The sequence below is a fragment of the Nycticebus coucang genome, chromosome 5 (genome assembly GCF_027406575.1).
Source record: "Nycticebus coucang isolate mNycCou1 chromosome 5, mNycCou1.pri, whole genome shotgun sequence".
NCBI lineage: Eukaryota > Metazoa > Chordata > Mammalia > Primates > Lorisidae > Nycticebus > Nycticebus coucang.
This window is the reverse complement of record NC_069784.1, coordinates 16,004,430-16,065,377: the sequence shown is the minus strand read 5'-3', so window position 1 is coordinate 16,065,377 and position 60,948 is coordinate 16,004,430. Positions and strand designations below refer to the sequence as shown.

Here is a 60,948-nt window from a genome sequence, read left to right as displayed (position 1 = left end):
CCAGCTAGTTTTCTTATTTTTAGTAGAGACAGATTCTTGCTCAGGCTGGCCTTGAACGCCTAAGCTCAGGTGATCCACCTGCCTTGGTCTCCCAGAGTGCTGAGATTACAGGCAGGAGCCACCAGACCAGTCTGGCATAAAATAGGTAGGGACTCCTAACTTGAGGAGGAGGCAGAGGGAATTCAGAGTCCATCAATTCTCTGCAAAGTCATGGCTGTGGGAATATGAGCTTTTTCTGGAGATAAGGCCAGTCTCTCATTAGAATTCCAAAAACAGTCATGCCCCCCAACTGGCCTACAGCAAACAAGAAATCTTTGGGTAAAATGACCCTAGAGTTGGCTGTTGGGTGAGGGTCAGAGGAGAATGAAATCTCCACGGATGACTCCCTTTATAAAGAAGGCAAGTCCACCTGTAGCTCTATATAATTTCTACATCAAAAGCTTAGGTTATTTTTAAAAGATTTAATTTTCTCTTCCTGGTATCCAAGAGACTTTAATCCTTAATCTCAGTTGAAGAAGCAACAGAGAGATCCAAGCTAGGCGGGGGGTAAACTGAAGCAATGCTTTATTGCAGCCACAAAGCACCAATTCAATGAGGTGTTGACACACAGGTATTCAACAAATGTCTCTTTGAACAGAGATGTAGCAAGCCCACTGTTTCAAAGTTCTTAAAAACAGGTACTCAAACCAAGAATCAAAGAAAGCATGGGACAATTAAAAAAATATTACACCATCGTGAGGGAATATATATAAAAATATTCTGTACTAATAACAAGGCTTTTTGATCTATAACTCTCAACAAATTTCTTCAGAAACAAACTATTATAAATACAAACCATAAAGTAAAAAAAGAAAAAATATTTTCTCCAGAAACAAAGAACCAATCTATGCAGAAAATACCATTCCCCCCGCCCCCTACCCCGTGAAAGCAAGTTGAGAATGGATGGACAGCCCCAGTACACAACAGTTTCTCTTTTCTGAGTCACGATTCTGTTCCTGAAGGGGCCATGGCGCACGTTCATTTCAAACATTATAGCAAATCCCAATAAAACCTTAATAAGGTCAAGTGGAGGATCCTCTATAAAAAGGGTGTCGGCAATTCTGTCCAAGTACCACCAGCTCCAAGGAGCAGAGGAATTCAAGGAAGACGGCGAGCCCTTCATCTCTTCTCTACCTCCCCGAGCTTTCTTGTTTTTGCTCTTCCTAGTCTGAACCAAAGTTCTGAAACCAAAAGTCTGAACCAAAAGATGCTCATTTCATTTTTTTTTTTTTTTAAGGATTTTTGGAATGTCATCTATGAAGAAAGAAAGAGAATCCTTATGGTTTCATCAAAGCCTTTGTGGGGAGGAGTGTCTAGTTGTGTCAAAGAACATTCTATTTGACAGACTCCAAAAGGAAAACCACCCCAGGCCTGTCTTGTCCTTGCCCCTCCGGCTGAATTCAGGTCAGCCGATGAATTGCCTAGTCTATCCATTGGATAACGTTTGATTGAAATTCTTTACATATACACATGTATGTATTCTGTTTACAAAGTTTCATCACATGAAACCAAATTATGTCATTATGTATTTTTGAGATCTAAGACCCCAACTGGATTGTACTACGAAGAGTTGTTCTTCAAATGCTTTGTCTGCAGAGGTTTTACGTGATACTCGTAGATTTTCAGAGCAGGTCCCAATTTCAACTGAAGTCCTGTCAACACATCGTTTCTCGTCATCAGTAGGAGGGATTTCCCATCAATTTCCTATAATGGAAGCAGAGGATAAAGCCACGTGAGTCCAAACGCTCAAGGAGAATGAAGCTGGAAGTTCAAAGGTAAAAGTCAGACCATTGCTCCCAAGAGAAAATCAATACTTTTTTCAGTAGTGTCAATATGGAAAATAAAATGGAATCTTCTGTTTTTATCTTCCATCTTCTACTTATATTTTGGGATTAAACACAATCCATAGCTGAGCTTGTTTTCAAGATCGTATCATAAACAATACGTGTTATAAAAACCGATGGCAGGCTTAGAGCCTGTATAGGGTCAAAGATGCTGCTTCTAAAAGGAATAATGGCACTTTCCTTCTACAAAATATATTAAAGTTTATGCAGAGTTTTCTGTGTACTTAATTTCTAAAACAACTCGATAAATTAAAGAGGCAGAAATTATCTTTATTTTATAGGCAAACCAAGGATCAAACAAGAACTTAACCTAAATCAACAAGTTAGGAAAGGGGGAATAGGATTTCATCTACCTACAGCCAAAGCCAATGTTCCCTTCATAATCCCCATTCTTCTCTTGAAATTTAAATATATGTTTTGTAGACAGTCCAATGAGGACTAGAATCTTAGGTTTCTTCAAGTCTTGTCAATCATAATGGGTATTAGAAAAATGACTCATGCTCTTGGAGACTCTTTTCTGCCTTTTAAAGGAGAACCATCCTGTCTGAAGCTGAAAATCAACCTCTCCTTCCACCCTCACTCTCGATGGAGCCTCAAAATTCCAAAGAAGGTGGTAAGGGGCAGCCCCCCCAACACCCCCTCCCTCCCCGTTCTGCTCAGAGTCCACTCCCTAGCCCCTTCAGGCGAACAATCAGCTGTACTTAACTCCAGGTATTGTAGAGACTTCAAAGCTTGGGGGGTGAAATAAAATGGGCTTCAGTAAAAGAGACCTAAGACCCAAATCAGTAAAGTGGTGTGAAGCTTTTGGAAACACTGAAAAGAATGCTGAATGCGACCTTATTTTTGCTATTGTTCATTGTGGGAACTTAATGTCTCTTAAGAACCTGAGCTGTTTCTTAGGAGACTTGGGTTCAAGAGATGGCCCGGATCAGCCCAGCTGGTGAATCTTGATGATTCTGCTCAGGGCCTTGCTCACTTCTGGCTAGGTCCATGTGGAGGTGGGTGTTCTGCTCAGGGCCTTGCTCACTTCTCCTGGCTAGGTCCATGTGGAGGTGGATGTTCTACTCAGGGCCTTGCTCACTTCTCCTGGCTAGGTCCATGTGGAGGTGGATGTTCTACTCAGGGCCTTGCTCTCCTGGCTAGGTCCATGTGGAGGTGGGTGTTCTACTCAGGGCCTTGCTCTCCTGGCTAGGTCCATGTGGAGGTGGATGTTCTGCTCAGGGCCTTGCTCACTTCTCCTGGCTAGGTCCATGTGGAGGTGGGTGTTCTGCTCAGGGCTTTGCTCTCCTGGCTAGGTCCATGTGGAGGTGGATGTTCTACTCAGGGCCTTGCTCTCCTGGCTAGGTCCATGTGGAGGTGGATGTTCTACTCAGGGCCTTGCTCTCCTGGCTAGGTCCATGTGGAGGTGGATGTTCTGCTCAGGGCCTTGCTCACTTCTCCTGGCTAGGTCCATGTGGAGGTGGGTGTTCTGCTCAGGGCCTTGCTCTCCTGGCTAGGTCCATGTGGAGGTGGATGTTCCCTGTTCTTGGCTCAGAGTGAGTGCTGGTGTTGATTCGAGCCAATGATGGAGTGAACACAAATACAAAGCATTTTCACATAAACAGGTTATTACAACAAAAAGAAAGAAATGATACAAAGTGAAAGAGCACGAGGAAGCTACACAGAATGACACAAAGTGAAATACATTCCAGAGAGAGAGGAACGGATCAGTCTCCAGGAATGGAGAAAGACCTAGAGTCTGAGCACACGGCTGCCTTTTACAAGCTCATTAGTTTGTCCCGCCTTTCTCCTGGCAGGATTGGTTGTTTTTTCCTGCCTTGGGGTGACAGACAGGTTGGGGTTACATAACAGATTATATCACAGGTTTAATGAGATGGTAATGAGAGCTAGGTCATCACAGGTCACGGGGTACATTCCTACCAGGGAACAGCTCCTACCTGCACTTTGGTTCTGAGTTACAACTTGGCTCCTCCTCTCCACCCTCAGCCATCTCTTTGCTACCTGTTTACCCTCCACCAGACCTAACACCCTTCACCAGTGACTGACAGACACGGGGACACAGTGTGTAACCGCAGTTATATACAACTGTGACTCCCTCCTACACCATCCCCAGGGACCTGCTCCTCCAACTCTCTCTCTGCACCTCGCCAGGCCGTGAGGACAAAGCTCTCCGCACACCTGAGAGTGTGAGAGGCACAGCGCCAGGCTGGGGCTGAAGGACACCCATTCTGTGACCTCGGGTGAGAATCCTGCTCCTCTGTCCCTTGCTGGGTGGGGTCCCTGAGCCCTGGGTTATACAGTCACTTGTCATCATCCCTTCCATCATTCTCGACAGGACCATGGTCCTCAGTTCCCTTATCAGCCACCTAATGGAACAAGATATTATTTCTAACTGCTCCACTGTATTTTTGAGTTTTGGAAGCCTTTTTCTTTCTTTTTTTTTTTTTTTAGCTACTAGAAAATGAAATGTCTCATGTTAACTTGTGAGTGACAACTATTCAAAACCATAATATATAAAAAGGTAGTTGGTTAATAGGGCGAGAGCAGAAATTATTTAAGGACATAGGAACTGATTTTGTAATCCTAAAGGTATTTTTTTATATTTAGGCAACTAGCAATCCTGATGATTGGTCTTTGGTAAAACCTGTACATTTTAGAGTCAGCAGAGAAGCTTCTGGCACCTGGCAAGCCCAGTGGCAGTGCTGGAGACATTCATGTGTCAGAGGAGCGTGCAGGTCGGTCACTCCGAGCTGGCCCCTGCTCTGCACTCGGAGCCCAGCACTGACTCAGCCCGCTCCACCAGGCCGCACTGCCCTCCCAGCTCCCAGAGCTGCTAGTTGCTCACACTTGACTTGCTACATAGTTTAAACAGACCGTCAAGAGATAACACTGCTATTTCTATGCAAGAAAACTTCCTTTGCTAACTCAAAGTGAATTTCTAAAAAACCTTTGCTGGCAAAAAAAAAAAAAAAAAAAAAAAACAACAACAAAAAGAGTCCTTCTACAACTCAGCATTCTGTCAAAAGCCAAGTATGTCTGTGAAAAATGCTGAAATTTGGATTTTCCTTAAGACAAAATGGAAAAATCATGTTTTCATGCTCCAATGTGATTTCCCTTTTGTTCAGTAGACGTGCTGCAGTTTACCTCAAACCAGGGGTTGGTGAGAGAAAGTGCCATCTGGAAATCCTCATTTAGAAACGTTGAAATGAATATACACGCACACAGCAAAACTCTCCTCCGAGACTGTGACTAGGGCGGCTCCAGTGACAGGAAGGTGGACACAGCACCGGACAGCCGGGCACTGTCTGATCCACAACTCACTGAGTGACTCTGGGGGAGGGACTAACCCTCTTCCAGCCTCAGCTTCCTCACATGTAAAGTGGAAATGCCCCCTTGAAGGTCTTTGGAGATCAGAAACGATTAATGTAAGCACCCAGCACAGTGCCCACCATGTCCTCGGTGACTACTATTTATAGGCTTTGGAAGAAACAAGAAGTGTTCTGATTCCAAATCCACCTCTGCTTCCTTTCTGCAAGTGTGTTACCCAGGGCCAGAGGGATGCAGGCATATTCCTGCTTTGTTCAAAAAATTTACTGAGATTAAAAATGTCAAAGACTACGAAAAACACACTTGTCTCATAAAAACTGCACACACAGGAAAGTTCAATTAAGAAAGCTAATAATTTGTTACATACCTTCTGTGTTTGCTATGCAAATGAAATTGACCATCCGCGTGGTATACTACAATGACCTTAGGAGGAGAAACTCAAAGACGGGGGTTGTAAGGCAGTCTCTGTCAGAAATTTCCAACAGGGTACAACTCCTTTGGATGCTAGTCTGTTTATTGTAACAATATAAATTGAAGGGGCTGGAGTGTGACCAGGTCCTGCTAAACAAAACAAACTCAAGACTTTGCATGTACATCATGATTAAACCAAAACAAAGAGATAATTTGCATCTTGGAGATTCTGAGTTCACAGATTATCATCTTTTAGCTTCAGTGAAACTTTTTACATTGACTCTGTCTTCAAGTAAATGTAACCTTCACATTTCAGTTGGGCAATACAATTCAAAATGTTTGCATACTTAGTAAGTTCCAGCAAGTGCTCAAGCATTGAAAAAAGGTTCTGAGATGATAGGTTTACATTTCTAAGGAGGGCAAGACCCTCGATTTAAAAACAAATGAGTAGGATCCACAGATGTTATAGTTCAGTAGATAAGCATATTGCTTATTAGGTGGGGCCTGGGACATGTTACTTAATCTTTCTAAGCTTCATTTTCTTATGTATTTTATATGGGGGGATAGCTACTGTATTTCATTGCTAAAAGGATTATTGAAATACCACATGCAATGCAGAATTCCTGTTATCTACTGAGCACTCAATAAATGCTACCAGAGGCAGGAGGATCACTTGAGCCCAGATGTTCAAGGCCAGCTTGGGCAACATACTAAGACTCTGTTTCTAAAAAATAATTTGAAAAACAATAAAATAAAATAAATGAGCATATAAAGATTTTAACCAATTTTCACTCTTTCTCTCTGCTAGCATTAATCTATAGCTAGGCAACTCTTTGAATTGAGCCTAACTGTGATATGGTCCGTGGGTAATGTATAGGAAGAAGGAAGATAAGATGGGAAGAGAGCAGCCGAAAGCAGCTAGGAAATGAGAAGAAACAGCACCAGGAAAGAGGCACCTGGGGTAGGGCAGAAAGAAAGTCCAAGAGAAGTCGATGTATTTATGAAGGTGGGGGCTCTCAGCCAACCCAGAAGGCCATAACTGTGATGGTCTCCACTGGCTGATAGATTTTGGAAAATGCTCAGGAAAGCAGGCAGAGAGATTTTATGCCTTATCGAAAACCACGAGTTAATAATTTCTCTATTATTTTGCTATAAAGACCAACCATCCTTCTATGTCCCAGATAGTGTGTTAGGGAAAGGCTCAGCTTAGAAACATTTGGGCTGGAAGCTCTACTCTGCTACTTAGTAGTTTCTGGGCCATTATCCCTCTCCTCTGTGAAGGGAGAGGTTTGGACTAAGTTGACCTCTGTCCATCCCAGTTCAAAACACTCTCAGATTCACATCATTGTGTCTTTGGTAGCAGTGAGACACCCCAGCCTCATGTGACTGTCTCCCCGTTAAAGAACACAGCAGGAACTCCTTACCGATGATGCTTAGAAAGCTGACTTAACAGTCTTTCTTCCTCTGCTTCAGTCTTCCCCCTTACATTTTCTACCACTTCCTTTGTAACAACTCTCTTGCCATTCACTATCTGGCTGCAGGTGGTGACCAGTTTGAAGTTTCCCATTCCACTGCTTACGAAGGGTACAAATGTCTCAGGCGTAGGGGTACCTGATCTGGAGCCCAGAGATACGAACGTGGAAAATCCTGTGTCCAATATGGGAGTCACGTCAAAGAGGGAGGGGCAGAATCTCCTGGTCCTACCCTTGCGGCCATTGGAAAAATAATCTCCTGAGACGAGGTCAACGTCATCTAAGACATCCTGGAAGGCGCGCTGTGGCTTCTGAAAGCACCTTTCCTCTCCCGGATGCTCTCTGTCTCTGCCATCTCCTCTGTTTTCCAGGTTGCTGGGGTTCCCTCTGGACTTATCATAGGCGCTCCTCTTCTTGGCATCACACAAGACTTCATAGGCCTCTGCTACTTGTTTGAATTTCTCCTCAGCTGCCTCCCTGTTCCCTGGGTTCTTGTCTGGATGGACCTGCAGAGCCAACTTGTGATAAGCCTTCTTAATATCAGAGGAAGAAGCATTTTGAGACACCCCCAGTACTTTGTAGTAATTTACCATGTTTCTTTAAACAGCCTTTCCCCAACAGGATAAGAGTATTAATTTCATATAAAGTTGGAAAGGAAGATGGTCAACTCTTTGAGGTTACACCAAACCCTTTGAATCGTATCACATGGCTCGTGGACAAAGCCTCTTTGGGGCAAGGGAGAAACTCCCCTTGGAGGTATGGCCCCCACGCCCCTCCCCCACGCCTGCAGTGCAGCTCATTATGGGCGGAGTGACTGTGAGCTCAACATTCTCAGCCAATGGCTGCACTTCACTCACCTTCCTATTGGTGGGAAATTGGGGGTGGATATTATGCATGCTGCAGAGGCTTCATTTTATTTAAAAATTAACACTGAGCAGTTGTTAACAGAGAAGCTATTTGTGTGGTTCTAAAGTCTAGATCTCATTTGTTAATGGACCAGACACAAGCGAAATGGGTCTTACACTTAGATAAAACACAAAGTCCACCCTGGCTCGTTGTGAGGGCTAATGCTTTCAGGGAATTCAGGAGCATCTCCTAGTGTTATTTTTAATATTTGTTGCTGGCACAAAGTGGGTGATGAAGAGGCTATATTACAACAAAACAATCGTATGATGTACACATTTCTGATGAAGGAAAATGAATAAAACATTTCATTAAATGAAGAAATGGGGCACAGAGATCAATCGAGGCAGATTAAGAAAGGATATAGCAGAGGTAATCTTATTATTTGTTTAAATAGTCCAAGGTCATCTTCAGCTAACAGCTTTCAAGATCATCTGGGTGTAGACATCCAGCTAGTGCAAGGAAGAGAGGCAAGGATGAGCCCTGTAGGTGGTTTTATGGGCCAGGCCTGAAGCAGGTGCATGCCAGCCCTTCACATCTCCTTGGCCAGAGCTGAGTCACGTGGCCACACCAACTTACAAGGAAGCCCAGGAAATGTGCAGTTGTCTATCCTGGAGCAGCCAGCAGCTCCTGCTACACCTGGGTGTTAAAGCCATCTCTTAAAGCATTTGCTGTTTAGATGCTGCTCCTTAGTTGAGTTCTGAAGACCAGAGATCAATTTCAAAAAGTCCAAGATTAAAAGATCATCTGAAGAAGACTTACCTGACAACACACAAGAGATCTTCACTCCCAAACAATAAATTAATCTCTAATACGATTAAGCTATTAGACATGTTTTTATCTACTTATGGTGTCAGGTCTGTAATTTCGCCTTCACTTTTTGAACATACTTCTATAATGTCACCAACCAGAAAAGAACTACCTCTGCAACGCTCAAGCCCAGTATCCAGTTCTCTCACTCTCATTAAACCTACTTTTTCATTTCAGCTCCACTTTCCCAAGCGTTATGAGTCCCCTTCAGACTTCTCTCTTATACCAAGTTTGACCACAGAGCCGTTCTTTCACTAGCCCTCTAAAATAGCCCTCGTATGCCATTAGCCTTCCACTGTGCCCTTCCCACCAGCACCCATCCAGGAGGAGCCCAGCTTCTCTTAACTCCTGTACCTGGTGCAGATCGAAAAAAATCAAGAAACCACGAAGATGAAGCACTATGCATTTGCACTGTACCAATCTTAGCCCGCTCAACAGAATATTTCAGCAGTTCTTTTATTTACCTTTGTTTATACCCCCCTCCCACTCCCCTTGGTGGCCATTCTTAACCTTCGCTCTCCTCCTCTAGTTTCCCATTAAACCTCTACCTATCTCTGTCCACTTTAAGCACAGGAACTTGCTTCTCGTTAAGCAAAACAAAGAGGTTCTCAGGAACTCCCTGAAGACAAGGTGTGTCAGGCAGGGCTCTCTGGAGAAACTGCCCGACAGGATATTGGTGAGCTATGACTGAGCTGCAAGCTGGGAAGCCAGGACAGCCAGCAGTGGAACTCAGTCCCAGTCCAAAGACCTGGGAATGGGAGTGGAGGTGTGTTGGTGGTGTAAATTCTGGTCACGGGTGAAGACTCAAGAACCAGGAGCTCCGATGTCCAAGGGCAGAAGAAGACGGATGTCCCAGCTCAAACAGAGGGAGGGAATTCAGAATTCCCTTTCCTCTACCTTTCTGTTCTAGCCGGGCAATGGTGGGATCAGAGGATCAGATGATGCCCACCCACACTCCATCGTCTTTACTCAGGCTGCTGATTGAAATGCTAATGTTTCCCACAAACACCCTGACAGACTCACCCAGAAATAAAGTTTTACCAGCGATCTAGGTACCCCTGTCTGGTCAAGCTGACACACACGAGGGCAGTCACAATCACGTCTGCGCACTTCTCACCTGTGCCCCCGAGTCAGAGGAAGAGATCTTGGTTGTGCTCCGTACTAATTCTTTCTTATTTTTAAAAAATAAAATACTTGAATATTGCACTGAGAAAATTGATCCATCAGGTATATTATGGCTGACGTTCCATTATTAAAGATTTACTGTGATAACATGCAGATGGAACAAAATAAGCCATTTTAACCATTTTTAAGAATACAATAGCACTGATTACACTCACAGTGTTATGTAATCGTTGCCACTACCTTTAAAACATCACCCCAAACAGAAACTCTGTACTCATTAATAACTCCTCCTTCCCCCAGCCTCTGTAGAAGGGTAATCATACAATATTGGTCTGGCCTATTTCACTTTGCATAATGTCTTTGAGGTCCATCCATGTTGTAGCACATTGTATCAGAACTCCATTTCTCTCTATGGCTGGATAATAATCCATTTTATGCAGGCCACATTTTGTTTATCTGTTCATCAGTTTGTGGACACTTAGTTTCCACTTCTGGGTATTGTGAAGGATCCTGCAGTGACGGCTGCACAAGGACAAGTATCTGTTCGAGTCCCTCCTTTTAAGTCTATTGGGTGGCAGTGCTGGGTCATGCAGTAATTCAATGGCTTCTAACTTCTGAAGGACTGCCATGCACATGGGTCCGACTCCTCAGCATCCTCACCTCCCTGTACTCCTGATCTCGTCCCTTTCCATCCTCAGGGAGTCTGCTTCATCTAACTGGCTGGTTCTGTTGGCTACATTCCTGTTTGTTAGTCCATCTGGATTATCCTCGCCTGGAAAGTCTTCATGCTCATAGTGACCCGGGAGCTGCAGCCTCTCCTGCCCTGGCCTGCCCACTTCTCACCCTCCTCCAAACTCCTCCCCCCTGACTCCACTGAAATTCCACTGGAAAACTCTGCCATCACTCCCAGACCCCATCATTTTGAAGTGTATGACCTAATTGATCATTTTTCTTGAGACCAAAATTGAGAGTTCAGTTCTGTGGCTACGGCAGAAAGGGACAAATCTGTGCCCTCCATTGGCAAAGCCTGACTTTGTTCTTTCGGCCTTCTCCCCATTCTGTCTCTGTCACCTCCTCTCCTTTTCACTGTTCCAGCAGCTCTCCTGCTTTTGGCCTCATGTCCTCCAAGCCACTCTCGTCACTGCCACTAGATCCATCTTTGGGAAGCACAAATCTCATCAGGACACTCCTCTCCGATGCCTCTCAGGTGGTGCCTCTGTCCTGCAGGGTGAACCCAATTCTATTGTCTGGCCCTGTTTACCTTCCCGTCATTCCCTGCCCCACACCTCCCAGTCCCGAGATAAACTACGTTGTTTCATGTCACCACGCCTTTGTATCTGATCCTCCCTCTGCCTGGAATCATCTGTGCTTTCCTCACATGGTTCTCACTGGTCATGGTTTCGAGTGGCTTTGTCAAGAGAAAATAATGCTCATGATAATAACACGCATTATTTTACTTTAAATGTTTTATGTTTAACAGGTGTTAGAAAAAGCTCTCATAACTATAAAATATAACTGACAATTTGAAAAAAATTCAAAAGGTTCTTTCCTTATCAGTTTTGCTTTTAATTCTCTTGGCTACTTTCCTGTTGTTAGCAATACTCATTTGTTTGTTATTTAAACTCTTTTCTAAGTGTTTATGGCCTGAAGGAACATCAGCAGAGTAGGAATCGCCACTTCCCCTGTTTATTATGCTATAAAATATTTTAAGCTTGTCAACAGCTTCAATTGTTAAGAAATACCAGATGTCAAAGCACCTTGAATATGTTTCAGTACGTGGTGTTATTAAATGCCGATAAAGAAATTAAAATTATTTCCAATTTGTAGGGTTTTAATGGCTCTAGTTCAGAGCTGGATTTACCATGAAGCCAATGAAGCTTAAGTTTATTTTGTAATTTTTTTTTCCTCCACAAGAGACTCTTGAATTGTATACATTTTAGGTCTTGCAAAACTTGGATTCTGTCCATGGACTAATTAGTAATATACATGTAGAATCACCCCAGTTGAATTCAATCTAGCCGTGATTCAGGACACTATGCCCTGGGTCACTCTGATTCACTTCCCAATTTTACTACTCCATTTCAAGGAGTGTTCCTGGACAATTTGTCGCAATAAGAAAGTTTATTTACCCTTATTAATTCAGTAGCTTCAGAAATTTAGGAAAAGTTAGAAGTAAAGCAACTAAAAGGAAATGCTAGCCTTTGTGTTTCAAATCAATGACTTAAACAACCAATTGGCCATTTCAGAGTAAAATACTATTCTTATTCATGTGGCTTGGGGAAAGTGAGAAGAAACGAAAGTAAAATTGATTTGTCAACTTGAGTTGCAGATTAATTTGTCATGATACTCTGAGAAAAAATCTCAGAGATACATATTGTTCTAGAAATAAAATCGCTGATGTCATTTGCTCAAAAGTTCGAGAAATCTGAAAAATACGAACTATGTGACACTGATCGAAAGGCAGACCTCTGTCTTCCACCTTGTATGTTCTGAGTATGTGAATCAAATAGATAAAGACACAGAAAGGATGTGACCAAACACAATAAACAGAAGTGTCTTTGTGACTTGAAATTAGGGTTCATTAAGTGGTGAATTACACTAGACCACCGGGTTCCTGAATTGGCAAAGCTGTTTATAGATAAAGGCGGCTCTTTTAGTTTTCAGAGTACGACAAAGTAAACCTTAGTTCAGGAGTGTCCAACCTTTTTTCTTTTCTGTCACACACTGGGAGAGTAAGTGTTGCTTTGAGCCCTTAGTAAACAAACACTACTGTAAGCTGATTAGCAAAAAAAAAAAAAGTCTGTGCATGCTTGTCATGATATCCAACACCGTAGATAAGCAAAAAAAAAAAAGGCCCCACAAAATCAGCACACCCGCCTCAGCCTGACTGTTCCCTGTGCAGAAGGTAGAGATGCTTTTGAATGAGCTGAGTCAAAATGGTCTGCCTTGAAAACCAAAGCTCTTAGGAAAGTACCATTTCTGAGGAGCCTCTGACTCTTACAAGCCATGCAACCAATATCCATGGGAAAGTGACAACTGTTTTTATCATCTGTTCATAAAAATCCACCTGGGTCTCGAATGGTTCTGTGCGCTGCGTTGTGCATTTAAAGCACACCTCCCAAAGACCGATTTCACCATTATACCTTTTCACCCTCAAAGCAGAACTTGAGCAACATTCTGCTTGTTTAACTCAACATTCACTTTATGGAAATTCTAGAAATTCCTTTAGAAGTCTTAGAAATGTACACTTTCCAGGATCAACCAGTGATCTTGAGTTGACTAGAAGAAAATAAATCGGGAGTCATTTCTCTCACTCATTCCCTTGACCGCAGCTTGAAAGGTTTGTGGGCTGGAAGGCAGTAGGGAACATAGCCACCACGCCAGTGACTGTGGGACTACGGCACTGACATGGACTTCTCTGTGGAGGTCTCCCAGGGCCTCTTGCTCCTCAGGGCCAGTGAACCCTTTGGGGCACTGTGCTGAGCCCAGTGGGACAGACTCCCCACCTGGTGAACCCTCGCTGCCCTGATAATGCAAAGCTCGCACTCACATGAGGGACTTGCCAGAACGGCAACACAGCCCGGGACACCCCAAACTACTGACACTGGGGTGCTGGTGGTGGGTAGGCAGGGATTCGGGTTTCCATCAAGAGCTCTTCCGGCTTGTAATCGTGGCTAACACGGAAAGCTCAAAAGAGAACTGCCACAAGAAAATCTGATGAAGATAACCATACCAAGGAAAATTTAAGAGAGATAACTGTGATGTGGCAGCAGGATGCCAACACAGGGAAAGGTTAGGCGACAATCACCAGCTTCCTCTGGCTGCCTCGCCAGACTGCAGGGACACAGCTCACCATGGCTGCCCTGGGCCTGACATCTTCCAAGGGGCTGTGCTGCTACAAAGCCACGCCTGAGTGTGGTTGCTACAGCAACACGGTATCTAGTGATGCACTGTATACCGGCTGGCCTCTGTCAACATGAAGACAGCTACTTTCTTGAAAGTCAGCCCACCCAGTGGTGGACATTTTTGGCATTAATGTTGGTATCTTATTCAATCTGAGATGATACCACAGGATACCACAGACTGGGCAGCAGAATTTATTACCCTCAGTTCCGGAGGTAGGAAGGCCAAGATTAGGCTGCCAGCATGGGTAGGTCTTGGCAGGGACTCTCTTCCCGGCTTGCAAAAGGCTGCCTTCTTGCTGTGTCCTGGGAGAGCAAGCTCTTTGGGGTCAGTTCCTCTTCTATAAGGGTACTAACCCTGCCTTTGGGGCTCTACTCTTATGACTTCATCTAAGCCTAATTATCTCCCAAAGGCCCCACTCCCTAATACCCTCACACTGGGGTTTAGGTTTCCAGCATATGAATTTTGGGGGGACACAAACATTCTGCCCACAACTGTCAGCCATGAAACAAGAAGCTCCCCACATCACGGACAACCTTGCTGCCTTTTTGGACCTGCCCTTCTCCAATGTGGTTTAAGGGCATGCTCGCCATCCCTGCCCTGTTCCTGTCAAATGGCAGGGCAAAGCCCTCCCTGAGGAGACTGATGGATGCAGCTCTAAGCTGTTCTTACTATTTCTCAGCTGCTGTGACCTAAAGATGCTCCTGGAAGGGCTGCATGTTTTGGGCTGGAGGGAACCTGCAGACTTCCCATCAGGATTCACTTGGTGAGTGAGTACTGACTGCTTGAGGTTCATTGCCAGGAAGGAGGTGAAATGCTGATGGCCTCTGCAGCATGATAGAAGGGGCAGGTTAACAGGCCAGAGGCTCCCATCCCCAGTGCTCATGAAAATCAGAATGGCTACTTGTCTTACCGGCCTCAGCCTGGCCAGTGATTCCCTCCCTGGCCTCGACTTTCTTTATAACATGAAGAAGAAAAACAAGAACTTCAGAGCCAGAGGGAGATCTGGATCGGCTCAGTGCAGCGGCAAGATGACACTCAACTTTCCCTTCAAGGATTTCTGAATGAAACATTTTAGGGGATTTTGTTCCCTTGCTTCTCAGTGTTGCTGGTGCCAGCATGAGGTCATCCATGGAGAAAGGGTTTGCTTCTGGGCTAAGCTTGGAGCTGGCCAATGCCATTTCTGAGGTCCTGCCCAGAATCTGGAAGACCCAGAGAGCACGATCCCCTCCCCCACTAGTCTGGGCCGCTTGCTTCAGAGGTGTCTGAGCAAAAGCTTAACTGCAAAAGGGCTTTTGGTCAGCTGGGAATCTGGCCAAGAGACCTTTTAGCTAAGTACTTTTTTTGTTAACCTTTCACGATACTGTTTAATTTTAGAATTAAACTGCAACTGCAATGGACATTGTACAATTGAAAAAACAAAATATGTTCCAGCTGATCAGCTGCCTTCCACTTTCCAACCTGAGTTGTTGTTTTCCACCATGATTTCATTATTAAAAATTTCAAATACAAAAAAAAAAAAAAAAAATTTCAAATACAAAGAAAAGTTGTCAGTTTTATAACAAACACCATACTCCTATGACCTAGATTCTACAACTGACATTTTCTATACTTTATCATATATCTTCCATGACTAGTCACCTCTCCACTTAATCTCTCATGCCGTATTTTTTGATGTATTTCAAAGGAAGTTTTACCAACAGTACACTCCCTCCCCTATCCTTCTGTGTACATATCATTGTTTAATCTTTTTTACAGTTCTTCTCTTTTTTCTTTTTTGAGACAGAGTCTCACTTGTTGCCCCCAGTAGAGTGCTGTGATATCACAGCTCACAGCAACCTCAGATTCTTGGATTCAAGCGATTCTCTTGCCTCAGCCTCCCGAGTACCTTGGACTACAGGCGCCCACCACAATGCCCAGCTATTTTCAGAGGTGAGGTCTCACTCTTATTCAGGCTGGTCTCAAACTGTGAGCTCAAGCAATCCAACCACCGTGGTCTTCCAGAGGGCTGGGATTACAGGTGTGAGCCACCATGCCCAGCCTGTTCTTCTTCTCTTTTTGAGGTAAAATTTATTTGCTATATAATTCATAAATCCAAATCATTTGCATATACCTTATCAAGACAGAGAACCCTATCACCATCCACAAAGTTCCCTCACACCCCTTCCCATTCATTCTCCCTCTCTACCTACCGAGGGGCAACCACTGTTTTGTGTTCTACAATTGATTCATTTTCTTGTTCTGAAACTTTGTCTAAATGGAGCCATATGGTTGTGCAAGGCTTTTCTCACTCAGCATAATGTTTCTGAGACTCATCCAAACTGTTGTAAAGATCAGCAGCTCACTCCTTTCTATTTCTGTGGCCTATTCTGTTGTGTAAACAGACTGCTACTTGGGCGTCTATTCTCCCACTGATGTACACCTGGCCTTCCAATTTTTGACCAGGATGATTAAAAGTTACTTAGAACGATTTTGTACAAACCTTTTCATGGACATACATGTGTATTTTCATGTACCCTTGGAAAATACCCTGGAGTGAAATTGCTGGACTGTGGGGTAGAAGTGTGAATCTTTATTTTACATTCGCATCAACAGCGGCAGAGAGTTCTGGTCACTCTACATCTTCATGAACATTTGGCATTATCCATTTTTCTAGTGTTAACTCTTCTGGTGAGTGTGAAGTGATTTAACTTGGTATTTTGGCAAATTTTCTAAACTAGAAAAAAATACATACGTACAAGGATCAAGTGTGAAGGAAATGTCGCTTGAAGTAAGCCTAGAGATTGGTGGATGTGACATTAGCAAAGTGACCTTAGGCGAACTCAGGCCATACAACCAATAGCTCGAGGGAATAAGAACGGCTGAAGGGATAGGAAGCAAGCAGACAGATACATTCTTCAGTGTCTAAATCTCCCAAATGTACCATAATATTAGAAAGGTGAATTTAATGCTTAGAAAACTGCAGCTATCATTGACTGAGAAATAGGCACTCTGTGCTTCCTGCAGACCTGGCCCATCCTGCAAAATGGAGTCATGAATCACCCAGCAACTGGGAACGACTCTGTTCCTCCCACCCACTTTCCAATACTGACCCTAGACCTGAGGGAAGAGAAGTAACAGTTTTGGGGCATCAACATGGTGCCAGGACCTATCCTAGGCACTCTGCCAATATTGCCCTTTGATGCCCACAATGACATACCTATAAAGTTAGATACTGATGGCCTCAAACTACAAGCGTGAAGCCAGAGACAAGTAACTTACCTAGGGTCACAGGGAGATAGAACAGAGAGACATGGTAACTTGCCTGGGTCACAGGGAGACAGAACAGAGAGACACGGTAACTTGCCTGGGTCACAGGGAGACAGAACAGAGAGACACGGTAACTTGCCTGGGTCACAGGGAGACAGAACAGAGAGACACGGTAACTTGCCTGGGTCACAGGGAGACAGAACAGAGAGACACGGTAACTTGCCTGGGTCACAGGGAGACAGAACAGAGAGACACGGTAACTTGCCTGGGTCACAGGGAGACAGAACAGAGAGACACGGTAACTTGCCTGGGTCACAGGGAGACAGAACAGAGAGACACGGTAACTTGCCTGGGTCACAGGGAGACAGAACAGAGAGACACGGTAACTTGCCTGGGTCACAGGGAGACAGAACAGAGAGACACGGTAACTTGCCTGGGTCACAGGGAGACAGAACAGAGAGACACGGTAACTCGCCTGGGTCACAGGGAGACAGAACAGGGAGACACGGTAACTCGCCTGGGTCACAGGGAGACAGAACAGGGAGACACGGTAACTCGCCTGGGTCACAGGGAGACAGAACAGGGAGACACGGTAACTTGCCTGGGTCACAGGGAGACAGAACAGAGAGACACGGTAACTTGCCTGGGTCACAGGGAGACAGAACAGAGAGACACGGTAACTTGCCTGGGTCACAGGGAGACAGAACAGAGAGACACGGTAACTTGCCTGGGTCACAGGGAGACAGAACAGAGAGACACGGTAACTTGCCTGGGTCACAGGGAGACAGAACAGAGAGACACGGTAACTTGCCTGGGTCACAGGGAGACAGAACAGAGAGACACGGTAACTTGCCTGGGTCACAGGGAGACAGAACAGAGAGACACGGTAACTTGCCTGGGTCACAGGGAGACAGAAGAGAGAGACACGGTAACTTGCCTGGGTCACAGGGAGACAGAACAGAGAGACACGGTAACTTGCCTGGGTCACAGGGAGACAGAAGAGAGAGACACAGTAACTTGTCTGGGTCACAGGGAGATAGAATTCGGATTGATCCTAAGTGCTGGGCTTCTTGCACTCGGCCTTGCTAAGTATTGGACAGCAAACTGCAGGAGGCTTAAGAGATCAGTGATGCTGAGGCTACTAGTAGAAGCTGCATGTCCCTTGGCCAGATTTGTCCCTTCTTTTTCTTTCTTTCCTGCTTTCTGCCTTCTAGGGTGTTTGTATAGAAGGCAGGGATGACCCATTCCCCTCCCCTCAACGCCACCAGTCTTTAGGAAGAGGCAGAGCTCTTCCCTCCCCTGTGCAGCTGCCACTGCCTCTCAAGCCTTGGGTCTTCCTCTCGCAGGAAGTGTCACTTTCACTCTCCTTCTCCTCGGTGTCTAGAGCCCCCGTCTGTCACCGCTCTTTGGTTCCCCTCCTTTCTGCCCACTGTGGGGAAGGGAGGGAATTGTGTCCACCGTGTGTTTGCCCAGACCCAATTACCTGTTCCTGAAAAGCACTAGCTTGCTCCTCAAATCCTGCTGTCCGGAAATAATTGACGACGTCCATCACGGCCCAGTCTGCAGGATCCGGCGGTCTCCCACTTTCCATGGAACTGCAAAACACAAATCCAGACGGCTGTCATGGCAGTGGCTGCCTGGCTCACTCTTCAGTCAACCGGCCACCTCACTGGGAACGCGGCCTGGCTTCCCTCTACCCCCCACAGGGCCATGATTCCTCTCGCGTTTCTTGGGTTCAGGTGAGCATTACTCCCATTGGCTCAGTCACTGCCTCCCTCGTAAGCCATTTGACGTGTAATATAAATTATTCACTCACATACTGTTTTTTAATCCAGAGACACTGAGAATGGTCCAGTGCCTTCTGGAATTGGACAGTCACACTCCTGAGATACGAACACCAGGGCCTTCACAATATGACCCAGATGCAGCTCTCTTCCCATCTTCCTCAGCCCCTCCCCAGACATCCAGGGACAAAGCCACTCCTGACAAAATTCTGACATTCCTCCCAGTTCAAAGGCTGACTCTTCCATGAGGCATTCCCTGGCTCTGCTAGGGAAGGTTTCGTTATAACCTCCTCTGTGTTCCAGAATGCCACTCAAGCTCCCACTGGGGCACCTTCCACACTGGATTATACTCTCCGTTTGCTGGACAGTCTCTCCCACGAGAATGGGACATGTGGGCCAGAGATACACATTTGAGTCCGGACCACGGCTCACTTATTACTCCTACTGTCGAGCATGTACTTAGGAAGCCCAGATTGCCCAAATGAGTAAACAGATTGACAGTCAGGCGACTGTCTGAGAAGGCCCATGGGTAACCCCCTCGTTGGATTTAGAGGGAATAGAAAAACTGGCTTAGAGAAAGCAGGGTGATGCTTTTGCACTCTGCCTCGCACCTATGTTTTGGGAGTATTTATCTGGATCTCTCAATCCCTCACCCAAGGCGATTCTCCCGGAGTGTACAGCTAATAGGCTGTTCCTCCGCTTAAAATCCCTCCAAGACGCCCATCACTCTTAGAATAGACTCCAAATAGCCTAACTTGGCTTTGGAGGTCCTTCTGGTCAACTGCCCCACTCCCCAGCTATCAGGGAGTGGACAAATACAGCCCTTATTCCTACAGGCCATGGTCCTGTGGAGGGGACACTAATCGATAATCCTATGAGCAAATGTACAGCTGCAGGTCGTCCCAATGCTAAGACAGGAAGGCACATGGCGTATGGCAGTTCAGGGGCTGGGGGAAGCTTTCCTGTGGAAGTTTCTTTTGAGGTAAGGTGTAAAAACTAGCCAAAAGGTATTCATATGAGGAAATCAGGTGAGGATTATTCCAGGCTCCCTTCAGCCAAGGGAGTCATGTAGACCTCAGGAGCCACACTGAGGGTTCTAGATTTCTGCTAAGAGCAATGAGAAGTTGTTGGATGGCCTTATGTTAAGGGGGTGACCTGAGCAGACTCACGTTTTGAAAAGAGCGTATTGGAGAAGACCCAGGGAAGAAAAAGGGTACCCATGAGAAGTCTATAACGTCATTCACCGTTACTCAGAGTAGACCCACAGGATGAAGGGGGTGGACGCGTCATGGAATTGGACAGAGGGTGGTACATCCCTGAGATGGCAGCCCTAGGATTAGGTGGACACATTGAACTTGGGGTAGCATCTACACCCAAGTGGAGATGGAATGTGGGACATAGTGTGGAGCTTACAGGAGAAGGGGGCTACAAGTTCACATTTGGGAGACAGAGGCATTTAGATGGTAACTGAAACCTCGACAGAGGATGAGAAGAGAATGGGGCCTACAACTACGCTCGACAGGTTCAACATTTAGTGAGAGTTGAAAAGATTCACGTCACTCTTTTTTTTATTGTTGGGGATTCATTGAGGGTACAATAAGCCAGGTAACACTGATTGCAATTGTTAGGTAAAGTCCACCTTGCAATCATGTCACTCTTAAGGGAGATGAAACTGCCCAGACTGGAGAATTACTGCAGATCGTTACCCATCTAAACGTCAAAGGTCTGGTTGCCTTACCACTGGCATCCTATTTCACAGCAGAACCTGAAATATTTGACAGGTGGGGATACTCACTAATACGGAAGGTAGCAAACCTAAAACACTGGATTAAAAAAGAAAACACAAATAAATAAAAAATAAGGGGAGTCACTGATCAAAGGCACGGGGGAATCACTCTTTTTTCAAGAGCACTTAATTTAAAAACACTTAGAGCCAATGCTCACTAGTCAGAAGTGTTTTCCCTTTTAAGCTTAGAAACTGTGACTCTATAAACACTGCTATGAACACACACAACCATGTAAACATTGGGAGCATTTTTCCCCTTTAAGGTTGTCAAGCACGTATTAAACATGTATTTTTTAAATGCAGTATGTGTGTGTGTGTGTATCTATTTTTTTAATTTATCCATCTGGTGGGATTTCCCATCATACCATTAACCTAAGTAATCATGACTGACACGGGGGACCCTCTTCAAGGTACCATTTTCTTTCCTCCCTTGCTCAAGGTGGGCTTGAAGAGTGGAAAGGAGTTCATTGACCTGGCAAAGCTTATTAAGCTTTCTAATCAGCCCACTTCCAGCAGTGAGCACAGAATCCCAGTGAAAATTTAATACTTTTTCGTGTCCCAGGAAATCTGAATTTACTCTCCCTGTGGTTGACTTCAATTAGCTGTCTCTACTCACAGAGAACAGCTATTCAATTACAGTAACGAAGTAGGCTACATTGAGATTTTGGGATGGAAGGCTTTCCTGATTCTTATTCTGCTGGGATGTAATCATCACTTCCATGATTCTGAAATATTCTTGAGCACTAGCAAGGCTCCAGAGCAAAAAGAATTTGTAAAGCTGCTGGCCAAGTATCACAAAGAACAGGAGCCACAGGAACTGGGAGCTCTCTCCCAGGCAGGGCCAGGGAGCCCTCCCAGAGGAGACCGGGGCTTAGAAACCAATCAATACATCTAATGACTCATCTCCCTAAGTGCAAGCCTGATAGTCCCCTCAAAACAAAGTAACTTGGAAGAACCCACAACATTAGACTACTTATATCTCGAGAAGGAAAACTTGACTGCTGTGAGCACAATGACCGGGACAGTGGGGACATAGCAAACACCTGTTACGTTAAATCTGCCAACAACCAGAGGGCACTTACCACCTGCCTGCAACACACGTGCACTTCCACATGTTACCTAATGTCAGCCTCCCACCTCCTCGGCAACTGGCTACTGTAACCCTCTTTTATGAAACTTGGGGCTCAGAAAGGTTAAGCAGCTCACCCCAAATCACAAGTAAAGCCAGAACTGGATTCCAGATACGCGTGACTCCAAACCTGTGTTTCCTGCTAGACGTACTCACTGATCCCACAGGTATTTACTGAAAGCCGCTGTCTTCTCGGTGCTGCACTAGGTGCAGGGTTACAAAGACAGAGAGGGAGCAGCCCCTCTTCTCCGGGAGCTGGCAATCTGGCGAGGGAAAGCAGATGGCAGACAGCGAACTCGAAGACAGACTGGAATTGAGGAGGAACAAAGTGCTTTGGGGGCTCGTGCAAGGGGAGACCTGGTTAGTTTTTGGTCTGCCTGGAATAGCTGAGGAATTTCAAGGGCAATTTCAAAAGGCATTGATTGCCACAAATACACCCTATGCTGAGGAATGGCTTGCAGAGGCCTGTCGGTGCGGGCACACGGCCTTTCTTCCAGGCTGCTTGTGTGAATGCACGCGAGGGGTGTGTATGTGTGAAGACACTTGAGCCCTCCAGTGCTTTCAGTGACAGTTTTACGAAGAAAGCTGGAGGTGATCCAAGGTAACATAAAGGGTGGGGGTGGGGCTGGCGGGGTCGGGGGTGGGGGGCCAGAGTGCCCAGGCTGAGTAAGACCTGGCCTGAGGACACAGTGAAGTGGCACCTTTCCCCACTGGGGACACAGAACACCTCCCCAAGACTGATGTTTGTGGCCTGAGAAACTGGACTTCACGTCCTTTTAAATGGCCCGTTCTCCTCACACCTTTCCTTATCACAGGTACATGCCGAATTCCAGAAATCTAACCAGTGTTGTTTCGAACACCTCCCAGATGCTGGTTCTATTGGAGCGGCTAGTTCTGCACTGATGAAACGAGACGGCGAATATAAAAGTGCCATTGTCATCTGGTACTTATTATTCACTATCATCATCACAAACGTTTCTCAGAAAATGATACATATGAAGACGACAGGTTTATGAGCATTTTTCCAGGCCCAGAATCTTTAAAAATATATATACAGGTATCTACCATACATATTTGCCTTATTACAAAAATTATCCAGAAATCCCATCACTTAATTAAATCCATTTAACCCCCTCACCCTTCAGTCCTTATGTATATGGTCGAGTACATCCGGTATCGATAAAAACTATACCATGCATGAGTAATTCACACTAGGAAATGACTGTCCATTACTTACAAAATCACCTCACTTTTAAAGAGAACTACAGCGATGCATCCACACGGAGAGAAGTGCCATACATAAGAAATATGGCAGAAATGTGCAGAATAATGGAGACCTTATTATGAGCTTTTCACGTTGGCACATCATCATTTTCAGTGTTGGCAGCGAGAGTCTCCATTTCCATGTATATAAAGGTAGGTGGGAAATAGTTGAAACTCTTGCTGAATTTAGCTCGTATTCATTTTACAGTACTTACGACGTAAGATTCTGAGGGTTGGTCAGACTAAAAAGGATTCTCTGGATAAATACAATCTATGTGTGATTTCACAACTCCATTATATTCATCGACTGCATTTCTACTTCAAAGTTCAGAGAAAAAGTTTAACATGTTATAATGATGTATTTGTCACACTGCTCCCTTTAAAAATCTAATTCTGAATGCTACTTATAATTACACTCAGAAATGCATTTTAATTTTGTACTTCCTTGATATTTATAACTTATTTTCAAAATTAAATTAACCTACTCTTTGCTCATGGCTTAAAACAGTCTTCAGCTAAAAGCAATTTAATTGATTCCAATAAATTAACATGATCGCTCAATATCAGAGAGAAGCAACTGAAGGAGCGTTAGTTTTATCTCTCTCCCTTGGTGCCCAGGAGCAGGGACCCAACCAAATGGCAGGCCCAAGGAGAAGATAGGATGACCGGAAGATTCTGGACAGGACATTTTTCATTTTTTAATATTCACATAAATAAGAACTGACTGCATTTAGATGCAGCACACCCACGTGATCAAGCCACTGAAAAAGCAAATCATTAATCAAGCCTTCTGCATATTCCAAATTCTTTAGCTTAGTACTCAGAGACCTGATTCAAACATACTTCCAGTTTGCACCGATGGTACTCAGAGACCTGATTCAAACATACTTCCAGTTTGCACCGATGGTTCTCAGAGACCTGATTCAAACATACTTCCAGTTTGCACCGATGGTACTCAGAGACCTGATTCAAACATACTTCCAGTTTGCACCGATGGTACTCAGAGACCTGATTCAAACATACTTCCAGTTTGCACCGATAGTACTCAGAGACCTGATTCAAACATACTTCCAGTTTGCACCGATAGTTCTCAGAGACCTGATTCAAACATACTTCCAGTTTGCACCGATGGTACTCAGAGACCTGATTCAAACATACTTCCAGTTTGCACCGATGGTACTCAGAGACCTGATTCAAACATACTTCCAGTTTGCACCAATAGTACTCAGAGACCTGATTCAAACATACTTCCAGTTTGCACCGATGGTACTCAGAGACCTGATTCAAACATACTTCCAGTTTGCACCGATAGTTCTCAGAGACCTGATTCAAACATACTTCCAGTTTGCACCGATGGTACTCAGAGACCTGATTCAAACATACTTCCAGTTTGCACCGATGGTACTCAGAGACCTGATTCAAACATACTTCCAGTTTGCACTGAGACTTAACAGAGCAACTTTCTGCCCTTGCCCACGTCCATGGCTCTGCTTATGTCACTCAAAGCCTTTCTGTTTGACTTCTAAGGATTGGAGGCCACGCATTTTTTTTAAAGGTACCAGTTAGATGTCTCCTTCAAAATATCTCCAACTAATATTTTATTCCAATCATTAGTTAAGTTTTTTTTTTTCCTTTGAGACAGAGTCTCACTCTGTTGCCCTGAGTAGAGAGTGCCCTGGAGTCCTAGCTCACAGCAACCTCAAACTCTTGGGCTCAAGAGATCCTCCTGTCTCAACCTCCGAGTAGCTGAGACTACAGGCATCCACCACAGCCGTCTGGCTAGTTTTTCTATTTTTAGTAGAGAAGGAGTCTCGCTCTTGCTCAGGCTGATCTCAAACTCCTGAGCTCAAGTCATCTGCCAGCCTTATCCTCCCACAGTGCTAGGATCACAAGCGTGGGCCTCCCCCGTGGGCGAGTTAATTAGTTTTAACAAGCCTATTAAGAGCCAGGCCCTTGATAAGCATTAGGAAACTCAGAGTCTAATCAAAAGTTTAATCCTGATTCAGCTGTGAGATGAAGAGGGTCACATTTGTTCCCTGCCTTATTCCACAAAAGTGGTTGAGGAACTGGGCAGATAGATGGATGGAAAGCCTGTAAGTCAGGCTGCACTGTAGGTGTGTGGATGAGTCTATGGAGCTCAGCAGGATGAGAGTCTGGATCAGCAGCAAGGCCAGGAACAGGCACCCGGCCAGCTGGAGATGCCTCCTGCACCATTTCTTTCCTCGGTAACACAACACGTATCTTCCCGCAGGCTAACAGCTCTCCTCTGGAATCTCATAGCATTGTCCTTGGCATAACTCTGCCTGGAATATCTCCCCAGCCCATCTTTCAGAAGACAAAGGATCCTATAAACAGTCTCTTTTCCTAGCTCTTGTTATCTTTCCAATACAAAGAAAATCCTCTGAAGTAGTACAAATAAGTATATGCCTTTCAAGGGGACTCACTGAACATTTTTATTCACTATCAGATACAGCCCATGCCAAACATTTCATGTGAACATATGAACATTTCATATCCAATCTTTAACACCAAAGACAACAACCTGGAGACTGCTGTAAGAGCTTTCCCTCCCTGTTCTGAGCCCCAGAACAGTGACCACTATCCCAAAGGATGAGGTGTGGCCTTATCACTTACACAAACTCGGTTTCCCTTCTCTAGGGATCTCCGTAGCAAGACAGAAGCTATGTAGAAAACAGCAGCCCTGAAGGGGCTGTATGAAATGTATAAAGATACAGAGGGAATATGAATTCTGCTGGCCTTCCCTGAAGCTCTTGTTAATCTCACATTTTAAAATGTGATGTCTCGATGTGCTTAGCTTGTCAGTTTTGTGAGTTTTACTCTTCTGAAATACACACTACTTTAAGTCAGTTATTAGCAGTGGATAAAGTAATATAAACCAAAACAATAAACAGACTCAATTCTTAACCCAAGTTATCATTTAATTAAAGGGAATACTCAAACAGTTATTTATAATAGGACCATATATCAGAATGAACAGCTATAAAATATTAAGAAATGAATTTTAGCTTCTGTAAGAAAAATAAAACTCTACCAATTACGAGTACCACTATTAACGCATGCCGATTATCCATATTTAAGAAATCACTCAACAAATAAACAGTGGACTCGAGCAGAACCATAGACCAAATGGACCTAACAGACATGTAGAGAACATTCAACCCAATCACTGCAGAACAGACGTTCTTCTCAAGCACACGTATCTTCTTCAAGATAGATCAGGTTAGGTCACAAAACAAATATTAACAAGTTTAAGAACACTGAAATGTTACCAAATATCTGTTTTGAATGCACTGGAATGAAACCAGAAATTAACAGCAGAAGGAAAACTGAAAAATTCATAAATATGTAGAAATTAAACAACATGCTTTTGAACAACCAATGGGTCAAAGAGCAAATCGAAAGTGAAATTAGAAAAAATCTTGAGACAAATGAAAAGAAAAATACAATATACTAAACTTACAGAACGCAACAAAAATAGTCCCAAGAGAGAAGACTGTCACCATAGACACTTATACTATTATAAAAGTAATAAATATAGCAAGTAAACAACCTAACTTTATACCTCAAGGAAGTAGATAAAAGATGCACTAAACCCAAAGTTAGCAGAAGGAAGTAAGAAAGATCAGATCAGAAACAAATGAAACAGAATCGAAAAACAATAGAAAACAATTAACAAAACTGTAAGTTGGCTTTTTGAAAAGACAAAATCGACAAACTTTTAAAAGACTAAGAAAAAAAGAGAGCAAATTCAAATAAATAAAACAAATAAAAAGGCATTACAACTAATGTCACAGAAATAAGAAGGATCATAAAAGACTACTATAAACAATTATAGGTCAACAAAGTTAGATAAGTTAGAAGAAATGGATAAGTTCATAGATACATGTAAGACTGAATCATGAAGAAATGGAAAACCTAAACAGACCTATAGCTGATGAGGAGATTGAATCAGAAATCAAAAACATCCCGCAGAATAAAAACCCATGGCAACATGGATTCACTGGAGAATTTTACAAAACATTTAAGGAAGAATTAGTGACAATCCTTCTCAAACCCTTCTAAAAAACTGAAAATCTGAACTCACTTTACGAGGCCATCATTATCCTTATAACAAAGCCAGATAAACACACCGTAAGAAAAGAAAATTATGATAGAGGGAGATTACCTTAATATAAGAAAGGCCGCATGTGAAAACACTCCAGCTAACACCATATTCAATAGTGAAAAAAGTGAAATCTTTTCCATTAAGATCAGGAACAAGGTAAGGATTCCTGTTTTTGTCACTTCTATTCTGCTAATATTGGAACTCCTAGCCAGAGCAATTAGGCAACAAAAAGAAACAACAGGCATCCAACCTAGAAAGGAAAAAGTGTAACTGTCCCTATTTACAAATAATAAGATCTTATATACAGAAAATCCTAAAGATGCCCCCCACCTACACACACAAAACACCTATTCGAATTAACACACAAATTCAGTAAAGTCACAGGATACAAAATCAACATACAAAAAATCAGCTGCATTTCTTCTTTTCTTTCTTTCTTTTTTTTTTTAAGAGACAGAGTCTTACTTTGTCACTCTCGGTAGAGTGCCAGGGCATCACAGCTCACAGCAACCTCTACCTCCTGGGCGTAGGTGATTTTCTTGCCTCAGCCTCCCGAGTAGCTGGGACTACAGGCATCCATCACAATGCCAGCTATTTTTTTGTTGCAGTTTGGCTGGGGCTGGGTTTGAACCCACCACCCTCAGTATATGAGGCCGGCACCCTATTCATTAAGCCACAGGTGCCATCCCAATCAGCTGCATTTCTATATGCTAATATGAACTATCTGAAAAGGAAACTAGGAAAACAATCCCATTTACAATATCATCAAAAAGAGGAACATACATGGGAATAATCTTAACCAAGGAAGAGAAAGACCTGCATACTGAAAACCATAAAAAATTATTAAAGGAATTAAAGAAGATACAAACAAATGGAAAGATATCCAAAGTTCACGGATGGAAAACTTAACATTGTTGAAATGTCTATACTACCTCAAACATCCCACTGATTCAATGTAATCCCTATAAAGATATTTTGTATACAAATAGAAAAATAATTTTAATATTCATATGGAACCAGAAAAGACACAGAATAGGCAAAACAAACTTGAAAAATAACAAAGCTGGTGGCAGCACACTTCCTGATTTTGAAATACATTATAAAGCTACAGTAATTAAAACAATGTGGTACTGGCATAAAGACAGACATATAGACCAATGGAACAGAATAGAGAGCCCCGCCTAAAAATAAATGTGTACATTGTCAAGTGATTTTTGACAAGGTTGCCAACAACACAAAATGGGTAAAGTCTCTTCAACTACTGGTGTTGAGAAAACTGGATATCCACATGCAAAAGGGTGAAATTGGATCTTACACTACACACAACAATCAACTCAAAATGGATTAAAGACTTAAATGTAAGGGCTGAAATGGTAAAATTCCTAGAGGAAAACATAGGGGAAAGGCTTCAAGACATTGGTTTTGGCAATGGTTTCATGGATATAACCCCAAAGCACAGACAACAAAAACAGAAACAGACAAGTGGGAGTACTTAAAACTACAAAGCTTCTGTACAGCAAAAGAAACAATCAATGCACTGAAAAGGTAACCCACGGAATGGGAGAAGGTATCTGCAAACTATATAACTTATAAGAGGTTAATTTCTAAAGTACATAAGGAACTCGTGGCAAAAAACCCTAGTAACCCAGTGAAAAAACAGTTTAAGGACTTAGGTAGGTGTGTCTCAAAAGAAGACACACAAATGGCCAACAAGTAAATGAAAAGAGGGTCAAGGTAACTAATCATCACAGAAATGCAAATCATGCTTACAACGGGATAGTACCTCACACCTGTTAGGATACTATTATTGAAACAACAAAGACATGTACGCTGGGATGTGGATAAATGGGAACCCTGTACATTGTTGGCGGGAATGCAAAATGGTGCAGCCACTGTGGAAAACAGTATCTAAGTTCCTCAAAAAATAAAAAATAGAACTACTTTGTGGCCCAATAATCTCACTTCAAGGTATTTATCCCAAAGAGTTGCAAGCAGGTTCTCAAAGAGATATTAGTACAGTCACTCTCATGGCAGCACCATTCACAGGAGCCAAGATGGGGAAACAATGGAACAAAAAAATACAGCACACACAGACAATGGAGCTTTAGTCATCCTTAGAAAAGAAAGGAAACGTTTCACCTGTGACAAAACGGATGCACCTAGCAGACACTGTGCTAAATGAAATAAACCAATCACAGAAACACAAATCCCATGTGATGCTACTTAGACTACATATGAGGTATCTAAATAATCAAAACCACAGGAGCAAAGGACAGAATGGTTGTGGGGACTGAGAAAGGAGCAGAGAGCAGACGAATGGGCATCATGGAGACAGCGTGCCCAGAAACTACCGGGAAAGCTGGATAAAACTCCCTCCTTGCTGTGACAGAACACACACTTACATCCCGATGACTATTTATGTGACACTGCAGGACAGGACTGGGAGTAAATGAACAAGAGCTGAGGCTGGTAATCAGGCACACAGTGACCTCCACCAGTCTCCCATTCCGCCTTCTCCGAGGAGCAGGACCAGGCTTTAAATGTCCAAAGAAATAAGCAAGAAAAGAACCAGTGATCCCATCGCAGGCTGGGCAAGGGACTTGAAGAGAAACTTCTCTGAAGAAGACAGGCGCGCGGCCTACAGACATATGAAAAAATGCTCATCATCTTTAATCATCAGAGAAATGCAAATCAAAACTACTTTGAGATATCATCTAACTCCAGTAAGATTAGTCTATATCACAAAATCCCAAGACCAGAGATGTTGGCGTGGATGTGGAGAAAAGGGAATGCTTCTATACTGCTGGTGGGAATGCAAATTAATACATTCCTTTTGGAAAGATGTTTGGAGAACACGTAGAGATGTAAAAATAGATCTGCCATTCAATCCTATAATTCCTCTACTAGGCATATACCCAGAAGACCAAAAATCACATCATAACAAAGATATTTGTACCGGAATGTTTATTGCAGCCCAATTCATAATTGCTAAGTCATGGAAAAAGCCCAAGTGCCCATCGATCCATGAATGGATTAATAAATTGTGGTATATGTACACCATGGAATATTATGCAGCCTTAAAGAAAGATGGAGACTTTACCTCTTTCATGTTTACATGGATGGAGTTGGAACATATTCTTCTTAGTAAAGTATCTCAAGAATGGAAGAAAAAATATCCAATGTACTCAGCCCTACTATGAAACTAATTTATGGCTTTCACATGAAAGCTATAACCCAGTTACAACCTAAGAACAGGGAGAAGGGGGAAAGGGAGGGGAGGGAGGGGGAAGGTCGGCAGAGGGAGGGAGACTGGTGGGATTACACCTGCGGTGCATCTTACCAGGGTATATGTGAAACTTAGTAAATGCGGAATGTAAATGTCTTAGCACAATAACTAAGAAAATGCCAGGAAGGCTATGTTAACCAGAGTGATGAAAATGTGTCAAACGGTCTACGAAACCAGGGTATGGTGCCCCATGATCACATAAATGTACACAGCTATGATTTAATAATAAAAAAAAAAAACAAAGAAATACCTTAAAGTGATTTAATACTGAGTCTGAGCTTATAACTTTGTTCAGTTATAAAGGGCTTATACTCTTGCACAAAAAAAAAAAAAAAAACAATTTTTTCAATGGATTTATGGCTATTTTCAGTTGCAGAAGTTTTGTTAGAATATTATGAGAAAAGACTAAAAGGGTACCTCACAAAAAGTGAAAGATTTTCCCATCCAGCCACCAACTGCCTTTGTCTTTCTAACAAAACCTAAGACCAACTGATTCAAAATTTGAAGAATCACAAGAATTCGTTTTAGTGTTGGACGAAAGTACAACATAAAAGATACTGCCTAATACTTGAGGTATGTTTTATTTCAAAAGACTTCAGATTATGAAGAAACATCAATTTATGGCCTGAAAACCTAAACTTGTGGTTTAGGTATTTTAAAACTTTTAACTCTACGGAAGAATTATTTCCATTAGACGTAAAAAATTAAATTTTATCTAGATGGATGGTGCTTCAGTAATGTTAGCATTTTAAGAAATCTACATTTATTGTAATTTTAAAATAAGAGGCCAGTGTTCCCCATATTGCTTCATTCTACTCTGTGATGCCTGTTATCTGAAGCGACTCTTGGAAAGTGTCATGGAAACCACTGTTAAATTGTTCAGTATATATTTCCAAATGCTTTGTATCCACACCGATTAATGGAACTGTTAAAAGAAATAAAGACAATGAATTTAATAATTTGGGTTTTTTTTTTTGCTAATGCTCCTTGGTTAAGTCAGGGAAGAGATTTACAAAGACTGATTGTACTGTTAAAATAAATTCAGGATTTTACTGAAACAAAAGGAATGCTTGTTCAATATTTAAGGATTAGAAACAAAAATGGCAAAGTAATTTATGTTTTCTAATCTATATTACACCGCATATGAGTGAGCTGAATTTGAAACTCTAAGGAAAGAAAAAGCTGATTTTTGACCTGCTAACCAGGCACAAAGTTTTATGCTGAAAATGGAACTTTTCAGAGTATAGCTGTGGTACTGGTCCTGTGTCCCATTAGGAAGCCGGGCCGCACAGCAAGAGGTGACAGTGGGTAAGAAAACAAAGCTTCATCTGTGTTTACAGCCGCTCCCTCCCACACATCACTGCCTGAGCTCCACTTCCCGTCACATCAGTGGCGACACTACATTCTCACGGGAGCGGGAACCCAACAGTAACCCTGCATGTGAGGGACTGAGGTTGTGTGCTCCTTATGAGAATCTAATGCCTGATGATCTGAGGCGGAGATGTAATGCGCTTGAATCATCCTCAAACCATCTCCCCAAACTCAAGTCTGTGGAAAAACTGTCTTCCATGAAACTGGTACCTGGTGCCAAAAAGTTTGGGGACTGCTGGAGTATGAGACAATAAGAATAAGAATTATATACGTTTTTCTAACATGGACAAACTTCAAGAAAATGTGAAGAATGACTTATTGACATTGATAAACTTATAGATGCTTATTAATTTATGCAATACAATGAATTCAATGTTAATAATATTGAGTTAACTGGTACATTAGTAAATTAATTTTAACAGATATAATTATGAAACCAATATGCTTTTGCTTCAATGTCAAATCAACACAAACCAGTTGTGTGAACGTAGATGCAAACATTGTTAACAAAATAATTTTTCGGTACTTGATTCAGTTATTAGAATACTTTTAAGTATACTTGGAATGATATGAGTATGTGATTTGACTCTTTGAACTACGATTTTTGAAATCTAAATGCAGATCAAGTAAGTCCAATGAAAATTTTGTGTCCAGACTGATAGAGATGTGAAATACACAAAAGATTGTTAAAATTTAGTATAAAATGTAAAAATATCTCATTAGTCACGTTATGTTGATTACATGCAAAAATAACTTTGAGTATGTTAAGTTAAACAAAATATATTTTATTTCACTTATTTGAATACGACCACAAGAAAATGTGAAGTTATGTATATGGCTCAGGTTTTATTTCTACTGGGTAATAATGATATATATCCAGAAATGGGATTGGGAAGTTATAAAATAGTTGATTGCTCAGCACTAGAAAATAATTGCTAAATTGTTTTGCGAAGCTGGCAGACGCCTTAACACCTCCACTAGTACCTTCGATTGTAAATTCAAATCCTAATGACTAGTGGTGCCACATTTTAAAATTTTTGCTAAGTGAACGGGAAGGGGCATGTTTCTATGATCTTGATTTACATTTTCTTGGTCTCTAACGGTGACATCTCTTCAGATGTTAACTGGCCACATGTATATATATTTCCTCTTTTATGGAATGTCTGCTCATGTTTTAGCCATTTCTCTGTGGCATTTTTCTGTTTGTGTTTTTCTTATTGATTTCTTGGTTTTTACTGTGGAAGACCCTGAACATAAATATAAAATTCGCTTATTCTTGCACTTCAGAATGGGTTCAAGGAGAATCTAAGCCTTGATGATTGCCATTCCAAAATCATATTGATTTGTAATATATGGAATAATAGAGATCTGAACAAGAATCCACATTAGAGATGGAAGAGTTTTGTTGGTCAAGGCTAAGAGACTTTAGCAGAAATAAATGAAAGAAGGGTAAAAGGCAGGAAGGAGAGGTTTGCTTAAAACTGTCAGAGTACAGCATTTATCCCATCACGGTCATTTAGGTCAACAGACTCCATAAATCAGAAGACCTGAAATGTTGAGCTTCAATCATCCTTTTCTTCCTCTTATAGCAATGACAGAAAAATAGGGATCCACACTGGGAATAAACCTGCTCCAAGATGGCCTAAAACCAGACCCATTCCAGTTTATGATACTGAGTGAGGAGGATAGTTATAAGACAAAAGTTATATGGAGAAAAAAGAATGAACGTGGGGTCCAAAGAGCTGGGTTCAAACCTCAGGCTTGCCACTTCCTCACGTGATTTTTAAATGGTCACTTCTGTGTTTACTTATTTATTTTTTAAAGGCTGCAATATATACACCATATCAAATGTCACTATGATTAAATGAGATAACATTTGTGAAGGCAAATTAGCAGTAAGTACTCTGATGTTCTCTGAATTAGAAAATAAAGACTGTAATTACTACGTAACTATAGAATTTCGAAGTGCTTTCTTTCAATCCTCATAGCAACTCTCCAATTTTACTTCACATTCAAGAGAGCCGAGGCAAAGTGAAATTAGATGATTTATTTATTACATATTCTTCTGCTGGTGAAGAAAGGAAAGCAAAGTCAAACTCAAGTCTTCTGAAACTAAAACTTGGTGAGGTCAAGAGTTCTCTCCATTGCAAGGTCATGCTTACCATGACACCACACCCCCTCCCACCCCTACCAGGTCTCCAAATCCAAGCTCGGAGTATTGCTTCTTTCCTAAAGGAAGAAACATTTTCTCCTCCAACTAATAAACTGGCTTTATTTTTTTAGGCTTTTTTTTTTTTAATTTCAGACTTACAGAGAAGTTGCAAGAATAGTACAAAAATCCCATATGCCCAGATTCCCCCAAATGTTAATATTTTACCACATTTGTTTTATTCTTCCTCTCCCCGCCCCTTTCCTATGATATATAAAGCAAGAGGCAAGAGAAGGAAAGCAGAGGAAGCTCCAGATTGAAATATTTAAAAACTCATAGTCTTTTTGAAGTCTTAAAGTAGAAAGAACCAGGACAAATATGTAAACTAGTTTCTGATACCAAGAGGTCACCTGTCATATGTTCCTCATGAGGACGTTAGCTTAGAGCAGTGGTTCTCACCTGAGAACGGTTTTGCCCCTCGGGGAACATCAGGCAATGCCTGGGGACAGTTTTTGATTGTCAAGACTGGAGAGGGGTACAACTGGCACGTAGTTCAGAAAACAGAGATGCGGCTAAATACACTAAAGGCACAGAACAGCCCCTTCCACACACGGCCTTAAGACACTGTTTACACCTTAGGGATCCTGCATCAAAATCTAACCCTTCCCTGTCCAACAGGTTAGCCACCAGCAGCTATGTAAACTAACTGGAACGTCCAGTCAGAACAGAGAACAGGAGCTGTATTTACTCTGCTGCCTGAAACAACTGAAAAAACATACATACAACATCTGAAACAATACATGGGACTCAAAAACATTGGTCATAGGCAGTCAAGGACAGAGATTTCTAAGAGATGGGAAACCAGCAAGGTAAGCCCTGAGGAAGGTTCTCTGGCTGAGCACAGACAACGTGGGGGTCTGCAGAGGCTGCCCCTGAGGAAGTTTCTCTGGCTGTGCATGAGAAAACGTGGGGGTCTGCAGAGGCTGCCCCTGAGGAAGGTTCTCTGGCTGAGCACAGACAACGTGGGGGTCTGCAGAGGCTGCCCCTGAGGAAGTTTCTCTGGCTGTGCATGAGAAAACGTGGGGGTCTGCAGAGGCTGCCCCTGAGGAAGGTTCTCTGGCTGAGCACAGACAACGTGGGGGTCTGCAGAGGCTGCCCCTGAGGAAGTTTCTCTGGCTGAGCACAGAGAGAACATGGGGTCTGCAGAGGCTGCCCCTGAGGAAGGTTCTCTGGCTGAGCACAGAGAATGTGGGGTCTGCAGAGGCTGCCCCTGAGGAAGGTTCTCTGGCTGAGCACAGAGAATGTGGGGTCTGCAGAGGCTGCCCCTGAGGAAGGTTCTCTGGCTGTGCATGAGAGAATGTGGGGTCTGCAGAGGCTGCCCCTGAGGAAGGTTCTCTGGCTGTGCATGAGAGAATGTGGGGTCTGCAGAGGCTGCCCCTGAGGAAGGTTCTCTGGCTGTGCATGAGAGAATGTGGGGTCTGCAGAGGCTGCCCCTGAGGAAGGTTCTCTGGCTGTGCATGAGAGAAGTGGGGGTCTGCAGAGGCTGCCCCTGAGGAAGGTTCTCTGGCTGTGCATGAGAGAATGTGGGGTCTGCAGAGGCTGCCCCTGAGGAAGGTTCTCTGGCTGTGCATGAGAGAAGTGGGGGTCTGCAGAGGCTGCCCCTGAGGAAGGTTCTCTGGCTGTGCATGAGAGAATGTGGGGTCTGCAGAGGCTGCCCCTGAGGAAGGTTCTCTGGCTGTGCATGAGAGAATGTGGGGTCTGCAGAGGCTGCCCCTTGAGGATTCAGCAGAGTCCTGATCAGCAGCTGCATGTGAAGAAACTACCTGAGGTGGGAAACCACCCTGCGGAGTTTAAAGGGAACAATCCTTGGAGAAAATGCAAGGATGGAAATAGTACCTTTTCCTGCCTTTTTCAGAGAAGAAAATCTCATAATTCAGGAGCACTGATTAGAGTATGCCTCAGTAAAAGGGGGGCTGGGGGGTGGTTTCCCTTAGACTAAATACAGCTCTGGTCCTGCCTAACGAAATTTAAAAGCAAAACTTAAAAGGATGAAACTGTTTCCAAGTAAGTTAACAGCATCTCAGTATATATATTGAGCACATCTACAGAAGTACAAAAATATCCAGCACCCAACAAGGTAAAATTCACAATGTTTGACATTCAATCAAAAATTACCAGCCATGCAAGGAAGCAGAAAAATACAACCCATAATGGGAAGAAAGGGAATCAATTGAAACTGATTAAGAAATGATACAAATGATAGAATGGGTAAACAAAGACATCGAGACAGTTATTATGGCCAGAGAAAATAATGAATACTGTAAGTAGAGCCACAGGAGACATAAAAAGGACCCAAGGTGAACTTCTGGAGAGGAAAAATATATGAAATGAGAAATGGGTGGCATTAATAGCATATTAGGTGTTTTAGAAGAAAAGGTTAGTGGACTTGAACACAAATCAATAGAAGCTATCCAAAATGAAACACAGTGAAAAAAGATTTAAAAAAGGAACAGAACATCAGTGAATTATGGACAATATGAAATAATGAAATATACACATAATTGGAGTCCCCAGTGGAGAATGGGGAGGAACCAGAAAAATGTGAAAAATAATGGCTGACAATTTTCCAAACTTGAGGAAAACGAGGCCGACACACAGATCCAAGAAACAAAAACCAAGAAACATAAAAAAAAAAAAAAAATCACACCAAGCCTTCCAATCTAACTGCTTAAAATGCCAATGAAAAGGATTAAATGTTAAAAGCATGACAAGAAATGACATATATACCCAAAAGAACAAAGATAAGCAAAACGCTAAGATAAGAAACAAAACAAGGCGGCCTGCTCTAACCATATTTTCACCTTTTCACTGGAAGTTCTACTCAGTGAAATAAGAAAGGAGAAAGAAATAAAAGGCATCCAGATTGGGAAGGAAAAGGTAAAACTGTCCTTTTAATCTATAAGATATAATTCTGTAGTTGAAAATTGATGACAGAATCTACCAAAAGCTACTAGAAACAATAGGTGAGTTTACTAAGGCTGTGGCCTACAAGATAAAGATACAAAAATCAATGGCAGAACCTCCGTAAGCTGACGGCCCAGAGAACTGTAACAGGCTGGTCAACATAAGGAACTAAGCCTACTATACTGATATGTCTACGAAAATTAGGTCAACTTAAGGAGGTAGCCAATGTAGGGAGGTTCTACCATTTACACTGAAATCAATAATTGAAAATTCAAGTTAAAAAAGCAATACTACTTAAAATAGCATCAAAACATGAAATATGTAGAGATAAATCTGACAAAAAAACGTAAGATTTGTACACTGAAAGCTACACAACATTGCTGAAAGAAATTAAAAACCTAAGCAGATTGAGAAAAATACTGTGTTAATTTGTTGGAAGATGTAGTTAAGATGTTAACTCTCTCCACATGGATTTATAATTCAATGCGATGCCTTCTGAAATGCCAGTAGGTTTGGTGTTTGTTTGTTGTTTTTTGGTGGAAATTGACAAGTTGATTCTAAGGTTCATATAGAAATGTAAAGATTCAAAACAATCTTGAATGAGAAAAGCAAAGCTGGACAGCAAAGACTACCTGATTTCAAATTACAATTATCAAAACAGTGTTATATTTGCATATCAATGTACAGAAAAAAACAAGGGCATAGAGAGTTTAGAAATAGACCCACAGATATGCGATCAATTATTTTTCAAACAAGTTGCAAAAGGGTTTGAATAAATCATGCTGAAAATATTGGATATCCGTAAGCACAAAACAAAACCACTTCAATCCCTATCTCATTCCACAAACAAAAATTAACTCAAAACCATAGTCCTACATCCTAAAACCTAAAGGCATAAAAGCTCTAGTAGAAAACACAGGAGAAAATCATTGAGACCATATGGTAGGCAAAGATTCCTTAAATGTGATACCGAACCACTATCCGTAAAAGAAAAAATCGATAAATGGGGCTTCATAAAAATTTAAGAACTTCTATACTTTGAAAGACACTGTAGAAATCATAAAAGGACAAGCTGCATACTAGGAGAAGATATTTCCAAATCACATATAGGATAAAGACCTTATATTCATAATATATAAAAACTCTCTATAAATATGAGAAAAACTAAACCAATAAAAATATGAGGAAAATATTTGAACAATATTTCACCTAAGAAGATACATGATGGCAAATAGACACGGGAAAAGGGGCTTCACATCACTGGTCATTCGGGAAATAATAATTAAAACCACATCTAATATAATGTGCAAAAAAGATTGGTCTTACCAAGTTAGTGAAGACATGTTTAGAACACACACATACTCTCAGACAGTGGTGGCAGGAATGTAAATATCAAGCAGTTTGGAAAACCATTGGGCAGTTTTTAAAAAAGTCAAACCGTACACCTATCATACAGCCCAGCCAATTCCATTCTTAAGTATTTATGGAAGAAAAATGACCGTGTATGTCCACATAGCCACACACATGAGGGATGCAACTTTATTTGTAACATCTAAGAAATGGAGACAATCCAAATGTCCATCACACTGTGAATGGAGAAACAGTAAGCAATCTGTCTATCTACACAATGAAATAGTACTCAGTAGTAAAAAGTAATGAGCTATTGATACATACGATAATGTGGATAAATCTCAAATTACTTATGTGGAGTAGAACACCCATACCCCCCCCCCACACACAACACACACGTTCATTTATACAAAATTCTAAAAAATGAGAACTAATGTATAACGACTGGGGAAGAGGGCACAGGAAAGGTCCGCAGGGAGAAATAACAAAAGTTGTAAGGAAACTGGGGATGATGAGTGCTTTCATTATCTTAATTGGGGTAATAGTTCCATTGATGTACACAAATATCATAACTCAGCAAATTTTATAGTTTAAACACGTGATTATATGTCAATTGTACTGCAATAAAGCTGTTCACTTTAAAATGGATTGAAATTAAGAAAAAGTTGGTCAACCACACTAGTCACATTTCTAGTTCTTAATAGCCTTTTGTGGCTCGTGGCTACCATCTTAGCTCAAATACAGAACACTTCCATCAGTGCTGAAATCACTGCCAGGCAGCAAGGGTCCAACTCACACAGAAAAAAGCATCCATTTCTTTCATTCCCCTACATCCACCTATCCCAAATTTCAAGAATGGTAACGAGCATGGCAACATGGCATAGCACTGATGTATAAATTACTCAAGAATTTTAAAAAACTGATTTTTATTAAGGTAATTTTAACGCTACTTTTCTGTGTAGCAAAATATATCTTCTATTCATAAACATACAGTACACTGTCTCCTCATTTAGATATCACAGCTTCTATGGATTACATTTAATTAGTTTCCTCCAAAGCTCAAGTTGATGGCAATTTTAAACTAAATGACACGGAAAGAAACACCCTCTTGGAATTTCCTTTCTGTAATCAAAGTAGTTATTGCTTTGATATAACGCCTAAATGAGAATATTCATTTTTTTCCTTATACTCACAGATATCTTTGTTTTGTTTTGAAATATTATGCTACATAACACAACTGAATTTTCCTACTTGAAAGAATCAAGAGTATAACTCTTACACAACACTTATAATCAAAAGTTTCCAATGTGAGAACAGACATTAAAATAGAACACTATGGTTTTCAGTGAAATGTTTCACGTTCGATGCACAGTTCATAAAATTAGGATAGAGAAGTTGTTCCAACTTAGTATTCTTACTGAAGCTTTTTCCCTTCCTGCACTATAGTTTTAGTTTTGAGAGTTAGAGGTGATTTTATTGGGGGGGGGGAACCAGACTCTATTTTCTGCCCCCCACCCTGTAGCCTAGACTTGCAAGGCAGAGGCTATGCTTGCTTGGAGTTTTTGTTTCAATATACAGAACGCAGGGCTGAAATCCTCAACTGTCTATGTTCCAAAGCCTGACTCACAAACCTTTCATAAACATTTTTATGTCTTAGTCATCTCTGTCTTAGAAATGGAATTCAGAGAGAGGTAACTGGGGGTGGGGGGAGAAGAGAGGCTGGTGGCCAGTACAGATAAACCAAGACAACCCCCCAACTGTGGTACTGTAGGTACACAAGCAAGAAGAATGAAAATAGAAACCAAGTCCCTCTGTTGTTTGCAGAAGCAGAACTCAGAAGCCAGCTTCACTTACTTTTTTACACCGACAGAGCCATTTTCCTTGTTTTCCATGTCAACAGATAGCATGGGAAGGCTGCAGGGTTCCTTTACTTCAGCAACTAATTAATAAGGGAGAAAAGCTTGTGTTTAATTCTTAGAAAGTGAGAGAAGAATATATATTCTGAGTCGGAAACACAATGCTCCCTTTTCCAGCTTCACAATAGTTCACGTATGTTTGTTTAAATCTCCAGTTCCCTCCGCGATCGGAGAGATGTGATTAAACCTAAAGAGCTGGAGACAAGATGGATTGGGGTGCTTTCATCTGGACTGGCACTCCCTGCCTCGACAATAAGCATTTGTACATGAAATTGAAGCCACGTTCAAAACAAGTGCTGTGTGAGTTGGCACAGCTTCCTCTGGGTGCCAAGCTCTCACTTAAGACACAGCAACTCACAAATGAGTCAAAGTAGAGAAATACAATCCCCCTTTTCCTGCCCACCTCCTACAGTGGGTTGTGATTTATATGTTTATATTATATATATATATTATATATATATATATTTTTTGTCCACTCCCCGTTCCTAGATTTTTTTCATTGCAATGCACAAGGGCTTTTGTCAGCAAGTATCCCCCTAGCTCATATATTCTCAATGAAAGCCTTAAAAACCCATCTGTGAGATGGCCATGCTGTGGCAAAGCAGGAAGCTCACAAAAATGCCAGATAGCCTTTATGCACAGAAAGGTGGTGTGTGTGTGTGTGTGTGTGAACGTGAGCGCACGTAAGGGAGAGGAGGAAGCTCATTACATTTATGAAAAATCATCAAAACATTTAAGGAGCTACAGTAGCATCTATCACTTTGTCTTTTTGTTTAGTAGGATGAGGACTGTGAAAAAAATAAAACCCTCCACAATTAATATGCAATTAGCAAGATGAAAAAGCTATGAACAAAACTGCTTTAAGAAAAAAAAAAAAAAGCCCTAAAACGTGTTTGTGCTTATTCAGCTGAAGCCATAAATTAAATACATTTCCTCCCAAATCACTTTATACTTGGGCACTCCTTCTCGAGGGATTACTCTGACATGGCAAGCGCATCATTTAGTATATTCACAAGATTTTATCACTGTTAGAGAAGTAGATGATTAACAAATAATGCTGTAAGTGTGGGATAATCTTCACTCCTGACACACACATCCACACACAAACTTCCAGTTGCTAAACCACTTTGATCATTGCTAGAGAAATCCAACATTTATATACACACAGAGATATTAGCATACACTCACACACGGTTACAGAGTAGACAGGAAGATAGTGCTGCTGCTTCATGCCAGAAAAGAAGGATTTCACTTCAGTTGGAAACTGTTACACAGTCACCATTTTCTAAGCATCTTAGAAAACAAAACAAAACAAAACACAATGATACTCTGTAATAATCATAGTACATTATTATCATTATTACTATTATTTCCCCCCCTTTTTGGTGGAAGAGTAAAAAGAAAACCTACCTACAAGCAACTAAAACATATCATTTTTTATAGGCTTATCAAGAACAGCCAAAGAAACCCCAATGTTTTCTTTCACAAAGTAGGCTGGCAAAGGAATTCAATAAGGAGGTACAATTTGACACAGTGAAATAAAACCAGGCTGGCTCTCAGCCAACATGACGTTAGGAATCACACACAAGCTGCACCAACTGCCTTCTGGTTCATGGCTGACTTTTTAAAGCTACAGTGTGCCTGTTCACTTTTGCTTAACTACCTTCAGCACAATTACTGCAAGTGAATGAAGCTCGAGTCCAAAACCCACAGAATTCTCCCTCCACCTGCCTTGTACAAAGAAAAACAAGCTGTCTCAATAGCCTCTTCTTTTCTCCCTCCCCTTCATTGTTGCTGCATGATACGGCTTTTGCCGTTGTTTTGAGCATGAATGTCATGTTTCCAACTATTTCTTTTTCTCCCCTGTGGGGGAAAACCGAAGAGAACCCAGCGCTCATGGGCTATTACCAGTGAACATGCCGAAGCTGCAGTCCTGTGTTCCTCTTTTTTTACTAATAGAGATTCGTGGACAAAGTTCCCAGGGCTGGCTTTTAAGTAATCTCTTTGTGAGAATAGGGAGAGCACTGCCCAGCAGCAAATCCTTTTACTTCATTGTGCAGGAAGTACCGTATTTCAGCGAGGATGCAAACTAGATGACCAGATCTTCTGAAAACACCCACATTCTTTTATCTTGGCATTCAGCCTACCAAATGAAGCCAGCAAAAATTCTAACTGAAACAAACAAAACCTTATTCTACAAAATGAAAACCATTAGTGCTGGGGGGTTTAATTTTTAACTGTTTGTCTCAGTTGCTCAAAAAACGTAATTCAACAAATTCAACCAACACGTACAACCTATGAGTACCTGGCATTGTATTAGTTACATATACATAAGATCATTCAGTCTCTCCCACCACCACCCTAAATCCCAATTCAGAAAATAAGGAAATGGAATAGAGATTGTGTACAATTTTTCCATTGTTACCTCTGCCAATTTCACAATTCCTTTGCTTGGCTGGGAACCCCTGGTCCAGGGAAACAATCCCACCCCAACATTCTTCACATACACAGAAAACCTACATGGTTGTCTCCTCTTTGAAATAAACACCAGTTAACCTTTGGAGCTTTTAGGTCAAGATGTCAACAAAACTACTCAAGATACCGCAGAAAATACAGGTTCCCCAGAAGGATCCTGGAAAAATTATCTGTTGCTTAATACATTTCAGGTAGAATTGAGAAGAAAGCTGCCTGCTACCCTTTTTTCTCTTATTAAGAACACTAGATCAACAAGTAAGATTTAAATTTGGAAACTGAATTTCAAGGTCAATTTCAGGGACGCTATTAGAAATCTTTAACTTCTTGAAAGACCAAGACTAAGAACAATGTCAAGTGTTCTTTCCACCTATTTTTGCCATTACCCCTTGAAAAAAACAAATAATCGTGTCTAGGAACCAATTCTAAGTATTCAAATATTTTTGAGTACCATTTTCTGAGGGAGGTCAGGTACACAGACCTTTCTCCACTGCTGATCAAAATGATGGACTCTCATGGAGATAAAGAGCTCTTTCACCTGACACCACCGCTCAGAACAAATTATGTTCACCTCACGTGGCAATGAGGAAAAGAAAATGGAGTTACACCAGTTCGTCCATGGGCACAGTCATGGGAGAAAGGATTCTGCGAAATTTTTCCAAGCATTTTTTTCTACATGTGGAAAAGTATATCCCCTCTCATCTTGCCTGCTGTGATCAAAAGTTTGCCAGTTAGACGAGCGTAAGGTTTCAGAAAGTGTTGTAAGAAAGCAATTCCATTTTATAAAAAATGAACCACAAGCTGTTCTATTTAATAAATTATGAAATAGGAGGCTTCACTTACAGGCTAGTCTCTAACTCTGGTAATAAACTGACATTTGGGAATATACATATACATATGCTAGTGATCACACTCTCCAACAAACTGACATTAACCCTCTGCTGATAAAAATGATGTGTGTGTAGCATAAATGGGGTGCAATGCGTGTTTAGCGTGTATTACGTGGTGGGTGTTGATGGTGTGGGGTCGCATAACGTGTAGTGTGCCTGGTGCACGTGTGAGAGAGACGGGAGGCTGGGGAGCCAGCACATTGCAGGGTGTGCTCAAGTACCTTAGGCGACTCCTGCGCGGGACCCTGGAGCAGAACTTTTCGGGCACGTTAGGAAGTGGGTTCAGATGGGGGAGGGGAGGCGGGTCAGGAAGGGCGGGAAACTGCTTCCGATGGGCTTCTTTTATTGATCGGTACTCATCCCCCAGGCCGAGGAGACCGCTCCGTCCCCAGGAACCGCGGGTCCACGCCTCTATCTCGGGACCCGCCCCCGGGCGCCTCCCGCCCCAAGTCGCCCAGAGCTGGGCCGGGCTCCACGCGTCCCCGAGGGCGTCCCGTGGAAGAGTGCGGAGCAACCTGGAGAGGGGACGGTGAGGACAGCGCCGAGCAGCGCCGGCCGAGAGCCCCACGACTCCGTGCGGCACCCGTGACACAGAGGGGAAAGTTTCTGGCTAAGACTGAGGGGGAACAGTTCGCGGGTCTTTAGTGTGGGCTCCCGAGAGAAGCCAGTCTTCGGGAAAGGGGGTGGGGGTGTGGCGCTCGCCGAGCCACGCGGCCGCCCGGCCCGGCCCCGAGCTCTGCCCCGCGGCCCCGGGTGCGCCCGACTGTTGGCGGGGCTGGGCGCGCTCCGCCCTCGGTCCGGGGCAGCGCGACGAGTCCGCGCCCGAGGATGCAACAAGCTGCCGGAGCGCCGGACACACGCGGAGACCAGGGAGGGCGGAGCGGCTTTCCTCGCGGCCTTCCTCGTTTCCTCGCATCCTGGCCGGCGAGGGGCGCGCTCCCACGCCCGGGCCGAGGAGCGGATCACTTACCTCCGCCACGGCCGCGCCGGGGGTCGCCCCGCACGGAGCTGGGCGGCCGCCACGCGCCGAGCCGAGCCCGAGCCCGGGGCGCGCGGGGCACGCCGGGAGTTGTAGTCCGCCGCGCGCCGCGGGGCCGGGGGGCGGAGGGGGGCGGGGACCGTGTGCTGGGGGAGGGGAGGGGAGGGGGACGGGGACCCCCCGCCGGGGGGGAGGCCAGCGCCACCCGGCCCGGCGTGGGGATGGGGGCAGGGCGTCTGCAACCCCTCACAACTTGCAGGGAGCTGGAGATTTTTGTAGGTGAGGGGTTTCAGGTTAATACCATTTTCTTGCTGTCTTACTCGGTCTTGACAGCCCTGATGAAGTTTTAAGCGGGACTTTGGCAGTCTTGATGAGTACAGATTTCTCGCGCCAAGTTCCTACCATCCAGAGCTCAGATCTCCCTTCACTCGGAGCACACACGTGGCGCTCTGCGTGGAGCAACTATTCTTTTGCTCGGAGAATAACCCATTTGAAGACCAGCGCGTGTGAGGAGGTTGAACGATTGCCCCGGACGTGTGTGGGACGCTTTGCAGCACTCCACAAAGCGCTGTTTTCCTAATTGGTTCATTATATTAGAACCATCAAGGAGCACTTTATTAGGCTAAACTAGGGCGCTATGCAGAGAAGACCTGGAGATTCAAAGAGTTTTGTGCGTCTCCCATCTGCAGAGGTTGGAGCACCCGGCACAAATACTCATTTCCTTCTCCAGCCCTTCTCTCAGCAGCCGGGAAGAGAGTGGGGAGAAAGAGAGCTGGGGACAGGTGCGGACACACCGGGGAAAAAGAGGAGCCGGCTGCGAAGCGCTACCTGGAAATGGCTGAGTGAATCTTACTAAATAAGGAGATAAGTAAAACCAAAAGAAAGACCTCTGTGGATTGGAGGAATGGAAAGGGAAGGAGAGGCAGACGGAGAGGGGTAGATGGAAACTGAACAGATCTGTGATGAGGGCGGCAGCAGAGAGCACAAATGAGCAGGGATTTTAGAAGCCAGATAGACCTGGATTCCTGGTGTTGTCACTTCAGAGCTAGTTCTGTGGCCTTTGGTGAGTTATTTGACTTCCCCAAACCTCTTTTGCCTCCTCTTTTAATAATAATAGTTCTGACTGTGTGATGTGATTGTGCACATTGAAAGAGAGGGGAAGCACTTAGCGTTTAGTGCCTGGTATAGAGAGGCAATTCATGCCAGCCGTTATTATTATCTGCAGAAATTCCCTCTGTGGAATAATAAAAAGGTAAATTAGAGTGGAACTACTAGTTAGGAAGCTGTGACAATACTCTAAGCTACAGGCAGTGATGGCTTTGACCATGGCGAGGGAAAGGCAGCAGAGCAGTACCATCAGTTGGGTGTAGAAGTGAGCAACAGGAACCGTGTTGGTTGTGATTTCCAGATAAAGCAGATGATGTCCCCACTCACATAAATAGGTGCAGCTCATGGAATGACAGGTTTGGAGGAAGAAGACGGCCGGCATTCCTCATTTTATTGCACTTTGCTTTATTGCACTTCACAAATACTGTGTTTTTTACAAATTGAAGTTTTGTGCCGACTCTACATTGAGCAAGTCAGTTGGTGCCATTTTTCAGCTATGCAGAGAAGAGCAGGAGATTCAAAGAGTTTTGTGCGTCTCTCATGTGCCCAGTTTGTGTGTCTGTGTCACATTTTGGTCATTCTCCCAATATTTCAAACTTTTTCATTATCATTATATCTGTTATGGTGATCTGTGATCTGTATTTGTGTTACTATTGTAATTATTCTGTAGTTTCATGAACCACTCCTATTCATTGATATTCTGTCTGTTCTGCTGTTCCCCTGTCCTCAGGCCTCCCTGTCACCTAAGAAACAGTAATAGTCAATAAGGCCAATTAATTTCCCTATTATGACCTCTACATGTTCATGGGAAAGGAATAGTTGCTTGTCTCTCACTTAAATTAAAAGAAAGAAATAATGGGTGGCATCTGTGGCTCAAAGGAGTAGGGCACCAGCCCCATATGCCTGAGGTGGTGGATTCAAACCCAGCCCTGGCCAGAAACTGCAAAAAAAAAAAGATAGAAATGATTAAGCTTAGTAAGGAAGGCATGTTGAAAGCCCAGGTAGGCTAGAAGATAGCCTCTTGTACCAAATAGCCAAGTTGTGAATGCAAAAGAAAATAGTTCTTTAAGGAAATAAAGAATGCTACTCCCTTGAATGCATACATAATGAGAAAGCAAAACAGTCCTGTTGCTGATATGGAGGAAGTTTCAGTGGTCTAAATAGAAGATCAAACCAGCCACATTCTCTTCAGCTAAAACCTAATCCAGAGCTTTAATTCTATGAAGGTGAAGAGAAGTGAGGAAGCAGAGGAAGTGTTGGAGGCTATTAGAGGTTGTTCTGTGTGGTTTAAGGGAGTAAGTCATTTCTATAACATAGAAGTGCAAGGTTGATGTGGCAAGGCCGATGTAGAAGCTGCAGCAAGCTGTCCAGAAGATCTTGCTGAGATAACTGATACAGATGGTGACATTAAACAACAGATTTTCAATGCAGACAAAATGGCCTTCTGGTGCAAGAAGATGCCGTTTAGGAGTTTGCTGGCTAGAGAGGATTTAGTGCCTAGCCTCAAAGCTTCAAACAACTGTCTTTCTTGCTGGGGATGAAGACGGCTGAAGTTGAAACCAATGCTCATTTACCATTCCAAAAATCCTAGGTCCCATAAGAATTATGCCAAATCAACTTTGCCTGTTCTCTGTAGATAGAAAAACAGAGACTAGCTGACAGCACATCTGTTTACTAGTGATTCACTGAATATTTGAAGCCTACTGTTGAAACCCATTGCTCAGAAAAAGATTCCTTTCAAAATAGCATGTCAGGGCCCGGTGCGGTGGCTCACACCTGTAATCTTAGCACTTGGGAGGCCAAGGCAGGTGCTGAGCCTGAGCTCCCAGATTTGAGACCTGCCTGAGCCAGAGTGAGACCTCCTCTCTAAAAAACAGGCGGGCGTTGTGGCAGGCGCCACTAGGGAGGCTAAGGCAAGTTAATCACTTGAGCCCAAGAGTTTGAGGCTGCTGTGAGATAATTGCCACCACACTCTACTGAGGATGACAAACTGAGACTCTGTCTCCAAAAAAAAAAAAAAGACAAAATATTATTCCTCGTTGACAATGCACATGGTCACCCAGAAGTTCTGATAGAAAAATAGAAAGAGATGAATGTGGTTTTATGGTTGCTAACACACAATCCATTCTTCAGCCCATGGATCAGGGGTAATTTCAATATTCAATTCTTAAGAAATACATGTTGTGAAGATATAGCTGCCATAAATAGTGATTCTTCTGATAAATCTGAGCAAAGTACATTAAAAACCTTTTGGAAAGGATTCGCCAGTCTAGATGCCATTAAGAACATCTGTGATTCATTGAAGGAGGTAAAATAAAAACATTAAAAGGAGTTTGGAGGAAGTTGATTCCGGGCTGACTCTGAGGGGTGGGCGTGAAGGTGGGACTGCACTGCGGCAATCTTATGGTAAAACTTAAATGGATGAGAAGGTACTTCTTATGGATGAGCAAAAAAGTGGTGTGTTGAGAGGGAATCTATCCTGGTGAGGTTTGCGGTGACCATTGTTGAAGTGACAACAAAGGAGTTAGAATATTACTCAGACTTAGTTGATGAAGCAGTGATAGGATTTAAGATTGACTCCTGTTTGGAAAGAAGTTATGCTGTGGATAAAACTGCCATATAACAACATTGCCTGCTACAGGAAAATCTTTCATGAAAAGTCAGTCTCCTTTAGCAACCACCACCCTAATCAGTCAGCAGTCATTAACACTGAGGCAGAGTATCATTCACTGAAGGTGCAGATTATGACTCAGCGAAGGCTCAGGTTATTGTTAGCATTTTTTAGCAGTAAAACATTTTTTAAATTAACGTATGTATGTTTTTTAGACACAATGCTATTGCACACTTAGACTACAGTATAGTATAAACATTGCTTTTATATGCACTTGGCAATCAGGAAATTTGTGCGGCTCACTTCATTGTGATATTTGCTTTGTTGTACTGGTCTGGAACCAAACTTGCAATATCTCTGAGAGATGCCTGCAGTTTTTTGTTTTTTTTGTTTCGTTTTGTTTTGTTTTTTGAGGCAAAGTCTCACTCTGTTTCCCTGGGTAGAGTGCTGTGGTGTCATAGCTCACAGCAACCTTGAACCCTTGGGCTCAAGTGAACCTCTTGCCTCAGCCTTCCAAGTAGCTGGGACTACAGGTGCCCACCTTGCCCGGCTAGTTTTTCTACTGTTAGTAGAGACAGGTCTCGATGTTGCTTAGGCTGGTTTCGAACTCCTGAGCTCAAGCAATCCACCTGCTTCAGAGTGCTAGGATTACAGGCATGGGCCACCATGCCCAGCCTGCAGTTTGATTTTGGACATGTGTAACTTCAGGCTTTCTGTGTGTGAATGACTGCATAGCAGTTGGAAATGTGGTTATGGATTTCACGTGTAGAAATAGAACTTTGAGAGTGAATTACTTAGGAGAGGTAGTTGAGGAGCATATGTTGAGGAAGAAGAGTCAGCAGCAAGGTTGAGCAGGGGAGGGAGGAGCCGACAGTGATACCAGGCAGGAATCCGTGAAGGCAGAAGGGACACAGCTGCAGTGTTCAGTGACATGGGACCCGGGCTGCATGGAGAGGTGAGGAACCCCTCCTCAATGGGTCAGACGCTCTAGAGAAGTAGCCACACTGGATTTATAGAGTAAGAGTCTATTGGGATAGAACCGCCTCCACAGGTGGTTTTGGAAATTTACCAGACTTTGTTTGTCCCTGTGATTGGGAAGGGGACACTACTGGAATATAGTTAGTGGGTCCAAAGATGCTATGCCTCTTCCACTGTCCAGGAAGGTCCTGCACAGCCAAGAATTGTCCTGTGACCTCTGTGATTTGATCGTCCCATTGTGTAGGTGAGAATCTTTTTATAATTACCTAAGCCTAGAATCCATTTTATATAATATACAAACACAAGGTGTTTTTCATGCTGTGTTAAGATATATTGAATTTTCTTAGAATGCTGTAAATTTAATGGCAGAATCATTCCTGGAATTTGAATCACCAGTACAGTCATTTTAAGTCTGTCCTTTTCGCGGTGATTTTTACGAATGGACACACGTATTTATTTATTTCATTGTGTCTTTTAGTGTAGGGATGCCTGAGCAGTTCCACACTGGGTCAGGCATTGTTATATTATAAATTACTATCTTTATTTTTTCTTTCGTATTATAGTTAAGGCTTTGGTTTAATTTTCAAAAATTACATATGTAGATAGCTTATGGCTTTTACTTCATAATAATAAAGGTGATGTTACCCCATATTTGTTAGGAAAAGGGAGCATTAGATTTGACAAGGCTCAGAACTAGTTTTCATTCCGTCAATGGTATCACTTGGGTGTGGACTCATTCTATGCACTTGCATATGTATATGTACATTGACATATACAAAACAAAAGTTATTGCCCTTTTGGAGCTAATATTCTTTTTTTGTTTGTTTTGTGGTTTTTGGCTGGGGCTGGGTTTGAACCTGCCACCTCCGGCATATGGGACTGGACCCGCGCCCTACTCCTTGAGCCACAGGCACCGCCCTGGAGCTAATATTTTAATGTGTGCATGGGAGAGGCAAATAAGTAAACTCATTCATATATCAAAAATTGATAAGTGCCATGAAAAATAAAAGCGAGATAAAGGGAACTTGGAGTGTAGGAAAGGGTGTGGGTTGAAATTTAGTGACCAGGGTAAAATTCATGGACAGATGTGGACTTGGTAAGCACATGGCCTTGTGGATTTCTGAGGACAGGTGTGGCTGGATTGGAGAGAGTGGGAGTCAGTAAGAGGAGGACTGAGGATAACCCCTAGGCTCCGGAGAGGTGGTCTGATTGAAATGGGCAGCTGCTGGAATTTTCAGCAGACAGTGACAGTCAGGCATAATTTTAAAGGATTCTGGCTGCTCTATCAAGGACAGATCTTAAGGAGCAATGACGGAAGCAGGCAAGAAGCTGATGCAGTAATCCAGACAGGAATCACTAGTCTCGGCCAGAGTGGTCGCAATGGTAAGGGATGGGCTGGATGTGGGAGAGGAATCTCGACTGGCAGAGGGCACAGGGGGAAAGTTTCAGGGGTTGTTGAGGGTTGGAAGATGGAGACAGAGTCTGCGTGGGGCTTTGTGGAATGACACTTTGTAATGACTGGAAGTCTGGGACTTCTCATGGTGACTGACATAAACAGGGACAAAGGATGTAACAAATCAAGGAATAAGATGGTGGGGAGACTAAGTATGAGGAGTATGGATGAGTGTTTGAGATCCCTGACTGCAGATGGAGGCAGGGAGATCTGAGAATCAGGTGGACTCCTGATCCACGCTGATGGAATGGTGAAGGCCTAGGGCGGGCAGGATTCTGTCCCCAGGGCAGTGCTTATTCCTGACCCTTGCCAGAGGTGGGGCAGACCTGTCTGGAAGGAATAGTCCTTCCTCCCTTTACCCCTGATCTTTTTGGACTTAGCCCTTCTGATAGAATTGAGGTTTGGGACAAGCTGGTAATTATTCTAAGCACAAAGGTCTGTAAACAATGGTTTTTTTTATATGGTATATTTCTAGAATATAGGTCAAGGCAGATCTGTATTGGGAATGGAAGAATTCTGAGAATTTTGGTAAATATAGAATGCTGGCAAAGAAAGGCAGGAGGAAGTGAGTTCCTTAACGTGAAGAGATAGATGCTCCAGGATTGGGGATAAGAGACAACTATGTTTGTATGGTAAAGTGAAGAAGCCATTAGAAGAAGAAATTCAGAGTGGGGATAATAGATATAACATCCTAGACAAGGAGGCACTATAAATTGTTTATCCTTGGAAGAAAAGAAAGAGAGTGGAATGATTCAGAAATATTCAGGAAAATTCTAAAGAGATGAAGGGATAGAACATTTTTAAAAATATTATTTATTATGGAAACAAAGCAAATGTACGGTAAAAAATTAAAATAATCAAAAATTATAATAGAAAGTGAAAATTCCCAATAAACTCATTCTTAAAATAATCTGTTAAATGGTATACATTGTCTGAATTTTTATTATGTACCGTGATTGTTTTTTTGCAACTGATACATGCATACCTGAAATATTAGTCTTGTTTTCTTTGTAAGTTCTAAGATTTAAATAATTTTAAAAACTTGAGTATCTATTTTATACAAGTAGTCCTGAGTTATAAATATCTGACTTACATATAACTTGTACTTACAAAGAGGCTGTTACAGTTAAGTCCCCAAGTTATAAACATTCAACCGACACATGACTTACACTTAAGAATAGAGGCTATTACAGGTAATAAGTAAATGTACCTGTCCCACCTTACATACAAATTCAACTTAAGAGCAAACATATAGAACCTATCTTGTCTATAAGCCAGAGACTACCTGTAACAGATACTATTATTTCAATATTTTGTATCATGTTTCCTATCTTTTATATCATACCTATTTTTTCTCTTCTTAATTGTTTAAGAATCAAAATAAACTTGTTGGTCTCCTAACATTTCTCTTAATTGTTTTTCTTCTTGAAGTTTTACGTATTTTAATGCTATTTTACCTAATACATAAAGGTTCATAGGAGTAATAACTTTATTGGGAGTTGTGTCCTTTGCCGTTATAAAGTGACTCTGTTTTGCACTTAATGCTTTTTTAGATTATTTTATCCCATTTGAAATTGCTTCATTAGAATGTTTTATCTTATCTTGGTCATGTCTGTTTAGTTTTTGAATCCTTATTGTTTCTTTGTTTTCTCTTTTATGATTATGTTTTCTTTGTATTTTTTGTTTAGTTTTTGTCTTTATCATTCTCTATGCGTTAATGTCAAAGATAAAGCTGGACCTCAGAGTAACTGTTTCACTAGGGTCAAACAGAGACCAGCTGAGGGCAAGAGAAAAAAAAAATAAAAAAAAAAAGCTGGACCCTAGTTAAAGTGGTAAGGACAGATAGTAATCAGTAATAACTATTACAGTGGGAAAAGAGTCAGCATGAACTGAACTCCACTATGATTTGCAGAGATGACTAGTTAAAACAAGTGGGGAGTGGAAGACTCAGGGCTCAGTACAGTCCAAGAAGGGGAAAATTATAAAGGCTTTGTCAGCGTGAATGGATGAGGCCAGCCGTGTCTACTAGCTGACAGTTATCCAAGTTAGGATTCTGTCTCCCACGGAGACTGAGAGGCAGAAGCCCTTTCCTTCAGCAGAATGGCTTTGAGTCCCTAAGAAAGGCCTTCCGAGTTGGAGATAGATATGTGCATATAATACATCTTAATAAGTCAGAAGAAGGATTTGCAATTGCAATCCCTTTGTAGTAAATTCTCTAAGAAAGTGTGGTCAGGGAATGATTGTCAGTTGTTGGCTAAAACAAACAGTAAACTCTTTTGACAGCCTTGAGCTTTTCCAGGAAGGCACTTTAAAGGGAAGGCTGGTGTGGCCTTGAGTTATTAGAAACTATGTTGGTTTGTTCAAGTCTGTAGAGGCCAAGGTTGAGGCCCACCAAGAATAGAGCTTAGGGGAGCTTGGCTAGAGATTGGTCAAGAAGAGAATCTTTGTCATTAGTTATCTATTGCTGTGTAATTAACTGTCCCCAAACTTAGTGACTTAAAACAACACACACTCATCCTCTCACACTCGCTGTGGGTCAGGAGCCCAGGTGTGGCTTAGCGGAGTCCTTGACTTGAAATTTCTCACATGGCTGTCGTGAAGGTAATGGACTTGGAGAAGATCCACTTTCAAGTGAACGCATTTGGTTGTTGGCAAGATTTAGTTCATTGTGGGCTATTCAACCAAGGCTCTCATTTTTTTGCCACATGAACTTCTCACAACCCTGTGGCTGTCAACATGGCAGCTCTCAACATGACGGCTGGCTTTACCAAAGCAAGTGGTGAGAGGGGTCAGAGTGTAAGCAAGGCAGCAGCCATATTCTTCTATAGCCTAATTTCTATGTATGTGGTTTTCATAAGAGACACACCTAAGGGATTAATAAAGCAATAGTTGAAAGTAAAAGAAAATGATGTTTTAGGTAAATACTTAGTATCTAAAAAGAGTTGGAGTATGAGGAGGAAGAGGTGGGGGAAGGAAGAGCAGAGGGAGGGAGGGAGGGAGGGAGGTGGGACCTTGGTGTGTGCCACACATTTGGGGGCAAGACACGATTGTAAGAGGGACTTTACCTAACAAATGCAATCAGTGTAACCTGGTTTCTTATACCCTTAATGAATTCCCAACAATGAAAAAAAAAAAGAGTTGAAGTATGTCTATCATATAAAATAGACTTTAGGGCAAAAAAACCTGGTGATAGACTTAAGAGAACATTATGGAAAGAGGTTTAATTCGCCAGGTGGAAAATATTCTAAATTTTTACAGTTTGATAACATGTTATCAGTAACATAAAATGAAATTTGACACAATTACAAAGAGATATTGTCAAAGTCTCTACGATAGTTTATCCTTAAATAAATCTCTCTCAGTAATTGATAGATAAAATGAACCAAAAGCATTGAAGATAGGATTAATTTAAATAAAAAAAGCTTAATCTACTGAATATATAAAGTCCTGCATGCCAAATTAAGGTGCATAAATTAGTTTCAGTCATGCATGGAAACTATAATAATTGATCACGAATTAGACCACAAAGCAGTTCTTAACGAATTTTAACAAAATGGTTTGAAAGTTTCTATTTTCTGGCCACAATTCTATTAATAATGCTATTATTAACTAAAAATAATATTAAAACGTGTTTTTTGAAACTGAAAAACACTTCTAAATAACTCGTCATTAAGGACTAAATCATAATAGCAAATAGAAAAAAATTTTAAATTGAGTAAGAATAAAACCCCAAATCTTTTACCTTCCTTACCAAAACAAGTGCAGTTACAAAAGGCTTAAGGGAAATTTAAGCTTTAAACATTGATATTACAAACTAAGAAAGGCTAAATATTGCTAAGCTAAGCATCCAGGAGAAATGATTTTTAAAAAGAACAATAGAATTAACTTAGAGCAGAAGAAAGGAAATTATAAGATTAAGCCTGGAAATGACTGTAATAGAAAACAAGGATAAAATAAGGAAAATCAACAATGCCAAAAATAAAGTCTCAAAGAGGCGAATAAAATTTACAAAATGGATCTGACCTGATCAAAAAAAGACAAAAATAAAAACTTATTTTTCTTTTCCCTTGGTAGAGTACCCCAGTGTCATTGCTCACAGCAACCTCAAACTCTGTCACCTCAGCCTTCCAAGTAGCTGAGACTATAGGCGCCTTGCCACAACACCAGGCTATTTTTTTTTCCATTTTTTTTTTTATTATTAAATCATAGCTGTGTACATTAATGTGATCATGGGGCACCATACGCTGATTTTATAAACAGTTTGACATATTTTCATCACACTGGTTAACATAGCCTTCCTGGCATTTTCTTAGTTATTGCGTTAAGACATTTATAGTCTACTTTTACTAAGTTTCACATGTACCCTTGTAAGACACACCACAGGTGATTGGTGGGATTATACCTCAGGCTATTTTTTTAGAGAGGAAGTCTCGCTCTGTCTCAGGCTGGTCTTGAACCTGTGAGCTCAGGCAATCCACCCACCTGGGCCTCCCAAGTGCTGGGATTACAGACGTGAGCCACCGTGCCCAGCTAAAAATAAAAATTTTGATTAAAAAAATCCAAAGATGTTAAAAACTTGATAAACCAGTACAGACAACTTGGTGTACAACTAAAGACTTAGACAAAAAGGTCAAATTACTAGAAAAAAAATGAAATTTACCCAAACTAACTCAGGAAGAAATACAAACTCTGACTAGTTTTGAAGTTTTATTTTTTTGTATTGTTGGGAATTCATCGAGGATACAATAAGCCAGGTTACACTGATTGCATTTGTTAGGTAAAGTCCCTCTTGCAATTGTGTCTTGCCCCCAAAAGGTGTGGCACATACCAAGGCCCCACCCCTCTCTCTCCTTCCCTCTCTCTGCTCTTCCTTTCCCCACCCCTCCCTCCTTCTTTCTCTCTCTGCTCTCCCTTTGAAGTTTTTAAAGAAGAAATTGGTTCAGCAGTTTTGAAGTCTGACCCAAGGATAAGACTGGGCCCCAATATTCTTAAAGGTGAATATTACTAAACATTCAAGGAACATGGTTCTCATCCAAGGCATACACTCTCAAAGAATTGAAAAAAAAAATACCCCAATAAACAGTACACAGACCTCATTCTATAGAAAAAATGATATGTATTATATAACAAACCATACAAGGATATTGTGAGAGATAAAAAATTACAAACAATTTCACCCATAAACATAGTATAAAACTCTGCAAAAAAAAAAAAGAAAAAAGCTTAAAAATGTAATCCAGCTATGCATAGAAGATAATACATTTGAGTTTATTTAGACAGATTGAGTTTATTCTGAGAGCACAGGATGGTTTAACTTTAGAAAATTGAATTAATTTACCAAATTACAGAGTAATGCAGAAAAAACACATGCTCATACACATAGTGGCAGATAAATCATTCTATAAAATTTAATATTTATTCATATGAAGAAAAAGCAAACAAAAACTCTTAGTCATCTACAAGAAGAAACATTACCTTAAGTTGATAAAGAATATTTACCAAAACTGAAAATAATTTTACTCTACAGTGGAAGGATGGAAGCATTCCTTTGGAAATCAGTAAGAAGTCAAGGATGGCTGCTCGTGCTAATTCTAGCCAAACCATACTGGAAGTGCTAGTTACACAATAGGAAAAGAAAAGGGATAACAAGTTTAAGAAAAACATTACCACTATTTACTGATGATGCGATTATCCACATAGGAAGTTTAAAAAACTATTAAAATTATTGAAATTAATACTAGAATTTGGTGAATACAAGATTGGTATTGCATTTCTACTCACCAGCAAAAGAGTTAGAAAATGTAATTGAAAAATAATTTGGGAGTACAACAAAAATACAGGGTGGCCTGTACTAAAATTTAAAATTTTAAGTTGCACACGAATTTTCTGGCCACCCTGTACAATGTACTTAGAATAGATCTTGCACATCACCAAAGGTGAGTAAGCCCTTCATGAAAAAAAGTGTACAACTTTATTGAAAGACATTTGAGATTTTCTAAAGAAACAGAGCTGTATCATTTCAGGAGTAGGGTACTTTACTATTGTAAACATCTCAGTTTTTCCTCCAATAAGGTATATAGTTATAGAGACAGTCTAATGAAAATCTCAGCAGGATTTTTCAAGGAACTTACGCTAAATCTAAAATGTATGAAAACATAAACCGACATACAGCAGAGAAACGAACAAGCCACAGATTAATGCATCAACATCATACTGAGTGAAACACCAAGTGAATTGAGTCAACAACATGTGTTGGAATATCACTTATATGAAGTTCATATGTGGCTTAAGGATGTAAATTGAAGCAAAGGGATGCTAAACTCATAACTCAGCAACGGAGTGATTGCCTTTGGTGGGGAAGGCAGGGTGTAGAGATTGGTGCGGGGCACATGGCGAGCTTCTGTGACACTGGCCTTACTCTGGAACAGTGATTTCGTTGGGTTTGCTTTGTCGTTATGCTTTGTTACTTACCTACATATGGAGACGATGTCATTTTGTAGGCACCAAGCATTTCATATTGTAAGAAGTAGATGGGCAGGAGACAGGAGGAAGCAACTACATGTGGCTTTGTCTCACGATGCTTAAAATCATTCACCGAGCTGTCTAAGGCATTACAATCACCCTGATGGTCCAGCAAGTAGTAAAAATGCAACCTTTACTTCAACTTGGTAACCAGGAGTTACCATGAGCCCATATGGCTTAACTGACAGCTGATTCCTGTCCAGAAAGCCAAGAAGTCAATAAAGATGGTCATCTCACGGACAGGGGCTCAGAGGTCAAAGAACCATCCTTGCGCTAACTTCATTTCTAAATACTGGTGAACATTAATTAATTAGATACTGGCTCTGTCCAGGCCCTGCTCTAACCTCATAGGTCTCAAGCAATGTGTTGAGGCAGGTTCTGTTGTCGTTTCTATTTTACAGATGGACAAACTGCAGCCTACAGTGGTTAAACACCTTGCCCTATGTCACCCAGTGAGGAGGTGGCAGAGTCCTGATTTGAACGCAGACAATCCGAGTTCAGAGCCTGTGCTCTTTTTTTTGAACATTGAATAAATCTCCATTTATCAAGTTTTTCTTTGGTTTATTGCAGTCTGATAGTTTTTCTCATATAGGTTTGCGCTTCTGTTTTTTTACATTTGTACCTAGGTATTTCAATTTCTTAGTTGCTAATTTAAATGACATTATGTTTTAAATGTCAAATTCCACTTGTTTATTATCCCAGTATATAGGAAAATAATTGATTCTTATATATTAACCTTTTATACTGAAATTTTGCTATAATTTTGTAAAAAATTAAATCATAACTGTGTACATGAATGCATTTATGTTTTATAAACAATTTGAAACACTTACAACAAATTGGTTAACATAGCCTTCACGAACTTTCTTAATTATTGTGCTATAACATTTATACTCTACACTTAGTAGATTTGACATGTACCCTTGTAAAATGCACTGACCAATTATCCTCCGTCCACCCATCCTCTCCCCTCCCCTCCCCCTCCTCTTCCCTCTTCTTCTTGGGCTGCAGTTGGGTTATAGCTTTCATGTAGAAGTGTGGTTGATTATATATTGATTTCATAGTGGAGCTGAGTACATTGGATACTTTTTCTTCCATTCTTGAGATACTTTACTAAGAAAAATATGTTCCAGCTCCATCCATGTAAACATGAAAGAGGTAAAATCTCCATCTTTCTTTAAGGCTGCATAATATTCCATGGTGTACATATACCACAATTTATTAATCCATTTGTGGGTCCATGGGCACTTGGGCTTCTTCCATGACTTAAAAATCACTTTATAACAAAGATATTTGCACCAGAATGTTTACTGCAGCCCAGTTCATAGAGCCTGTGCTCTCATCCATCTCTTTACTGCATCTCAATTGTTCTCCAACTTCACTGTAAATAGATTTGCACTGGGCACTGGCTGCAAATGTGTATTCTTCTGACACAGTTGCTCTTAAGTGGGTCTTCAAATGACCCCTGAAATTCACCATTTGCCACTAGTTTGGCTTTCATCCAATTTATCCCTCCCACAAATCTGATCATACCCCTCCTCTGCTTAAAATGTGTCCATGCCTCCATTGAACTCAAGTTCAATGTTCTTAGCTAAGCACACAAGGCTTTTCATACCATGATCCCTGGTGGTCCCTCTGGTGTCACATCCCTCCATCCTTCTAAACCCACTCCTCCATCCACACAGGCCCTCTCCCCAGACCACCCATGATGGCACTTCACACCTCCGTGCCTCTGTACACGCTGCTTTCTCTTACCCAGAAATGCTCCATTACCTTACTCATTTAGCTTCCTCCTACCTATCCTTCAAATTCTGGAATATCACTTTACTCTTTCCCTCAATACTGATTGAGAAACCTTCCCTCCTTCCTTCCTTTCTCTTTCTCTCCCCCTTCCTCCCTCCCTCCCTTTCTCCTTCCCACCTTCTCTCTCTCTCTCTGTTTAGCCAAGTCTCACTCTATCCCCCTGGGTAGAGTGCCATGGCATCATCATAGCTCACAATAATCTCAAACTCCTGGGTTCAAGGTTCAAGCGATCTTCTTGCCTCAGCCTTCTGAATAGCTGAGACTACAGGTGTGTACCACCATGCCCGGCTAGTTTTTCTATTTTTAGTAGAGACGGGGTCTCTCTTGCTAGTCTCAAACTCCTGAGCTCAGGCGATCCACCCACCTGGGCCTCCCAGAGTGCTAGGATTGCAGGCTGAGCCACCATGCCTGGCCCCATTTTCTTGCATGGCAGCCCTGGTCGTACTACACCATGACCTTCAGTCAGGTCTCCCTCTCCAGTAGTCTTTCACAGGAGGGAGAAGTGTTACTAACTGAGCAGTTCCAGGCAAGGTATATTTATTATTTCTAATTCCCACGACAGCTCCCAAAGGTGCCTGTCTTCAGCTGTGTTTTACAATTGAGGAAACTGAGGCTTAGAGAATGAGTCATGAGTCCAGGGTCTCATCATTGAGTCCAGAGTCTCATCGTTATAACGGCAGCATCACCCCCACGTCTGGTTCTGTAGTGCCTCTGTGACTGTTTCTCCAGAGTCTGGCACAGTGCCTGAGGCTTTCCTGGTTGGGTAGATGTACATTCATGGATTCATGGCTTGGGTTAAAATATTCCTAATTTGCAAGAAATTAAAAAAAAAGGGCAATTTTGAAATCAGTTTAAGAAGATTCACACTTGGGTTCTCTCTCCTAGCTGCTACTTAGGAGAGTTTTTAAACAGGTGAGCCGTGTGGAGGTGATTGGTATAGCAAGAGGCTTCTCGGGTGGGAGAAACTCTGTTACCAGAGGCTGCAGATCAACAGGAAGGACAAAAAAAGTCTTAACTCAGAGACAGGGTGCCAGGGGGTGCAAGTTTTCTCTGGAAGAACTCTGTTGTCATGCAATATTTATCTAGGTTCCTCAAATGGGAAGATAGCGATTTGCTATCTCTGTGTTCAGCTGTGACCAGAGAGACTGCTGTGCGGACTTGCAGGAAGTGCAAACCACCTGCCTTTTGGTTTGTGTTCAAGGCTGATGTTTTCCGAAAATGGAACTCGATCTGTCCTCTGACTCAGTCCCTTTCACCTCCTATTCTGTCGGTGTTCTGAATCCGCTCACCTCTGCTTGCTTGCTAGATACCAGTATTTTGTAAAATTTGTGAAATTTGCAAGCTATTACCAAGAGATTTAAATTTTCATTAATTCTTGGAAGTTGGTGGCCTGTGAATCAGAGGAGGGATATGTATTTTTATGTTGCCTCTCTAATGATTTACAAAGTTAAGGGCATTCTTTACTCTGAGTCTTTTGATAAGGTGACAGAGTTTATCCAAGCTGCCCCCGTGGGGTCCATTCCACCACAGTTAGGGGGTGAGGGTCGACTTCTCAACTTGCTGAGCCCTCTTTGCTGTCCTCAGGGGCTCCGCTCCTTTAAAATCTCCCTTTGGGTGATTGTTTAATGAGGCTTCTTTGCAGCCCCTGTGACTGGAAGTGGGGATGCTGTAGGTTCTGAACACCAGCAAAGGCTCCCTCTGCCTCCAGCCAGTTGATCCCAAGTCTTCACTCACTCCCTTCACAGAGAACCCTCTTGGAGATTCTCCACCCCCAACCCATGGAGCCTAACCACTGATGATTGCTTTTCAGCCCTTTTTGTATTTGTATTGGGCTCTGGCCAGTTAGTTCCCCGTGACACAACTCTGTTAGTGGTATATAACTAGGACTGTCTGCTTCTCACTGACTCACTCAGTCGGTGCAGTGTC

The 60,948-nt window shown here is 42.2% G+C and overlaps 1 protein-coding gene across 4 annotated transcripts; it reads right to left on the bottom strand.

Annotated features, from left to right (window-relative positions):
- Window positions 1-547: 547 nt before the first annotated feature.
- On the bottom strand, window positions 548-41,763 carry SAMD13 (sterile alpha motif domain containing 13). 4 transcript variants are annotated; one of them, XM_053592735.1, is made up of 4 exons: window positions 41,618-41,763; window positions 40,146-40,230; window positions 18,567-18,678; window positions 548-1,743 (listed from the first exon to the last, which is right to left on the bottom strand). In XM_053592735.1, exons 2-4 carry the CDS (start codon window positions 40,196-40,198, stop codon window positions 1,600-1,602), a joined length of 309 nt encoding a protein of 102 aa, XP_053448710.1. In that variant the 5' UTR covers window positions 40,199-40,230; window positions 41,618-41,763; the 3' UTR covers window positions 548-1,599. The 4 variants fall into 4 exon arrangements, with proteins under 4 accessions (XP_053448710.1, XP_053448708.1, XP_053448711.1 ...); XM_053592733.1 differs by lacking the exon at window positions 41,618-41,763 and adding an exon at window positions 7,046-7,599 and having other exon boundaries at window positions 40,146-40,234; XM_053592734.1 differs by lacking the exon at window positions 548-1,743 and adding an exon at window positions 3,258-7,599.
- Between the last annotated feature and the right edge of the window lie 19,185 nt (window positions 41,764-60,948).

What these genes read in the sequence shown, in the direction of transcription:
- SAMD13 (XM_053592733.1), bottom strand. Translation starts at nt 40,198, where the DNA reads ATGCTATCTGTTGACATGGAAAACAAGGAAAATGGCTCTGTCGGTGTA. An exon ending in GGCTCTGTCGGTGTAAAAAA is followed by an intron (nt 18,679 to 40,145) that starts GTAAGTGAAGCT and finishes TGTGTTTTGCAG; the next exon opens with TTCCATGGAAAGTGGGAGAC. An exon ending in CAGCTTTCTAAGCATCATCG is followed by an intron (nt 1,744 to 7,045) that starts GTAAGGAGTTCC and finishes CTTCCATTATAG; the next exon opens with GAAATTGATGGGAAATCCCT.